Below are 72,089 nucleotides of genomic sequence, written 5' to 3' on the forward strand. Positions count from 1 at the left end.
GGCAGTTCTCCATCATGTCTCAGACAATGCACATCGCTTTGTGGGTACCTCTCATCATGGACTCACTAACCACCATTGCTGGCCTCATCTTCCTCAGGCCAAGTGGATGATCCTTCAACTGGTGGTAACAATGGGGGCTCATCATTACTCTCTATAGCATAAAGACTCACTTGTTCATTGGATAATCTAGTACCAGCCTCTAGAGGAAGAGCCGCATCGTCATTGCAGAGCTCTCCTGGCTCTGTGGCCTTTCCTCCCTTCCTTTTCTGTGGAACGTGCTTCTACTCTCCAAGTTTTTGACACTAGTAATTCTACATTTATTGTCCTTCTTAATCTTCCCTCTGAAGTACTTCTTCCCTTCTCTCTTGGAGTATGTCTTTCTTCTTCCTATTCTGGAGTGAAGAGAAGCTTTCTTGCAGTCATTTGACTTTCTCCTCTTTGTAAAATACAGGCTTGAATTTTGTGCATATAAAGGTTTTCCTTGGCACTAGAAGAAACACAACATAACACATTCTCCCTCAGGTGACTGTGAACATTCACAGATCATATTTCCTCAAATTCTCACATCTCTGAAACTCAGGTTGTTAGCTCCTATGGATGACTTGTGGATAACTGTCACACCAACCTGCCTGTTTGTTAAAACTGTTTCGTCCCCTGGCAGCTCAGTCACTGGAGACTCCCAAGTAAGGGGTAATCTGTAAGGAGCATTCTCACTCTTTTCTGGGGGGTTCCCCACATTTTCTCATGCTGTGGCCTTCTATCCCCCTAGCTTAGGTACATTTAAACTCTAACAGTAGATTCCATTTAAGTTACTAATATAATGAGAAACTACCCTAAGATCTGACCTATAAGATCACATGTAAAAATAACTTTCCACCAGCATCTTGTCTCTGCCTTTTTTTCCTCTTCCTACTGATCAGACCTCAGATATCCCTCCTTTCTTCCCTCTTAGAGTGACTTGAGGGGAAACATGGTATAATGAACAGTTACCCATAGTACTTCAAGGTTTGCAAGCACTGTGTGTGGGAACCTATGTCATCTCATTGGATCCTCACAAAAATCCTGGGAGGTAGGTGGTATTATTGTTCCCATTTTACAGATAAGGAAAATGAGGTGGAGAGTAGTTAAAGGATTTGCCCAGTGTTGCACAGCTAGTCAAGCAGGATTCAAACTCAGGGCTTCCTAACTCCAAGTCCAACATTATCCACTGTAGCACCTAAATACTTTTAGAGCACTAGAGTTGGGAGTTAGGAAGATACGAGTTCAAATCCTTCCCCAAAATTTATAAGCTATGTGATCCTGGGAAAGTCCCAACTATTCCGGGCCTCAGTTTTCTAATCTATAAAGTAAGAGTGTTCACCTAGATGACCTCCAAGTTCTAAATCTATGATCCTATGAGCTTGTTCCTGATGACAAAGCTAGTAAGAGCCACAACCAGGACTCAACCAAAGCCTTCTAACTCCAAATCTGGTGTGCAGTTCAGCAAAACTAATCAATATATCACGTGAGTCTGACAGTATATTCGATGTTCCACAGCCACAGACTCCAACCTCTGCAAAGAAGGAAGATAAGTACATTGCAGCCAAGGCTTTTTGGGGTCCAAATTCAAAGCATTTCCAAAACTCTTATTTTGATGCCATCAACCTAGTCTAGGTGGATGAAAGTGGTTATTGGACCCACTTCCCCATAGTAATGGGCAAAGAGAAAGAGGATATGTAGCCAGCCCAAGGCCAAGGAGTTCATCAGTGGTAACTCTAGGGCTATGTGCCAAGTTTTCCATTTTCCAATAATCTACTGCCCTTTCCACTAGACAATTTATTGTGATCTTCATTACATTTTAATCAAGGTTTAAATAAAGGTCAAGAAAGTTAAGAATGATAGTCATAAGGAGAGGATTGTGGGGAGATGGTGGAGTAGGTCTGAAAATTCCAAGCTCTCCAGATTTCCTCCACAAACAAGACAAAACAGTCCATCAGGGTGAATGTAGAGTGGCAAAAAATAAACACAAGTAGGGGCAAAACAGTGGTCCTCCTGGGACAACAGGATAAGATCCCAAGAAAGATCCCAAGATGGAGGTTCAGCCAGAGTGAAGTATAAACACCTCCAGGCTGTCTTCGCTGAAAAAAACAACCAACCAACCCTGGAAAGCAGCTGGGTTGGGAGGTAACTTCATTCTCAGCCACAGGAATTCTCACCTCACAGACCATGGAGGGTGGGGCTCAGACATCTGAGCAGGGGAAGATTAAAGGAACCTCTGCTGCTGAGGAACACCAGGCCCAGTTGGGCTGCAGAGACACCCATCCTGGGCAAGAAAGAAGCAGCACAGTACCAGTGAGTGCAGAAGCAGTGGGGCCAGGACTCTGCTTGCTGGCTATGGACACTTACAAGAGAGTTGAGTTCTAGGTTTAAGTTCCAGGTCAGAAGGGAGTACTGATGGCTTTAGCCACTGGGAGCAAGACCATTTCCAACGTAATGTGTGTGGAAGGGGTGGGGGCCTACCTGTGGCTTGGACAGGGAAAGAAGTACAGAAGTTGGGCCCGGGACAAAGCAGCCCCCTGGGTATCTGAGGAGCCTTTTAAGGACTGAACTGCTCACCTCCTAGTGTGAGGAGGGGGCTAGAAAAGGTGCCATAAAAATTGTTTGCTTACCCAACCCTGGCCTGATTACTGTGGCAGTTGGGAATCACCCCAGGTGGTAGAAATCCCCCCAAAATGTACAAAAACTTATGCAAAGATGATTCTATCACCATCGGTACGTGGAATGTGCACACACTTACAGATAACACAAAATCCAGTAGACCTGAAAGATGAACAGATCTTCTTGTAAGAGAACTCAGCAGGTATCACATCCAAATAGCAGCCCTGCATGAAGCGAGGCTGGCAAATGAAGGCCAGCTTACTGAAGTCAGAGCTGGACGCACAATTTTCTGGAGCTGTCGCAGTGAAGGAGGGTGCAGTGAAGCTGGTGTAGGTTTTGTGATCAAAACTAATCTAGTCAACAAGTTTGTATACCTACCAAAAGGATTGATTGACAGGCTCATGGCAATGCGATTACTGCTTGCATCACTGCCTATGCTCCCACCATGATGAATCCTGATGAAGTCAAAGAAAAAGTTTATGAAGACCTGGAGATCCTTATAATCAATGTACCAAAAGAGGACAAACTTATAATTCTGAGTGACTTTAATGCTAGAGTAGGCTCAGACTACCAAACTTGGCAGGGAGTCCTTGGGAGGAATGGAGTTAGAAACAGCAACAGCAATGGTCACTTACTACTAAAGACTTTTGCATCTCATGACCTTCTCATCACCAGCACTGTCTTCTGTTTACCTAAATGCAATAAAACTTCATGGATGCACCCTCAGACAGTACACCTAACAAAACAGTGGCATTTAATAGACTATATGACTGTAAGGAAAAGAGACAAACAGGATGTGAGAGTGATGAAGTCAACGTGTGGCACAGAGTGCTGGGCTGATCATAGATTTATCCTCTCTAAGTTAAATATTTACATTCAACAAAAGTGGTGGCACCAAGGCAAAATGACTACCAGAATACTTAATGTCAATAGCTTCGAGTGCTTCTCTGAGGGGAACAGTTTGTTGCTAACTTGGAGGGTAAGGAGTGGGCAGCTTTCAGAGATTTGGTGTACAGAACTGCATTTGCTCATCTGGCTTGCAAACATCGAGGCTGGTTTGATGAAAATGATGGGCAAATTCAGAAACAGCTAAATGAAAAACAAGAACTCCACAGGGTTTGCCAGCAAGATGGTTCATCCTTCTCTAAGAAGGGGAGTATGTAACTCCATCAAAAGTGAAGTATAAGTGAAGTGTAGGGGAGATTCTTGGCTGAATAAGAAGGCAGATGAAATTTAGTTTTATGCTGATAGTAACAATCCGAAGTGCTTTTATGATGCCCTGAAGCCTATTTATGAGCCAAAGACCTGTGGTGCATCTCAACTACTCGGTTCTGATGGAACCACATTGATTAGTGATAAGGACATGATCCTAGAAAGACAGGCTGAAAACTTCCATAGCATTCTCAATAGACCATCATCAATCAATGCTGAAGCCAATGACTGTTTATTTCCAGTTGGAGTCAATCCCTCCCTAGCTGAAGTTCCAATTGAAGAAGAGGCTTGGAATGCCATTAGGCTCCTTTCATGTGGCAAAGCACCTGGTGCTGATTCTATTCCTGCTGAGATTTACAAGGTAGGGGGTCCATTGCTCATACAAAAGCTGACTGAAATTTTCCAGGTTATTTGGCAAGAGGAGGTTATCCCCCAGGAGTTCAAGGATGCCTTCATTGTCCGTCTCTATAAAGATAAAAGAAATAGATTGTCCTGTAACAATCACAGCTGTTCTCATAGTCATTACTGGCAAGATTCTTGCCAGAGTCTTCCTTAATAGACTGATACTTCACTTGGAAGATGGTCATCTGCCTGAAAGCCAGTGTGGCTTCAGAAAGGGTTGAGGAATGGTCAATATGGTGTTTGCTGCCCAACAATTCCAGGAGAAATGACAGGAACAGAACAGAGGTCTGTATACAACATTTGTAGATCTGGCCAAGGCCTTTGAAGCTGTCAGTTGTGAGGGCTTATGGAAAATCATGTCAAAATTTGGTTGCCTGGAGAAGTTCATCAGTATCATGACAGCATGCTTGCCCAGGTTCTGGATAATGGGTGATGCTCTCACACTTTCCCAGTCACCAATGGAGTGAAACAAGGCTTCTTGCTTGCTCTCATGCTTTTCAGCATGATGTTTCCAGCCAGGCTGTCAAACATCTTCAAAGGTAAATTCTTCAACTTGAAAAGGCTACAAGCCAAGACTAAAGTGGTAGGAGTGTTGGTGCATGATTTTTTGTTTTGCAGATGATTGGGCACTCAATGCAGTCTCTGAAGCCGAGATGCAACAAAGTATGGATTGATTCTCTGCTGCTTATGCTAATTTTGGCCTAACAACTAACACCAAGAAAACACAGCTGCTCCATCAGTCACCACCACACCATCCATATGTAGAACCATTGGTTACAGCAAATGAAGAAGTTTTGAAAATTGTAGATACATTTACTTACCTTGGTAGGATACTTTCCAAGGATGTACACATTGATAATAGGGTTGATGCACACATTGCTACATCGTGATTCTCCTAGAAGCAAACTTCCAAGGTTCTTTTCAAGGAGAGAAGCCATGCGAGACATTCTGTTCATTACCCATAGGTGCAAGAGTGATGGATTTGAAATAGGGGCCTCAGTTTGAATTCAAGCCCCAATTCTTTTTAGCCATGTGACTGCTCTCGGACTCAGTGTTATCATCAGTAAAGTGAAAAGAACAATACTCACATGACCTACTTTAAAGACTTGTTAGGAAAATGCTTTGTAAACAGCAAAGTGCTATGGAAACATAATGAAGTGGATTGAAATCTCTCTTGTTCCCAACACAATCTATTTTTATAGGGAGATATTGGCTACTTAAGCAAAAAAAAATATTTCATTTTTTAAAACTTTCTATCCTCATTCAAATTTCTTATTTTGTTCAATCTTGTCCATCTCTTCATGACCCCATTTGTGGGTTTTCTTGTCAGAAAAACTGTAGTGGCTTGCCTCTTCCTTCTACAACTCATTTTACAGATGAGGAAACTGAGGCAAACAGGTTAAGTGACTCATCCAGGGTCATATAGCTAGTAAGTGTCTGAGACCAGATTTGAACTCAGGAAAATGACTTTTCTTGACTTCAGCCCCTGCACTCTATCCACTATGCCAGTTAACTACCAATTCCTTGTACTAGATACTTAATAAATGGTTGTAGTGAGTTAAACTGAATTGAATTGAATTTTATGAAGCTATGATGTGTTTATACCTAAAATGATAGCTACTATGTGCACATAATATTCTATTATATTAATAACCAATTATTAATTTGTGATTCATCCCTCTTCTTCCTATTTTTTCCAAAACCCCATTCCTGAAAAGGCCAGTCTCATAATAATGATGATAATAATAATAATAATAATAATAGCATCACTTCTAGCCTCCATGACATCTGCTTATTAAGTAGCTGGGGCTGGAGCCCACCCAAATGAGACTTTAGTTTTTGTTTCCTCTGTAAATAGAAGCCAAACTGAGCTGGTCAAGAGCTTCCCAGAGAGAGTGCTCGTGGTCCCTTCATTAGACTTTGGGGCAGCCTGGTTCATGAAAGAGAAATGAAACCAGAGAGATCCTGAGCCTGAAAGGTTTTGCTTGCCCAGATTGCTGGAGGCTACTAAAACTCATGACTAGGCCTCATTTCTAAGCAGCTAACCTCTCCTTGGTGATGAAATGATTAGGAGGGCCTAAGGACTCTTAGCCTACTTCCTCATTATGTGCCCATCAATTAGGGTTCCTTTTTTCTTATCAAGGGAGGACCCAATACTGTGCTGTCTGGAAGACAGATGGACATTTAAGATAACCCAAGACCCTGCCTCCTTGTCTTGGTTGTCGAGAGAAACCACTAACCATCAATTTGTTTATTATTGGCTAGCCTGGTTAACTTTATTTTTAATACCCTGGAATTTTGTCTCTTGGAATTTTATTTATGACACACATCTGCTAGTTAAATCTCAAGAAAGGTGTTGGCAAACTAGGTAAGGTGGGTGGCAGCATAAGGGAAATGATGAAGGCTGCAAAGAGTCTTCTGCTAGAGTTTAAATCAAAACAATTTGGATTCTAGTATTAAGATAAATGTTGGGAGATGGAGGAAATATAAGTGATGTAATAGCAAAACACATCAAAGTTTTTTTAAGAGGATAAATGCTAGGAGAGACAGTATAGGAAATCATGAAAGGTAAGGATAGAGCCCCTGAATGCTATAATTAGAAGCATCCCTTAAAATGGGAGCCTTAAGCTCCATGTAACTCCATGGCATAAAACCCTGCAGCAGAAGTAGGTTCCAGAGGAAAGGGATGGATGCTCCCCAGAAAAAATTCTGCCAACACAAATGCAAATGATTCTGATAAGGAAGAACAACAGAATGGTTTGATAGACTTCGGAAGACATCAACCAACTTTGAATCAGAACAGACACAGAGAAGAGGAAATCAAAATCAAATACTTGAGAACGGATAGAAAAAAGGGACTCAGTTCTCTAACAATAATGGTGGTATTTAAGGTGTTTGGCATATTTTAAATGCTATTTTGATGTCAGTTAAGTATTCTTATGTTGTAAAAATTGTGATCTAGAAAGGGATGCTCCAGGGGACTATTTTGTGAGCTGATTCCAAATTTCAGATTCGGATGAGACTTCAGAAGTCATTTCATACAGCTGTATAACTGCTTCATTAATAACTCTCTGGAAACATAGCTGATCATTGCACTGAAGAGAGTTCTAAAGTCTTTCAAAATTATTTTTGTGTGATATTATTGTATAAACTGTTCTCCTAGTTCTATTCACTTCACTCTGTGTCATTTCATAAAGTCTTCTCAGATTTCTCTGGAAAAAAAAAGAAGTTATTTTATCCAACCCATACCTGTGATATAATGTTGAGAGCACAAAACCTGAAGTCAGAGCACCTGGATTCAAATTCTACATGCGATGCTTAGCATCTATATAGGCTTGGAAAAAATCACATAATCTCTGTGTGCCTCTGTTTCCTCATTTATAAAATAAAAGTGTTGGACTATCTGGTCTCTAAGATTCCTTCCCAGTGCTAGAATTCTGATCCTATAATTCCTCTACAATATCTTGACCCTTGCCATTGGCCCAAAGCCCAAAGATTTCCAATGAAGGAGAACTCAACTACCTACCAATTTGAGGTTCAGCTGACCATGGATGCCCATCTCTAAGTTCAAGCTGTGGATGATGGGATACTCCATTCCCAATTTGAATGTGGTATTTAGATAAAATGAAGAGGTAGAGTGGTATAAAGGTTAGAGAGCTAACCTGGAAGTCTGGAAGAGCCAGGTTTAAATTCTGCTTCTGACATACACTGGCTATATGACTCTATTCAAGCCATTAACCTCTCACTGCACTAGGCAGCTCTTTCTGATTTTGCAGGGAAGGCTGTTACCTGGATTGTCAAAGAGATTTTTATCATTCAGGAATTCCCCTGTAGTACTTCTCTCCTGAGGAACTTGTGTGTGGGTCAAGAAGCAACAGTTAGAATCAAACATGGAACAACTGATTGGTTTAAGATTGGGAAAGATATATGACAAGGCTGTGTATTGTCACCTCATTTATTTGATTTAGATGAAAGAGTACGTCATGAGAAATGCCAGGCTGGACAAATCAAAAGTTGAAATTAAGGTTGCTGGGAGAAATATTAACAATCTCAGAGATGCAGGCTATACCATTCTAATGGCAGAAAGTGAAGAATTAAGAAGCCTCTAGATGAGAGTAAAAGAGCTGGCTTGAAGCTTAACATAAAAAAAAAAGATCTTGGCAACTGGCCCCATCACTTCCTGGCAAACAGGGGGGGAAGAAATGGAAGCGGTGTCCAATTTTATATTCTTGGACTCAAAGACCACTGCATAAGGCAACTGCAGCCATAAAATTAAAAGATGTTTACTCCTTGGAAAGAAAGCTATGGCAAAGTTGGACAGCATACTAAAAAGCAGACATCACCTTGCCAACAAAGGTCTACATAGTCAAAGCTATGTTTTTGGTTTTGTTTTTGTTTTTCCAGTAGAAACGTATGGTTGTGAGAGTTGGACTGTAAGGAAAGCTGAGCACCATAGAATTAATACTTTTGAATTGTGATAATGAAGAAGACTTTTGAGAGTCTCTTGAACAGCAAGGAGATCAAATCAGTCAATATGTAAAAAAAAATTAATTCAGGCTATGCACTGGAAGGGTAAATACTGAAGCTGAGGCTTAAACACTTTGGCCATATAACGAGAAGACAGGACTCATTGGAAAAAAAAAAACCATGATGGTGGGGAAAATTGAAGGCAAAGGGAGAAAAGGACAGCAGAAGGTGAGATGGATATATAGTTTCATAGAAACAATGAATATGAGCTTTGACAGACTTCAAGAGATAGTGGGAGATATATGGGCCTGGCCTGCTATGGTCCATGGGGTCCCAAAGAGTTGAACATGACTGAACAACAAAATTCTTATTAAAAACACCCACAAAGACACCTACAGCGATAATTAGTCTAGGGAAACAAAAATATAAGCATCGTTTGTTACTCTTGACGCCAGGCTAAACGCATAACCTTTGGATGTTTTGCTCGGTTGATTGTCCTTTGTTCTTGAAGAGGACCAAAATGACATCACCATGCTAGAGTCGGGTTACAGTGTGTCCGACTGTGGCTGATCAGACCAACGTGAGCTCAGAATGTTCTACCACAGGTAGGGCACAAATAGTCCACGTGAACCTTGGGGGCGGATTCTCTAAATCTGCGCATCTCACGTTTCTTTTGAGCTACTTCAATTCCGCTTTGCTCACAGAGCATAGCACCTTCTCTGATGAGGGCACGCCGTGCTGAGCGGTTCTGTGCCAATCTCTCCCATGCCACACAATCAATTTCAAAGTTCTTAAGAGAGACCTTGAGAGAATCCTAGTATCGCTTCTTCTGACCACCTTGGGAGCGCTTGCCCTGTCTGAGTTCTCCATAAAATAGTCTTTTTGGCAAGTGTACATTTTGCATTCAAACAACATGACCAGCCCATTGGAGTTGTACTTTCTGCAGTAGAGTTTGAATGCTTGGCAGTTTAGTTCAAGAAAGGACTTCGGGGTCTGGTGTCTTATCCTGCCAGGTGATCTTCAGAATCTTCCTAAGACAATTCAAATGGAGTTAATTCCATTTCCTGGCGTGGGGCTGGTAGACTGTCCAGGTTTCACAGGCATACAACAATGCAGTCAGCCCAAGGCTCTGCAGACCTTCAGTTTGGTAGAGAGTCTAATACCCCTTCTTTTCCATACTTTCCTTCAGAGCCTCCCAAACACTGAGCGACCTCTGGCAATGTGTGTATCAACCTCATTATCAATGTGTACATCCCTGAAAAGTACACTACCAAAGTAAGCGAACTTATCCACAGTATTCAAAACTTCTCCGTTTGCTGTAATCAGTGGTTCCACATAAGGATGGTGTAGTGCTGACTGAGGAGCACTGTGTTTTCTTAGTGTTAATTGTTAGGCCAAAATTAGCACAAGTAGCAGAGAATTGATCCATACTTTGTTGCATCTCAACTTCAGAAGCTACATTGAGTGCACAATCATCTGCAAACAGAAAATCATGCACCAATACTCCTTCCACTTTGGTCTTGGCCTTTCAAGTTGAAGAATTTACCATTGGTGCAGCAGTTGACCTTGATGCCATGTTTGTCTTCTTTGAAGGTATTTGACAACATGGCTGAAAACATCATGCTAAAAAGCATGGGAGGGGCAGCTAGGATGTGTAGTGGATAGAGCTCCAGCCCTGGAGTCATGAGGACCTGAGTTCAAATCTGGTCTCGGACACATAACACTTACTAGCTGTGTGATTCTGGGCAAGTCACTTAACCCCAATTGCCTTGCAAAAAAAAAAGCTTGTGAACAAGCACACAACCTTGTTTCACTCCATTGGTGACTAAGAAAGCAACAGAGCACTGTCCATTATCCAGAACCTGGGCAAGCATGCCATCACAAAATTGGCATCCAGTGCTAATGAACTTCTCCAGGCAACCAAATTTTGACACAATTTTCCATAAGCCTTCATGACTGACAGTATCAAAGGCCTTGGTCAGATCTACAAATGTTGGGCACAATATTTTAAAAGCACTTATTGAAAGCAGACAGATGGCATTACTATTGTGAAGCTAGTTGCTTGTGGGCTATGTATTTATACACTCTGGGAACCAGAAGACCTAGCTCCTAAGAATGGTTCTACCATGAATTATGTGACTTTGGACAAGTTTCTTAATCTCTTGAATCTCAGTTTCCTCTAAGGTCTATTTAATCTCTTAAACCAGGTGTAGGGAACTGGCAGCCTCCAGGTCACATGTGACTCTCTAGGACCTCATGTGCAGCCCTTTGACCGAATTCAAACTTCAGTTAGGGCCACATGTGGCCTTGAGACTGAAAGTTCTCCACCCCTGTCTTAAACACTATAATTCTATGATTCTAAGATCAGGAAAGGATTAAAGTGCTGATGATAGAAGAGATCAAATTTTAATTTTGACAATAAACCAAAACTGAAAAATTCCATACAAAGATGAAAAAAAGAACGTGTTACAACAATCGAAAACTGCTTCTGGGAAGTGGGAACCTTGCGAATGATGCATTATGCTTCAATTCCCTAGGTGTTAGCTCTCCTTACTCAGTTTATTTATGGGCCATAAACCTGCAAGCCACCAATGACGAATGAAACTCCTGGATGGAAGCTCCACAGAGCATTTACACTTTAAAATCAAGCTCCCTTTGTCATCAAAAAGGGACAAATCAGAAATCAATGAAGGAACAAAAAGCCGAAGACCCTTCGGGGAAAAACCACCAAAAATCAAGAGGCTGCCACTCGGGCTCTGCCAATCTTTCCTAAATTGCTAAAGATCTCCAAAGACTTTGCATATTGACAAAAAGGAAAGTGGTCTTTACTCCCTGTTGATCCCTTAAAATGCCAACAATAATGAAGAAAAAGGAGGGATTGAGTGGCTGATCTGAAATGGCAATAATTCCTCTCACTTTGGATGCTCACAGGTATAGATTTGTCTGAATTCTAGGCTGACAGCATGGTCCGTGGAAAGAAAGCTGGATGTAAGTCTGAGGGCCTGGGTTCAGATCTTGACTCTGTTACTAACAACCTGTGCAAAATCAGGATAATCACTTCCTCTCTCCAGATCTCAGCTTCCTCTTCAGTAAATTGAAGAGACTGAAGGAGGTAATCCCTGAGGTCATTCACTCCATTAGTCTCCCTGCTCCCATCTCATTGACACAACCTATGCTAATCATATGTGAAAGATAAAAGACAAACAAAAGATTAGACTAAAATAGGCTGGGGAAAAATAATAGATAAGCTTTAAATTCAATTCCACGAGATTTTATCTCTCTTCTTGTTATTTCAAAATAATGAACTGCTTCCCCAAAGAATAACGTGGGAAGACAGAAGGCTCAAGTTCTCCTCCCCATCATTACCTAGAGACTTCAATCTCATAAGGTCAAAGCCCTTCCCAGAATTGTACATGTAGAAGGGTACAGGGGCCAGCTAGGTGCACAAGGGATAGAGCACTGGCCCTGGAGTCAGGAAGACCTGAGTTCAAATTCGGGGTCAGACACTTACTAGCTGTGTGACCCTAGACAGGTCACTTAACCCCATTGCCTCAAAAAAAAAAAAAAAAAGATGGATGCAATCCAGAGATAAGAGGGAAATCTTCCCTTTTGAGATAGTGACTCTGATTTCAGGACCAGGAAAAAAAAAGAAGAGTTGGAGCTCTCTGTCTTTTTTTCTCCTCTCTTTTCTAACAAAATGAGGAAGGGAACAATGCGTGGAGAAAATCAAAATTTCGTCTTTTCCTTTCTTTAACCATGGACACGCTCATCTTTAGTGTTTAGATTAGCTTGGGAAGAGCAAGAAGCAGCAACCTTGAGAACCTAGAGCTTTGCTGAGGTTTGCAAATCACTTTACGTACATTATCTCACCTGAACCTCACAGTGACCCATAGAAGCAGGTCCTATTATTCCCATTTCTCAGGTGCAAAACTGAGGCCCAGAGATGTTAGGTGACTTGTCCGTGGGCAGCATTAGGAAGTCTAGCCCAGGTGTCTCCTGACTCCAGGGGCAGTGCTCTCTCCGTGCTGATTCTCACAGCAATGAAGGCTCATGAAGGCCATTTAATGTTTAAAAGGCAGACAGAATGGAAGCCCCTCAGTGAGGAGTTCTTAATTTGGAGGTCTGTAGATGTTTTAAAATATGTTGATAATTATTTCAACATAATATACCTTTGGGATCTTATGTACTTTATGTATTTAAAAAATATTATTTTTAGAAGGGCTGGCTTTATCAGGCTGCCAAAGTTGTCCAAGTAGTAGTATGTTGATAAATGTTTAACAACTGGCTTTCTAGGGGGGAAAAGTACTCATCACACACTTTTCAATTTAATCTGCATTACTGACATTTTCTATCACTTTAAGTCTAGCCGATCAACAAAATAATAAAGTCCTAATTTATAGCATTTGGCAATTTCCAAGATATAAATGTCACACTGAAAATTTAACAATCAGCTTTGATGAGCCAATACGATCCAATTCTAGCATATGCCTAGATCCAAGACACAAAAAAGGTTAAAACCTCTGCCCCAAAACATATCCATCTATGACACATATGCTAACTTATTTTTTCCAAAGCATTATTTTTCTTGAATTGAGCAGATTTCTTAAGACAAAAGTAAGAACTCTAGGATCCTAGCTAGAAAACCTAGGGAAGATTTATTATTTGCCCAAGGTCATATATGTCATAAGCAGGATTTGAACCCAGATCCTTATCCTCCAGAGCCAGTTCTCTTTCCACTGCACCATTCTGAAAATAAATACTCTTTGGGCATAATTATTCATCAAAGAATAGCTCCTTAAGAAAACATGCACCAGGAGAGGCCAGCCTTTGATCAAGAATTTTAAGTCAATAGAAGGACTATTCATTGTAAGAGAAGAAATAATAATTAGACAGAAGAAAGAGACATCCAAGCAGAATGTCTTGAATTTAGAAATGAGAACTATAAGAAAGCAAGAAACCGTAGTAACATGGGCTTGATGTTAGGTAAGAAATGGATAGAGCATACTGCAAGGGAAAGCAGGGGAAAGAGACACGAGCGAGATCATAAAAGGAGCACCTTCAGGGAGACGAACAGTAATCCACCATTGCAAAGTGGTTAGCTCACTTCAGGACACTTTCCCAAAAGTGATCAAGGAGAGACTCCTTGGAAGGCAGCATCGGACAGTGGAAAGTCCTCTGGGGTTCAAGGGAGAGGATTTACATTCAAATCTCTGCTTTGCCACATGCTACCCATGTGAGCCTGGACAAATCAAGCTGAGTCAAGTCAATAAGTCAGACGCTATGCTAAGTACTGAAGATACAGAAAAAAAAGGCAAAAAACAGTTCTTGCTCTAAAGGAGCTCACAGTCTTAATGAGGCAAAGCACATAACCCTTCTGGGCATCATTTATAAAATGATGGTATTGGCCTAGAAGGCTTCTAAGATCCAGCTGTAAATCTATGTTCCTAAGCAAAGGAATGCTATGATTTGAGTTCTGTTTTAGGAATATTCATCTACTGTCACTATACAAAATGGATCCAATGGGATTAAGCGACTGGAGACAAGAAGATGAATTGAGAGGCGAATGCAATCATCTGAGTAATCAATAATGCGGTCTGACCTAGGACGGTGTCAGTATCACCACTCTACTGTGATACCTTTGTAACATTTCTTTTTTTATTATTATTTTTAATATTAGATCTCCAACTTCATTGGGCTCTTACATTAGCAGACTGGCACCTTCTCCACAATTTACAGTTTTAGAGGGTTTCCTGGGGGCAAGTGTCTTGTCCAACATCACAGCATTTGTTAGAGGTGAGACTTGAACCTAGGTCTTCTGGGTGTGATTTAAAAGAAGAAAAGATAATTTCTGCTTGCAAGGGAATTAGGAAAACCTTCATGGAGGTGGTGACATCTGAAGTGTACTTTAAAGACTGGTCAGCATTTCAGTGGATTGAGTTGTTGCAGGAAGAGGGAGTAGAGGTGCTTTCTGGGTGTTCATAACGATGTGAACAAATGTCTTCAAGATGAGAACACATGGCACTTAGGAAATTTGTCTTGGAACAAAGAAGTATGAAAATATGCTGAGGCAAACTAAGAAAAAATGATAAAATAAACCCATTGTGATAATTTCATCACAAGAGACCTGACAAAAACCCATAACCTCCTTTATAAAAGTACCATTATTATTATTATGGGTGTATACTATGTAGCAAGAATGAGTGGTAACGGATGGACAGCCCATATGTTTCACTTGTATCTACCTACGTCAAGAGACCTAGAGGGGCAGCTAGGTGGCATAGTGGATAAAGCACCGGCCCTGAAGTCAGGAGGACCTGAGTTCAAATCTGGCCTCAGACCAAACACTTGACACTTACTACCTGTGTGACCCTGGGCAAGTCACTTAACCCCAATTGCCTAAAAAAAAAAAAGACTTAGAGAAAAATTTCTTACCATTCAGTGGATAGAGTGATGGTTTTTGAGTCAGAGGCTGTGAGTGAAAATCCTGCCTCTGCTACTTATTACCCTTGTATTTGTGTCTTACCTTCTCTGGGACTCCATTTTGTCATCAAAATTATATTCTATGACCTTTCATGTCTCTTTCAGAAGCAAATTTATGATCCTATGATGGATGAACCCCATACACAGTAGATTAGTAAATGGGTCCAAATCTATGCCCCTGAAAGAGGAGGCTTTATTAGTAAGATTGCCATGAAGAAATCTACATCAAGCTTTTCCCAATCCCCACCCCCAGTTGCTAGTGTTTTCCCTACCCAAAAACAAAAGACCTTTGTGTTTTTTAAAATTTATTTTGTATTTATTTAAGTATGCATATATTTGTGGTTGCTGTTGTGCAGTTGTTTTCTTCATTTCATCTGTCATTCAGTCATTTCAGTCATGTCCAACTCTACATGACCAGATTTTGGGATTTTCTTGGCAAATACACTGGAGTGGTTCGCCATTTCCTTTTTCAACTCATTTAGCAGATGAAGAAACTGAGGCAAACAAGGTTAAGTGACTTACCCAGGGTCACACAGCTAGTGAGTGTCTGAGGCCATGTTTGAGTTCTGGAGCATTTTATCCACTGCGCTACCTAGCTGCATCATGCATATATTGCTTCTCCCAATAAAATGTAAGCTCTTCAAAGCCAGGACTGTCTTATTTTTGTCTTCTATCCCCAAGCGCTTAGCACCATGGCTGTCACATAATAAACACTTAACAAATGCTTACTGTTTGATTGCCAATTCATTGCAGCATTGAAATATGCAACAGGTGATTGAGATTAAAACTTGACCTCAGTGTATGATAAAATTGAAAACACTCTGCCCTGTTTGTCAAAACCTTTTATTCAGTAGTGACTTTGGATCTTTGGACTCAGTCTGTAATAGAGTGAGAGCCAGCTACTAGCTACTAGCTACTAGCCCATCCCAGGGCTCAGAGCCTTCTTACCCATCCAAGAGCTAATAGTAAACCCTAGTTAAGCTGAGAACCATAGATTTCAAGAGATTCTTGGGGTCAGGATAACCCCGGAGTCAGGTCTCCAGAGACATACCAGTGGGAGCCAATCAATAAATCCTTGTTAAATGAATGATTCAGTAGAAGAATTAATGAAAAGGAAGAGCTGAAACCCCACCCCACCCGCTTTATGGCCTTTTTCCTTTGGGCAGGCTGGATTGATTTTCATGATCTATTTAGGGAAATGGGACACAGAAATAGCCTATTGTCTCAAATGGTATTTAAGTCTGATATGGAGCATACATGCTGCCTACCTGTAGCCCCAAGCTTATTTCCTTATTAAGAAACTAGGGTTTTAATGAGGTCCCTGATCCTCCCTCCTCCCCATCTTGTTCTACCACCTTTCATCCAAAGAATAACAAATACAATAAATATGCACTAAATTCTCCTTGCAAAGGATTGCATGAGATCTTGGGAGAGCACTACAGCTTAAATGAGACACTGCGTCTGATCTCCTGGAGATTATTTTTCAGGTTCTCATCTTTGCATTTGCAAATGTCCAATATTACATTATTCATATATTTGCTTGTTTAAACAAGGGTTCTTCTTCCAGGGTCTTTGGACATTTAAAAAATTATTTGATCACCATATTCCAATATGATTTGTAACTATATGTATTTATATGTAATCATATACATTTAAAACCATTTACCTTGATACAGCTAGATGGCACAGTAGAAAGGTGGGATACAAGCACAGACACTAAAGAGAGAACCCTAACCTCAAGGAATTTCCATTCTAATAAGATGAGGAGGCAACCAGGTGGTACAGCAATAGACCACAGGGCCTAGAGTCAGGAATATTTCAGTTCAAATTGGGCATCAGATACTTACTAGTTATGTGATCCTGGGAGAGTCACTTAACTTTCATTAACCTTAAATTTCTCATCTATAAAATGAGAATGATAATCACACTTACCTCCCAGGGTTGTTGTGAGGATAGAATGAGGCAATATTTGTAAAACTCTTTGCAAACCTTAAAGTTCTATTTCATTTGTAGCTATGATGATGATGATGATGATGATGTTGATATTAAGGAGTCTATAGACTTCATTAATCCTCCAAAGGTGTCCATGACACAAAAGAGGTTAAGAATCCCTGGTTTACCCTGTGTCCATTAAAGTCATCCAATGATGTCTCATTTTGATGTACAGGTGTCCCTGCTTTTGTGAAGATTTTCCCAGCAGAGTACAGCCCTTGGCAGTTCCTAGGAACCTGGATAAGCTTCAAGTTCAAACTTGTCACATCCAAGTGATGAGCTCCAACTCCATTCTCTAAGGACCTGTCTAGAGAAGTTCTAAGGCTCCTGGAGAGTGAGGAATTTTTCAACCATAACAATTCATGATAAGGGGCTATGATCTATGATCCTGGAAAGAGGCACACTGATGGAGACACAGATTTTCCAAATACTGAAGCAATAAAATGCAAATTGGGGCCCCCTTTAATGTTCACCTAACACTAATAGCCTTCAGTCTCACAATATTTACTTGAATTTAATTGTGCTTGGATTAGAGGAGGAGGAGAAGAGCTATTTGAAAAGAGAGGGTCATTCATATGTGTCTGACTAAGTTTCTTCTTGATGTAGTCCTCAGCCCAGATAATCATCCAAATGAAATAACTCTTCCTCTATATAGCTTTTTTTCCACAGCCCTTCCAAATCTCTGGTCATCAAGCTAAAATCAATAATGATTGAATAATACAATCAGAGCTTAAAAAGATTTCTGAAGCCATCAAGCTCAACCCCTTTATTTTACCTATGAGGAAACTGTAGTTCAGAGAGGATTATAAGATCATAACCCTAGAGCTGTAAGGAACATTAGACATCATCTAAACCAACCTCCCCATTTTTACTAATAAAGATATTCTCTCAGTACTAAATTATTCCATCACTCCACTAGTGCAGAGTATAACCCTTACACAGATAATGGTATTTGAGAGTTCCTAGGATTAAAAACTCATGACACTTGAACAACTTAATGCACTGAAATTCTACCCATCCTTCAAGGTGCTATTCAAATACCACCTTTTTCATGAGGCTTTTCAGGATTCCATCTATTCCACATCTGCACTGCCAACAGAAATCACCTTTTTGTCAGATTATACCAGATCATCACTCTTGATGCTCTCTGAATTTAACTAGGCTGTTCAGTCTCCTAGAGATGGACAGTCCTTCTATGTACAGGACGATAATCAAACCCTAACTCAGTCATTCTTCCCAAGACTTTTGCTCTGAGAGCATAGTCCTCTGGAATTCAGGAATACAACAAATTAGCAAATATGACAGAAAACGGAAATGTTAAAGACTGGAGGAACTGAGGCAAGAATGAGAATACTAACACACTCTTGGTGAAGCTATTAATTGGTATGACTGCTCTGGAAACCAACATGGAGTCATGTGAGAGGAGGGAAATAAATGTTCATGTTCTTAGACCCAGGAATCTCACTCCTAGGCACATAATCTAATGAGGAAAGGTCTCTTAGACATTAAAATATTCATGATGTCATTTTTGAGTGGTAGCAAAGCAGTAGAAACAAAGTGAGAGGCATAAAAGTAAAAGGAATGCTATCATGCATTATGAAAGGATGAGCATCGGAATTTCAGAGACACATAGGAAGACTTGTGTCAACTGATGGAAACTGAAGTAAACAGAATCAGGAAAACAGTACACTAATGACTGCAATAATATTAATGTAAAAAACACCCAAAAAGGCCAAAATCTAAGTAACTGCACTGACAAATCTTGATCCAAAAGAAGAGATTAGATGAAGGGAAGGATTTATGACCAAAGAAGCAATAGAGAACATTATGAAGTGCAAAATGGGTAATTTTGATTACATTAAATAAAAAAGTTTTGTGCAGACAAAACCAATGCAACCAAGATTAGAAGGACAGCTGGGAAGCAATTTTTATTGCCAGTGTTTCTGATAAAGATCTCATTTCTAAAATATATAGAGAATCGAGTCAAATCTATAAGAATACAAGTCATTCCCCAATTGACAAATGGTCAAAGGAACAGGCAGTTATCAGATGAATAAATTAAAGCTATCTATAGTCATACAAAAAATGCTCTACATCACTATTGATGAGAGAAATGCACATTAAAACAATTCTGAGATACCACCTCACACCCACCCTATTGGTTAATATGACAGAAAAAGGAAAATGATAAATGTTGGAGAAGATGTGGGAAAATTGGAACACTAATGCATTGTTGGTGGAGTGTGAACTGATCCAACCATTCTTATAGAACAATTTGGAACTATGACCAAAGGGCTGTCAAACTGTGCATACTCTTTGATCCAGCAATACCACTACTAGGTCTGTATTCTAAAGAGATCATAAAAAAGGGGAAAGGACCCTTCTGTACAAAAATATTTATGGCAGCTCTTTTTGTGGTGGCAAAGAATTGGAAATTGAGGGGATGCCCATCAATTGGGGAATGGCTAAACAAGTTGTGATATATAAATGTAATGGAATGTTATTGTGCTATAAGAAATAATGAGCAGGCAGATTTCAGAAAAACCTGAAAAGATATACATGAATTGATGCTAAGTGAGCAGAACCAAGAGAACATTGTACACAGTAACACCAACTTTGTGTGATGATCAACTTTGATAGACTTGGCTTTTCTCAGCAATACAATTATCTAATATAATTCCAAAAGACTCATGATGGAAAATACTATCCACACCAGAGAAAGAACTATGGAGTCTGAATGTAGGTCAAAGCATACCATTTTCACTTTTTTTTTCTTTCTTGTGATTTTTCCCTTTTGTTCTCATTCTTCTTTCAGAACATGACTGATGTGGAAATATGTTTAGTACGATTGTACATGTATAACTTATATCAGATTTCATGCCATCTTGGGGAGGAAGTATGGGGGGGAGGGAGAAAAAAGTTTGGAACTCAAAATCTTATAAAAGTGAATGTTGAAAACTTTCTTTACATGTAAACTGGAAAAAAATAAAATACTATTAAGTGGAGGGGGGAGAAATAAAAAGAAAGAAGGGGGGACTATGCAGTGTCCTCTATGGGGCTGCTTAGGAACATAAAAATCATTAAGAATAAATTGATTTTGAAACAAGAAATACATATATTAAAGTTCTTAAATAACAATAAAAAAGAAGAGATAAGGAACATACCTTTCTGCTCTCAACAAAGAAGTAGAAGAAAGACAAGTACAGAATATATACTGTCAGACAAAAAAAACCCGATGGTTTTCAATTAATCATTTTTCTTTGTTACCAGAGAGGTTTTATTCGGGGGGGTGGGGAGGGAAATATTCAGAAATGACTGTGATGTAAAAACAAAAGGCACCAATAATATGTTTTTAAAGAACCCAGGATCACCTTGGCAACACAATGAAGCATCAGAGCAAGATTGTGATGGTCTTTGTCTCTATAATGGGCACATTGTTCAATGGAGACTAATTCGATCAGAGTTTGGTAAATAACTGTAAGACACATCTCTGGACAATTGAATCTACACATTGATAACCAAGGGAAATGATGCAAATTTAGGTTTCATTAAGAAAAGGATGGCGTCCCAGACTAGGGAAATTCGAGTCTCACTAAATTCTGTCCTGGTCAAACCACATTCTGAGTATTGTGTTCAGTTCTGGATGCCACCTTCTAGGAAAGACACTGATAAACCAGAGAATGTCCAGAAAGGGAAAACTGAGGTAGTGAAAGATCTCAAGTTTATGGCAGAAGAGGATTATTTGTAAGGACTAATCAATAAATATTTATTAAGTGCCCAGGTACTGTGCTAAGCACGGGAGTACAAAAGGAGGCAAAAGACAGGCCCTACCCTCAAGGAGCTTATAATCTAATGTTGAAGACAACATGCAAACAAAACCTACAAAACAAACTATACACAGGATGCACAGGAAATAATTAACAGAATGAAGGTATTGGAATTATGAGAGGTTCAGAAGGCATCCTGTAGAAGGCAGGATTTGAGTCGGGATTTACAGGAAGACTAGACCTGTACTTTAGGAAAATTGATTTTATGGCTGAATGGAGGATGGACAAGAGATGTTTAACTTGGAGAAAAGGAGAGTTGGGGAGATTTGATAGTTATCTTTAAGCTCTTGAACACCTGATATATAGAAAAGAAGATTAGCATTTTTATTTTTTAGTTTGATTCCCAGAAGTTAGGACCAGGGGGAATGGATAAGAGTTACAAGGAAGCAAACTAAAGTTTAGTGTAAGAAAAAGACTTCCTAAATATTAGAGCTCATCTAAAGTGGAACAGGTTGCCCTGGAAGATAGTGGATTCCTTCTACTGGAAGGTATTTGGCGAAGTCTGGATGACCACTTTTCAGATAGGTTGTAGAGGGCACACTTGGGCACCAGGGATCACTTCCTCCTTCTAGATACTTGCTTGCTTCAAAAATAATATGCTCTTATTATTCTTTTCCCTTTTTATCCAGTTCTCAATTGGCCTAAATGGCCTCTCACAATCCCTCCTACTCCAAGATTCCATGATTCATTTCCAGCTCACAGTTTGACCCTTGGCTCTTCAATGCCAACGTGTGGGAAGAGTTGGTGTAGGTTGTCGAGCTTTTGTGCAAGCCAATGATCCAGCTGCTTAGCTACCCAGCTTACCCCCCCCCCATCTTCATGACTGCCTATTAAGATAAAGTGGACAATAAAGGAAATAGCAGCCTAGGCTCCAAGTGAGAGAGAAGCTGACTTAAAAGACTTCAGTAACCACCCACAGGTTTATGAATGAGTGTCACTGTGAACCTGTCTCAATGGAACCAATACTTGATGAGAGGAAAAACCCCATATCTCCAATCCTGCTGCAGCCTCATCCATAATCCCAATTTAGAGCATGCCATGAGGAGATCTATTTTAATATATCTGTTGACCTACTTCACTATTCCAGCATTAAAAAAAGTTAAACTGCTAACTTCCAAAGCATTGGTTTGCCATTTTCCAATAAAACACTTTTTTTGTTTTTAACAAGATCCTTTCTGTTCCAGCTTCCTTATTTTTATGAGCTAGTTTCCATCGTACACAGGTGCTGATGGATTTGCAGAAAGGGTGAAATGGAAAAAAAAAGTCTTTAATGTATCCCAGCCCAGAGGTAATCTGTAACTTCTGACAGCTTGGAAATCACTTACACCCACAAATTCTGCTTTGTTCTCTCATCTTTGCTCCTTCTCCTTTGCGAGAATAATATTATGTGGCTCATAAAAACAAACACAAATGCTACGTGCAATGACTAACATTGCTGGTCAGGAAAAAGTGAGCACATTAATTTTAGTTCTTTGCCATAGGAATTCTTTCCTTCCTGCCCATCCAAACCATTATTCATTCTCCTTTAGAGCCTGTCACTAGGATGTCCTTTAGGTACTGAGTTGTCTTACTTCCAGAAAACGTAAGGCAGATTTTTTTTTTATTTTCTCCCAAACATTTAGTTGGGGTTGCCTAGAAGGTTTACAATTCTTAATGAAGTAATAGAGAAAAACTGGACCAATGAGACAGACTCAAAGTGCTTTACCAAAGTGGAGCAACATGTCCTCTTATTCTCTGCTGTGGGTTTCTCTGACCTTCACACTGTAAAGGTTATAATGAGTTAAAAAGACCAGGTTGACCTTTATGTTTTTCATATTCCTTTTCTAACCCAAATTACCAGAGAGAGAGAAAAGAATCTAACCCACATTCAATTTTGTAATCATACCTTTCACGAGAACACATTTAATGGGACTCAAAGAGCTCTCTTTGGTCTAGTCTGTGGCACCCAATAAAGACTGTCCATTGTCAGATAGAGAAACAGTGAATAGCTCCAAAAGCAAGAGTCAGAGCAGTCAAGTTTTCAGCGTCTTCCACAGGTCAAAGAAAAAGCACAACCAGGGAGAATGGATACAAAAGTCAGAGTCCCCAAAAAGTAGATGAGTCCAGGATCAAATCCTGACTCTGCAATTTGCCACCTGGCTGAGTGTCGGCAATTTGCTTTGCCTTTCTGCGCTTCAGTTTCCTCACCTTCTAAATAAATGAGTTGAACTAGATGGTTCTGTAAGACCTCTTCCCTCTGATCCTATGAAACATTGTTTTTTAAATTGAAAGTGTCACCATTGACTTGATGAGTGATGGTGAGGTGTCAGAAAGGTATATATCCAAATCATCATCTTGACTTACTCCAAAAAACAATCTAATTAATGTTATCATCACTACCATCCATGTCTTCTGCCAGAACAACAAAAGTTGCCACCAATAGTGAAATAAAACAATCTGTATTTATTTTATATATCATGTTATTATATTATATTATTTATTTTATTATATAATAGCACATGATATGTTTTATCGCATATTTTATTATCATATTATTTATGTATACATATTTCACATACATTATATATGTATATGTATGCACACACTCACATGTGTACAAGTGCACGCACACACACAGACATACAAACACACCCTTTCATTTCTCCTCGCAAAATGGAGATACAAAGATAGAAAGTAATATTGCAAATCAATTACAATTGCAAAACAATGCTTATTGAGGGCAAAACTTGTTACTTTCCATCTTTGTATATATCTTCAGTATCTAGCACAAGGTTTGACATGGTACAAAACTAATGTTTTTTGATTGACGGATGGAAACCCTGCCTATTCAATGATTCCTTTCCTAATACCAAGGAACACAAATGGTCATTAGAAAGTCCATAACAATTAAAAAGAGTTTGAGAGTATTGGGGGAAAGAGAGGGGTACATAAAAGGGAAGTATGAGGATTTAGGAGGAGGTTTATTTAAGGTTTATTTAGTTTTCTAAGGGTCATAACTGACAAACACACGTAGATTCTTACTCAATAGTTTTTTGAGCGAAACATGTCCAACATGAATTAAAAATGAAATTGGGAATTTAATCCACAGGGCCAGTTTACAAGAGCGTCAACAGAGTGACATGACAACTGATTGATCAATCAAAAAGCACTAATTAAGCTTCCGGTCTGTGCCAGGTACTAGTCTTGGTTCTGGAAAACAAAGATAATAAATAAAATAATCTTTACCCACAAAGAACTTCCATTCTAGGAGGAAAAGGGGAGACAACAATAGTTATGTAAGTATATGCAGAACACACACACACAAACACACACATTACAAGAGGGAGAGAGAGGGTACCAGCAGTTGGGGAAATAAGAAAAGGCTGAAGTAATCCTAGGTTGCATTAGTAAAGATACTGTGTCCAGAATGAAGGAAGTGAAAGAACTACTTGTCAGACCCTATCTGAAATACTGTGCTCAGTCCTGGGGACCACATTTTAGGAAGAATATTGACAAAGTGAGGAGAGTAGTACAAAGGAAAGTCATTAGGATGGTGGAGGGCCCTGGAAACTATCCCATACAAGGACTATTTGAAGGAAATGGGAATGCTGAGCCTGGAGAAGAAAGACTTAGGGATAACATAACAGCCGTTTCAAGTATGTGAAGGGTTGTGATGTGAGAGGTTTATTTTATTCGGCCACAAAGAGCAGACCTCCTAGGAACAATGGGTAGAAGCTACAGAAATGAAGACAAAGTCTTGATGTAAGTGGGGAAGGGAGTGCAAACAATTAAAAAAGCCCAAAAGAAAATGGGTTATCTCACAAAGAGGGGAGATCCCTATCGCTGAAGGCCTTCCAACAAAAATCAGATGCCCATTTCTTAGTCAAACTGTTGAGGGGTTTCTAAAGTTAGCATGACTCCAGCTAGATGGTCTCTGAGGTCCCCCTTCCAACTCTAATACTCTGCCATTCTGTACAAATCATTCCTTTTTACTGGCAACCAATCTAGTATTATGGGAGAAACAGTCAACTCAACATTTTTCAGTGTTTCCTTTCCCTGGGGGGAAGGGTTCTGAATTGCTTAAAGATTTTAAGATCTGGTTATCTATCTCCCAAAATGAAAATGAAAGGTAGGGAAAGGTAAGAGAGCAGAAAGAAGGAAGAAAAAAAACTAAGGTATCTGTTTCCGCTTATTTGGAGTTGAAAGTTATTATCATAAAAAATCCCTCTGCTCCCCTTGATCATTTCTTCTACACATTAGATTTTCCGATTTTATTTCCTCCTTAAATTATTTATAGGTCAGTGGAGCCCTTACTTATGATGTGCTTCTGTCTGATGGCGCTCATATTTGACACCAGATCTGATATTCTTTGCCTCCTCTGTATTCCCAGGAGAACTTTGTATACCTTAATAACAGCTGTGCTTTTATCATCAGTGTTCTACTTATATCCCTTAGGGGCTCTGTTGACCATATTAACCAGTCAGCACTCGGCTGTACAAAAACTCATGCCCAACTACAAACTTTTACAATCCTAGAGAATGGGGCCAACATTCTGCTCCACTCTAGCAAGAAACGAGATACTTCTAAAAGTAGTTTGTTACTTTTTGACCTGCTAAGATTAAGGTTGGGTGGGTTACGAGCAGAGTTGCCAGGCACCTCTAAGGTTCATTCTTTGTGCTAGTTATGTTCAATTTACCATATTTAATATAATTATAATAGCTACCATTTATGTGACACTTTGGTGTGCAAAACACTTTCCAAATATGCCCATTTTACAGATGAGGAAACTGAGGTAAGAAGGGATTAAGTGACTTGTCCAAGGTCATACAACCAGTAAGAGTCTAAGACTGGATTTGAATTAAGTTTTTTGTGACTCCATACACTCTTTCCATTGTACCGCCTAGCTGTTTCAATGTATTCTGGCAACACTTATTGCCTAGATCATGAGTCTGAAATTTAGGTGAGAGGTGGCAAAGAATTAGAAACTGAGGGGGTGCCCACCAATTGTGGAGTGGTTGGACAAACTGAGACATATGACTGTGATGGAATACTATTGTGCTAAGGAAATTATAAGCAGGATGGTTTCAGAAAAACCTAGGAAGGTATGAACTAATGCACAGTGAAGTGAGCAAAACCAGAAGAACATTGTAGATAGTAACAGCAATATTGTAAGAGCAATCAACTGTGAAAGACTTAGCTACTATGATCAAGATGATGATCCAAGACAATTCCAAAGCACCCATGATGAAAAATGCTATCCATCTCCAGAAAGAGAACTGATGAACTCTGAGTACAGATTGAAGTAGACTTTGTTTTTACTTTATTTTTCTTGGGTTTTGAGCATGTGTGTTTTCTTTTGCAACATGGCTAATATGGAAACATATTTGGTATGACTTCACATGTCATATTGCTTGCCTTCTAAAGGGGAAAGGGGGTAAGAGAGAAACTCATAATTTTTAAAAATGAATATTAAAAAATTTTAAAGTATCATTGGGAAATATTTAATGAAATAAATTTTAAAATTTAAGAAATTTAAGTGGCACTATCTTCATCAGTCTTAATTATTTTTAAATAGATATATGTCTTGTCTCCCTAACTAGACTGTAAGCTCTTTGAGCTCAGGACCTGTGTTTCCTTTGTTTGTGTTTCCCTAGTGCTTACCAGGGATTAGCTCATAATAATTGCATAATAAGTGCTGGTTGATTAATTGATTATTCTTCTTGATACCTAGCCTAATGTCATATATATAGTAGGAGCTCAGTGAACAAGTGTGTATAGGTGAATATTTAATAGTCAACATAACATAATGGATTGAACCAAGTGAGTTTAGGAAGGAACACTGGATTTCAGACTCAAAAGACCAATGTGGCTCTGCTGCAACCTACTTTTGTGACTTTGTCATTTCACCCCTCAGTCAGTGCCTTCACTATTACACTTGGAAAACTGGGGTTTGGGTCTGAATGACCAATAAGATCTCTTCTAATTCTAAATCACATACATCCAGGATCTTTTTTTATTCTAGACTCCTCTTCCACAATCTGTGAAATTACAGAATTGGAATTACAGAATCCCAGAGAGTATTCCTTCAAGGTTGTGACCTTCAGATGTTGCTACCTTGGAGTACCACCCATCTGTTCCATTTATAACTCAAATGTCTCAAATGAGATAATATGTCAAGAATTTTGCAAACCTGAAAGAACTATTTAAATGTTAGCTATCATTATTGTTATTATTATTACTCTTTTTAATGCTACCTCCAAACCAAACCTTTTAACGACTGGACAACTTCTGGCCCTACAAATATCGAATGTTCAAGAGAAAATTATTTGTCCCGGGCTTAGGAGATCTCACTGTCTTTTTACATGCTGTCCCTGGATTCCTAGAATTAATTCCCCTCTTCCTTCTGACAGTATTCAATGACTTCAAGAACCAATTCAAGTAACCTTTCTTGGATGATGTCTTTCCAACTACTTCCAGATGGAAAGAATTCTTCTAGCAAAAGACTAGAACCAAAGTAACTCTCTATTGATTGGGAAATGATTGATCAAACTATGGTACATTAATTTAATATTATTCATCATAAGAAATGATAAATGTAAAAATTTCAGGGCAACTTGAGAAGACTTCTATGAACTTATGTTAAGTGAATTAAACATATAGAAAAACTATTTAGATCAAAGTTGTCAAAGTACCAGCCTGCAGGCCAAGCACCTGCAAATCTAAGTGCTGCTTCAACCATATTAAAATTTAATTGAGGGGCAGTTAGGAAGCACAGTGGATAGAGCACCAGCCCCGGAGTCAGGAGGACCTGAGTTCAAATCTGGCCTCAGACACATAACACTCACTAGCTGTGTGACCCTGGACAAGTCACTTAACCCCATTGCCTAGTCAAAAAAAAAATTGAGAAATGTTTAACAAGACAATTAAAAATAATATAACATAGATGATGTTAATTTGTAGTTTTCTAAGTCAGTATGCAGCCCTGCAGTGATCTGAGTTTGATGCCACTGATTTAGACAATGATCACAATAATATAAATGACATTGCAGAATTTTTCATCTCCTCTGCAGCTGTCTTTTCACCATGCAGATGCCTCTGTCCCCTTGGCTGATCAGTGTGTTCCTGCCCCTACTTCCTTGCTATTTTTGAGAAGTTGGCCCAGACCAGCCATGCTCACTTTTCTCCTGGTTCTACTTCTTAGCCCTAAGACTTTTCCACCTTCCCCTTGCCCACAAACCCCACTTTTCAGCTCCTTTTCATGTGCCGTCTTCCTGATTAAAATGTAAGAACCTTAAGAATAAGCCCTGTTTTCTTTTTGCTTGTATTTGTATACTCAGTGCTTAGCACAGTGCCAAGCACACAGTAAACATTTAAGTGAGTTATCTGTCTGTCTGTCTTGTCTATCTAAAACATTAGTTCTGCTTAATTCAGTAACTAATCGTTATTACAGGGGACTTCCAATGAAATATGTTCCCTTCCTTTCAGCAGAGAATTGGTGGACTATAAGTGTGGAGGAAGACATATATTGTCATGCACGGTCACCATGTTGATTTGTTTTGCTTAACTGTACTTTTTTTTTTTTTTACAACAAGGGATGATTCTATGAGGGAGGAGAGAAAGATATGAAATCATTGGAAAAGGACAACAGTGTGTGTGTGTGTACGTGTGTCTGTCTGTCTGTGTCTGTGTCTGTGTGTGTGTCTGTGTGTGTGAGTGTGTGTTTTGGGAGGAAATGAGGGGGAAGCAGTGCATATTTTTTTCAAAAAATGATCCATCCATCCTTGAAAGGAAAATCAATTTGACATCTACCATGTACTTAACCATTTTTTAAATTTGCACAATAGGCATTGACTACATGTCTCATTTCCATACTAGACTACAAATTCCTTGTGGGCAAGTACATCAGCTTTCCAAATCACTGTATCTCTAGTGCCCAGTTCAGTGCCTTTAAATGCTCAATACATGATTGATTCAACATTTTAGACACTTGGTTCTTTAATTGCTTCAAATATATTCAATGCAATTGATTCCTCTAAAAAAAATCAATATATTGTTTGCATTTCTCCAGTCCAGAGACATCTCTCCCATTCTCTACATCTTGAAGATCACTGAAAATGGTTCAACCATCACATCTCCCAAATCTTTCATTACTCAAGAATATACTTCATCTAGACCCAGTAACCTGAAATGGCAACCATGTGGCCTGCTATTAATGCCCTACTAATCTTGTAAGGGTGTCCCAAAAGTCTTAGTCCAGTCTTCAATACTTAAAGCTTAATATTGCACTAAAACTTTCAGAACGGCATCTCTATCAACTCACCATTAGTCAAATTTTATTTTACATAGAGAACTAGATAGTGGTTAGTACTTTCACCCTTCTCCTCAAATTATCATATACATACTTAAGTACTTACAGGTTGTATCCCATCCCCTACCCACCTTCCATCCCAATCCGGGGTAGCTTATAAACTCCTTGTCCAATTGGTTGGGTAGGTGAGGGAAACAAACAAGGATAAGATCACAAAATGAGGGATAAGTTATTAAATGCAAGGAACATGAACCATACAGATCAGAATACAATCAATCCTCCAGCATTATCCAGATGTATTGTGGTATAGAGAAGAGAGAAATAGGATGAGAGCCAGATGGCACCTACCTTATTAACTTCACGACTGTAGGCAAATCATTCTACCTCCCTTTGCTTCAATTTCCTCATCTGTAAATGAGATAAAAATGCCTCTACACTGACTATATCACAGGGTTCTTGCAAGGAAGGTACTTTGTAAACCTCAAAAAATGATAGAAATGTTAGGTATTATTTTATAAATGTCAGCTATTGGTAACAATTATTGCTGTTGATGCCATTATTATTACTAACTTCTAGTAGCTTTATTTATTATCAATAAACAGGCAACCTCAAGCATAATGGAGGAAACTAGGACATAAACTTAGAAATTGTCATGGCTGATGAAAGTATTTAGAAATGAAGTAAAGAGATGCTGAAATGCCCAGTATCAACAGAGGAGTGATGAGCTAGATGAAATCTAGAAAAGGAGAACAGAGTGTAAACAAGCTGAATGACTAACTCATAAATATCTTCAAGGGGGTTTATATTTAGAACTATCTGTTTGGTAATTTTGCCCTAATGGGAAAAGCCTTGAAAATTCCCACTGCTAGCAAAACAGCAACCCTTTTATGAAAAAGCTACCCTGTGCGGCTGACCCAAACATTATAGAAACTCTTGGCAAGGTATCACTTTGATGGAGAAAGGTAGTGCCCCATACTACTGTAACTTGGTGGAAATATATCTTACGACTGGGTAACCTTTTGTTCTGGTGTTATATTTATGAAGAAACTTTTTTATCTTAATTTGATTTTCCAAATTGGTTTACTTACTGAAAAGAGAATGGATTGACTAGCTGACAAACACTGCAGTCCACTGGGCAGTTGTAATTCCACCATAAACTAGTACATGAAGTTTCTAGTTAATGAGTATAATGATGATGAGGATGATGGTAGCATTTCTATAGTGTTTAAGGTTTGTAAGACACTTTTTTGTCTCATTTTATCCTCACATTAACTAGAGAGGTAAGTGTTATTAGTATACACATTTATAGATGAGAAAACTGAGGCCGACAGAGAGGTGTAGCAGCTTGTCCTGGGTCACATAGCTTGTGTGACCAGGTTGGATTTGAACCCAGGTCTTCCTGGCTAACCTAGGTATCTCTTATGAGATTGGTTGATTAGATTTAATTCACCATTGCATGAACTGATAAAATCAAAAACGCAAAGAAAGCCAGGGTTTCCAGATCCTTGGGCAGAGATGGAAGGCACAGCTACTGTGAAATCCTGTTTGCCTTTCCAGGCCTTCTCATTCATTCTAACTACAAGTCATAAACTTGCCTTGGTCAGGAACCTTGGAGGCTGTGTGGCCCAAAGACATCCATCCTGGCAAAACATTTTTCCCTGGAAAGATAAGCCCCAGTATAACACAATATATCCCCAGACAAAGCCATTGTTGTTTATGGTGAAATTCCCACCCACTCACCCGGAATCTTCACTACTATAATTAGTTTCATGCTATAAAGAACATTCCAGACCACTCCACTAGTCCATTTCATAAGCGCTTCTGACATTTTTTTTGGACCTCAGTTCATAAGATGACAATTTTATGATCTCTCCAGATTTGTGTTTGAAGTTAACTATAAATTCTAGTCAATCACTCATCACTTAATTCAAAATGAATGTTGTAAATGTGAATGAAGATGATGGAGAGTTGCAGCCTAACCAGAAAGACATTAATATTCTAATGGTCTGGACATCTCCTTTATCACCAGAACTGGTACATAGGACAATCTTCAGTTACAGCAGGAAACTTATTTCAGGTCCATCTCTCACTTTCAATTATCATTGAAAGACACTAGAATTTCTAATCTTCAGCATATCCAAATCAGTGGTTAATTACTCAGTTTCCTAATCTGTGAAATGACCTCTGCAGTCCCCTCCAGGCCTATGTCTGTGTCCTTTGATCCTGTTATTTTAAATGATTATCTGTGACTTTCTTGATCCTCTCTGATTTGAGTCTATAAAATTCTGTTTATGGCTAATCAAATTCCTGAACCTCTAAGACTTCTTTTTAGAAAATGAAATACTTTCTATAGGGGTGTCTACATTTTTTAAACTGAACTTTTGATTATGTTGATGCAGGGGACTCCTAGGAAGGAAGTCACCACTTTACCAATGCACAGTGATGCTTGATGCACAACTTACAATACTCTTGGAGAGTTGTCTGGGATGCTAACAGATAAAATGACTTGCCCAAGATCACTTACTCAGGATGCCTTAGAGCGGAGAGAACCCGATTCCTCCTAACTCTGGGGCCCACTCTCTATCCTCTATTCCAGGGACCGTTGTTGTTGTTGAGTCTTTTTGGGTGTGCTTGATTCTGTGACCCCATCTGGAGTTTTTTTGGCAAAGATACTGGAACAGTTTGCTATTTCCTTCTCCAGCTCATTTTTTTTCTTAATAGTATTTTATTTTTTTCCAATGACATGGAAAGATAGTTTTCAACATTCATTTTTATAAGATTTTGAGTTCCAAATTATTTTCTCCCTCCCTCCCCTCCCCCTTCCCCAAGAGAGCATGCAATCTGATATAGGCTACACATGTACAATCGTATTAAACGTATTTCCACATTAGAGATGGGGTGAAAGAAGAATCAGAACAAAAGGGAAAAAACTACATCTATCTCATTTTACAGATGAGGAAACTGAGGGTTAAGTGACTTGCCCAGGGTCACATCGCTAATAATTCTCTAAGATCAGTTTGAATGCATGAAGATGAGTATTCTTGACTCCAGACCCAACACTTCATCCTAACATCTAGCTGCCCCACAGTGACTATATCATATGCATATACTTAAAGGTGAGATTCTATGTATGTGTCTACATAAATATATATATATGTACATATGAATACATTGTGTATATACACACACGTGTATGTATATGTATACATACACACATACATATGTGTATGTATATATATATATATATATATATATATATATGGCATTGTTCAAAACCAGTTATGGTTAATGTCCGCAACAGTGAAGAACAATTAGCAAATGAATTAATTTTCCTCTGAGTACATTTCAAATTAGCAAATTGCTAAATCTGTCTGCCTCAGTTTTCTCATTTGTAAAATAAGGATAATAATAGCACTTATCTCTATAGGTTGTTTATTATTAATAGTATTAATTATTATACTCATTAATTAAACAGAAACTCCACGTCGTAATTTATAAGCTAACACACAATGTATGAAATAGGGAAGGCACTCAATAAATAGTATTAATTAATTGACTAATTGTCAGGCCTTGATTATAGAACATCATTACTTCAATGATTCAAAGCCCTTTAAGAATATAAACACTCTGAGGTCATGGATTGTCTCATTTGGGGGGGGGTTTGTTTTGTCCTAGAATGATGCCCATTATAGACACATAATAAATGCTAATTGATTGACTGATGATATCACTTCCTTATTCGGACACTCTCTCCACTGATGTGAATACTTGCTTTTTCCACCAAATTCCCATCTGAATCAGCCTCCCATACTATTTTCCAGTTCACTTTTTTGACTCCTCTCCTTTGTTGGAGCACAGGAAAGCTCCTTCTATCCTTACGAACGATTCTCCCAAACCAAACTAGCCTGGCACAATGGCCCATCCCTATAATGCCTGCTATTAGGCTGGGGCAGGTCGGGTTGTTGGATCACAAGAGACTGGAAGTTCTGAGCTACGGTAGGGCTCAGGAGCCCACACTAAGTCTGACACCGAGATGCTGAGCCCCCGGAAGCAGGGAGCTACCAGGCTTCCTAAGGAGGGACAAATGGGCCCGTAAATGACCGCTGCACATCCAGAGTGGGTGAAACGGAGACTCCTGAAATTCAAAAGAAACCCCAAAGCCCTGAACAACTAAATCACAGAGATCTACAAGAGGGCATGTATCTAGACCTGGTCCATGTGATAATTTTGTCCTAACAGAAAAGGCCTTGAAAATCCCTGGCACTAGTGGAAACTTCAAGAGTATTGGGTTATCCTCACTTCTGCTGCACAGCTCGACTAATATTACTTTGTTAGCTTTCATTCCTCCTTCCTGAATGCCTAAATCCACATTTGGCCATTTTTTCTCTTTCTAGCCAGCCAGGCAGCACAGTGGATTGAGTACCAGACTAAGTCAAGAAGACCTGAGTTTGAATCTGGCTTCAAATACTAACTGTGTGACCCTGGGCAAGTCACTTAACCTTTATCTGTCTTAGTTTCCTCAACTGCAAAATGGAATAATAATAGATACTAATCGTTTGTTGTGAGGAGCAGTTGACGTATATGAAAAGTGCTTTGCAAACCTTAAAGACCTTGTCAATGGTTGTGAATTCATTGGAAGAAGAAGCCATTTCCGCCTCTCTCTGTACCCATGCTGTTTAGCATGGTGTCTGATATACATTAAGCAAATAATAAATGCTTGTTAACTGACATTTACCTATATCCACCCTGATTTCTTTCTACTGAAGGAAATTTTACACAGGAGAAACCACTTTATGAAGACATTTTTAATAATTGAAACCTAAGAAAACATACCAAAGAAACAGGCATTTCCTCAAAATATCCATTAGTTAGAAATTAGTCAGAAACAAGCAATTTGTTGTCCTGTCATCTTGTTTTTTTTAAGTACAAACAGATGATAATTCATGACTCTCTTACCCAATACCCCACACCCACAACAGATGTTGTTCTGTTCAGTCTTTTTGTCAGAGTGAGACCCAATTGAAATACCCATTAAATTCTTCTATGTCCATTGATTTTTTTCAACGAAAATGTTTTCCATTGAACTAATTAGTTTTAATTTTCAGTTGATTCAATTTTCAACTAATTTTTTTTTCAGCTAAATTGCCTCTCTTTTTTAGGCCACAGTCTCACATTTACCTTGTAAATCAACCTGATCTTCGCATTTCTTTAGCCTCTACTTTGAGCAGTTCTAGTGATAAGGAGCTGACTACTTTACAAAGCAGCCCATTCCCATTTTTTAAAGGAAGGCCTAGTTGTTAGAAACTATCAGGGTGCAGTGACATGCTTCCTAGATTTGGAAAGAATGGAACTAAGTTTGAATTCCATCTGTGTGATCTTAAGCATATTACCTACTTCTTTAGCCCTCAATGTCCTCATTTGTGAAATTAGGTGATAGGACTAGACAATCTATTAAGATCTCTCTTTGTCCAAACTCTACAACCAAATGAATTCAGCAACTATCATTTCTGGCTGTTGGCCTCAGCTACCTCTTCATTTTTAGCCTTTGGTCCAAGTTGTAAAGAGGGAAAGCAGATGTCTAGGATATAACATAAGGAGATCTTTAATGATATTTTTATATCAATAATATAAATTTAATTCATATTAATACCAGAAAATTCCACTTCCTGGGCATACTGGCATTTATCTGGTGTTAAGTCAAGTCACATGGGATACAATGAAGCCTCCTAATCCTTTTGTGAAGAGTAACTCAGAAGAGGCACTTCTTTCCTTTCTGGGACATGCCAAAGACTCTGCCTTTATTCATAGCATGCCCCCAGAAATATGGGCCCAATTTTCTTTCTTCCCCATCCAGATTTTGTTTTAGAAACCTCCCTGGAAAAATCTACAGTGACCTTTGAAACCACTAGCTTCCTTCATTTGCTTGATGGACTTCAGTCCCCTAGAGCCATTTAATCACACTCACTTCATGAATAATGAAGCCGGTTAAAATGTTTTTAATGTTATAATTAGTTCCCAAGTTCTTATGTCCAAAACACTGAGTAACTAACAGAAGTTTCAACAAAACCTATTATTTACAGACAAGAAAGAAAAACTCAGAAGAAATAGAGCAAGGAAAATGGAAATGTAGCGTGGGGAGCATAAGCTATTAAGCGATTGCAAGTTGATTAGGACTTTAAGATGAGAAAATTTATCAAAGTTCTAAGGTAATAAGACTTCCTTGAAATATCGACTTTAGACATTTCAGCCTACAAAAATATTGTGTGTCAACAATTCAAAACTTCACTTTTTCTCCCTTCAGTGTTCCATCTTTGATTATTTACAAGAGTGAGAGGTGAGTGGCATACATACTAACGTCTTCTTCCTCTGTGCATAATTATGTTTCTCTTTTACTAAATTGCTTCTCTCATCAAGTCAAGTCATACATTTTATCCTACAAATCAACCTGACTTTGTTATTTCTTCAATGAAAATATCTGGGTTGAGATGAAAAACTTGGAACTTTATTGAGTGTTGTAGATGATAGCGCAGTTCTTATGGAAGATGAAGGAGGAACAGTGGATAGTTGTGTATTTTGTAAGTGATTTCATCAGCTATGAAAATTATGGATTATAGGAGCATAGATTTTAGAGCTGGAAGACATCTTAATGGTCTCTCATTTTAAAGATCAAAAAGCTAAGGCCCAGAGAGGTTGTAGCTTGGTCCCAGTTACAGAGCTATCAGATGTTGGAGGCAGACTCAAATCTGGATGTTCCTAAGTCCAAGCCCAGTGGCTACAGTCACCGTTCCATGTCAATGAGCCACCCATCTAATGCTGGTTACCTGTATAAACCTTTGTGAGGAAAGTAGAGTTCATACAGACATCCAACACAAATGGAACATGAGATAATAAGAAAGCAATTGCTTTTTCTGAGTATATTTGGGAATTTGAGGTTATGTGTCATATTTACTAACCTTCCTATAGGAAGCTTGTTAACTCAACATCTCTGAAAATCCTCAAGGCAATTAACTAGAAATCTCTTTAACACTGATGACTTACTTAGGTTCAAAGCATGTGGAGAAGAGCAAGTCCCATGAGTGAAGAATCGTGAAGAAGTTAGTGAAATAATACGGAAGAATATAGAAGAATGGGGAAAAAACACTTCGCTGTCAAGAGAATCTGGGTTCAAATCCTATGTCTGATGCTTCCTACCAAGGTGACACTGAAAAAGTCTCAACCTCTCTGGGCCTCAGTTTCCTCAAATGTAAAGGGGAGGGGGTTGGTCTAATTGGCCCCTGTCCCTGCTCTAGATCTCTGACTGAAGGAATGAGGTAAGAAAAGGGAGGAAGCGCAATAAGTCAGTCTACTAGCTAGGTGAGGGAGGGACCAGCAGAAAACTACTTGACTTACGAATGCCTATAGCCTGACGGCATAGTGGAAAGGACACCAGCTCTGGTGACAGGAGCTAGGCTCAAATTCCTCTTCTGCCATTCACTACACATGCAATCTGGGGCATCAAGTAACCTCCTTGGGCATCGGTTTCTTTGTCTATAAAATGAGGGAAGTCTGGATTCCAGGGCTTTCGAGGTCCTTTCCAGCTCTGGAACTCTGGTCCCACAACAACAACAACAACAAAAGGATTTGTACAACGAAGTAAAGAAATGCAAACTCTCCAGTATGGAAAACAACCCAAATAACGCAAAATACAAATAGAAGTAAAATCTTGCAATAGAGCGAGTGTGGTCAACATTCTCTGATTTTCAAGGCTTAGATCCATGCCCGTAGACACTGAATATGATCTCTTAAAGGATCTTCATTAGTTTGGGTTGATAAAATAGAATAACTGAATCGTACGATCTCAAATTTCAAAGAGATCTTAGGGATCATCCAGTCATTTCCAACCTAACAAGAATCTCTCTTATACCACTGAGGTGGTGCAATGGATAGAACACTGGACTTGGAGTCAGGAGTTCCGGTTGTAACTCAGAAACTTAATTAGTTGTATGACTAAGCAAGTGACTTAACCTCTCTCAGCCTCAGTTTAAATCTGTGAAATGGGGGTAAGAATAGCACCTACCTCCCAGGGTTATTGTGAGAGTCAAATGAGATAATACGTATAAAGTGTCTGCAAACCTTAAAATGCTACATAAATTCTGGCTATCATGGTTAGTATTATCCCCAACAAACGCAGTCTGAGATTGAAGGCCCTCCAGTGATGGGGAACCTACAATTCATTCTGCTTTGGGACAGTTAATGCTGTTTTCCTTTATATCAAGCCATAATCTGCCTCTCTGCAAATTCCATCTCCTAGTCCCATCCTCTGGGGCCAAGTGAAAAAGTCAGATTCCTCTTCCATGTGGCATCCATTCAAACATGTAAAGACAGCTGTGGCATCCCCGCTTCTTCTCCAAGTTAGACACGCTAAGTTCCTTTAACTGCTCTGCATATGTCCTAGTTTCAAGTTCCCTCAACATCTCACAAGCTCCTCCTTGGATACACTCCAGTTTGTCAATGCTCTCTCTAAATCATGACACCCGGGTGTGAACATACTACTCCATTTAATTTAATTCTGAATTTAAACTCTGGCCCTTTGCTGCATCCTTCCTCCATCTGGATGCTGGGGAGCCTAGGATCTCAAAGCCCTTCTCTGATGCCTTATAATGAAGGCAGAGGTGATCCTGAGAGCTCAAAGCCTGTGCTAGTGGAACACAAACCCCAACAGCATCTACCAAGCGGGAGAGGTTCCAAGTATGATGCTGCTCATAGGCTATAAGGCTGTGTCTCTTCTTTCCATTATGGACATCGGCCTCTCGCCTACTGAGCTAAACCTCAAGATCTGAAAGTTTTATAAAATCTAAACTTTTGGTAAACTTTATTTTTTGTGTTGTGTTTTAGTTCTGAATTTCAACACCAAATAAAATAAGCATACTCTTTAGAGATGCATACTGGCCTTGAAGCCAGGAAGACCTGGTTTCAAATATTGCTTCTGACCCATACTGGCTGTTACCCTGGATGAGTCACAATCTGACAGGCCCTAAGTCAACTTTCTAAGACCATACAGTGCAGCAAAGGAGCCAACCAGCACTGGCAGAGGCGATTTCCTCTTCTGGAAGTCCCCTACACCAATGAAATCCTAGGTTGAGGCCCTATACCTTTAATAACCTTTATCTTCACTCACCCAATTTGCCTCCCATCCTAGGCCAGAGGGGTACAATAGCCAAACCTCAGAAAATGCCATAGAACATTTTTTATTGAATTAGATCTCTGCACTCACTTTTCTTAGGCATTATTCCCTGAATACGATGCCTAGTCCTAGAGGATAGCATGAGTTTACCTTCTCACAAGGTTGTTAGGAAGTTAAAATGAGCTAATATGGCAAAAATGATCTGGAACCTTAAAGAATTCTGTTAATGTTATTATTATTAATGGGTAAAGTCAAGAATCCATTCAAGACCCTTACGCACGTAAAAAATGCAACAAATAGAAACACTGCATCATAGAAAGTGGGCAGATCTGCTTTACCAAGTCAGGGAAATTTTAAATGTTGCCTAACAGTGGTTTCTGTCCTTTGCTTGGCCCAGATACTGGCCTTTCACAGCTCACTGAGACTCAGCCCAATCAAAGGATTATAGACAGGTTCATTGAGCTAGGAGGAACGGGGTCATTTAGTCCAACCTACTCATTTTACAAATAAGGAAACTGAGGTAAAGTGATCTACCTGGAATCACAAGGCAGTGAACATCAAGGGCAGGTCTTGTGATTCTGGAGCCAGTGCTCCTGATGCCCTACTGTGCTAATCAATCAATTAATAAAAGCCACTAGGTGGGAATATAGATAGATACATTGCTGAATCTGAAGGAGGCAACAAGCATTTATTAAGCACCTACTATGTGCCAAGCACTGTGCTAAGTACTTTACAAATCCTTCTTCAGATATATACCAGCCATGTGACCCTATATAAATCAATTGATGTCTCTAAGCCTCCCTCATCTGTCAAATGGGGTAATATTAGTTACTAGCTAAAAGGGTTATTAAAAGGATCAGGTGAATTTATACATATATACACACATATACATATATGTATGTATGTGCATACATGCATGTATCTGTATATATGTAAAATTCTTTGCAAACTTTAAAGCACTATATAAATAGCTAGTTATTATTATTAGGCATTTATTAAGTGCTTACTATGTACAAAGCCCTATGGGCAGCCAGATGGCACAGTGGATAGAGCACTGGGCTTGGAATGAGAAAACTTATGTTCCCGAGTTCAAATCTGGCCTCAGACACTTACTAGCTATGTGACTGTGGGCAAGTCACTTAACCCTGTTTGCCTCAGTTTCCTCATTTGTAAAATGAGCTGGAGAAGGACCTTTGCCACTCCAGTATCTTTGCCAAGAAAACCCCTAATGGGGTCACAAAGAGTCAGATACAACTGAACAACAACATGTACAGTACATTATACCAGGCACTGGGGGCAGAAAGGCAAAAATGAAGGAGTAAATTTGTCTTCAAGGACTTTACTTTCTATGAAAACTCACAGCATAAAAGAAGCCTAGTTTTTATTTTACCATCTATGTGACCTTGGGTAAGTTACTGAGCCTCTCTGGGCCTCAGTTTCCTTATATGTCTATGAAGGAGACAGACAAGCTTCTCCCTAGGATGCTCTTAACTCTAAGTTTATATTCTGCTCTTGTTCAGAAGCCATCCCATAGAGAACACATTGATGGAGTCTGACATCTTTCAGAGTCAGGCAATTTTTGAGTCAATGCTGATCCTATATAGTGAAGGCCCATGTATCAACCTGTCTAAACCTTCATTAATTCATTCATACATTCCTCCTAGTGTGAGTTAAGGGGTAAAAGAAAGACTCATTTGTCCCAAACTATCTATCTACCTCAATGCCTTTCCAGGGTACCCATGGCCTCCTCCTACCCCCAGACTTAAAATTCTTCTCACAGAGCTTCCATTGAAAAGAACAACAGAATAGTGGAGGGTTGTGGAAATTGGGGGACTAATCTTTAAAACTAGATCCAAACTGAATTTAAAAGCATGTATGATCTGGAAGCAGGCCCATTGCCCCTTCTCAGCACGTATGACTCATTCCATTAACACAAAAGCACATTTGGCCCCTGAGGGATTGAATTAAAAGACAAGTAAATGTATTGGGGGAAGGAAAAGAGGGACAGGAGGGAATAAAGCAGCAATGATGTGACCAGCATATCCTGGGGGTACCCAGAAAATGGGCTCAAGGAGTAGGGAACCCAAGACAAGGCAAGAAAAAAGAAGTAACAAAAACATTTTTTTTCTTCTTGTCTTACGTCCAGTTCTGTCAACCATCTCAACTTTATTTTGGTCACTCTGTTTACAAGAGCTCAGAGAAATCAGATAAGAGTCTCTACTGAGCCCCTAAAATAGAATGTTAAATTTTGTCCTTGGTAATTAAGCAGCAACTTAACATAGTAACAGAAAGTAAGTGATAGAGAAGGCGATGTGGTATAATAGATGTACTACTGGGTCTGAAGTCAAAGGACATGGGTTCAAATCCTGGCTTTGCTATGGAACTTTGGGTAAATGACCTCAATTCTCTATGCCGTAACTTCTTCATCTGTAAAGTCACTGGGCTGAACCAGATGCTTGTAGAGTCTCTGCCAGAGCTAAATCCTATGATACCAGTCCAATTCCACCACTCTGAACTTCTGCAACTTTGGGAACAGTAACTCACCTTTCTGGGCCTCAGTTTCCTCACCTGGGAAATGAGGGAATTGGACTGGATAATCTCAAGGTCCCTTCCAGGACTGATATTCTATTATTTCTAATCAAAAGATTAACTTTAACGATATAATGGGCTTAAGTTATTCCCACTGATACCTGATCGCGGAGTTCATGGCCAGTACTCTTTGATGTGGTCTTCCATACTTGCAGATTTCCTTGGAGTGGTAAAATCACTTCCAGCGGAGTTTTCCCTTTCTGAGGTTCCTGCCAGCAAAACCCGGTGATGAGGTTTCCAGCCCAACCAGAAGTTTTGCCCAAACACAGCTCTCATTTCTAACCAGATTGTCTTTTCTCAGAGAGCCTTCCTTAGGTCCCCTGGGTAGGGTCCTTCTTGTACACCGCACAAGCAATTTGCCACAAGACCCCATATGTAGTACAGTCTGGAAATCCCATTCTCAAATGGGCATATAGTCTGATTTCCTCATTTTACAGATGAGGAAAGTGAGGCCCAATGAGACTTGACTGAAGTCACATAGCCAGTAGGAAGCAGAGCTGGCATTCAAAGCCATTGCTTCTGAATCCCAGTTTAATGCTCCTTCTGAATCTTAGGGACCAAGAGAAGAGAAATTCAAAAGATAAAACCAGGGGATGGAGCATACCATTCTATACCAGAGAGCTATTTGGGGCTCCTTACTTAGTGGTCTCTGTGAAGGCCTTGGAAGTCCCCTGGGTATCCTGGTTCTTAGTGTAAGGAAGGCTGACCAGAGTCAAAAACTAGAATATTTTCATCTATGAGAAAAACAGATGGGGGAGGGGTTATAAGATAGTTCAGAGGCTGTGCCAAACCCAAGCACGGTCCTGTTGGGAGAGGAACTGGTTCAGACTTTATCCTCATCCAGGGATAGGGGTGGGGAGGCAATCCTGTGATATAGTTGTCAAGGTAAACTGTGAAGGCAAGAGGTGAGAGAGATACTCAAAGTGGGGGAGAGAGAGCAGTCCACGGGAAGAGAAAGGATGCCCCCTTCTCTTTTGGTACCCTGGTACCAAGCTTCATTCAACCTGTACTAGTTTTGGCTCTGAGGGTGTCACCCTCATGCTATTAAAAGAAAATGTTTTCAGGGGACCCAAAATAAAGGGCTAAGTAACTCGCTGTGCACACAGATTCAGGAAAGACCATTCCAACCATGATGGAGAATCACTGTGTCATTTCTGAGTGAGATGTTATAAATCCCTCTATGGGTTTGAATCAAATTGAATGCTTCCTGATTCCCTTCCCTGTCTCCCTTTTAGCTCCAAGGAGAGTTTTCAGTCTATAGCTGCACTCTTTTCTTTATATAATTAGATAAAACCGGATTTTTTTCTCTTAAAGTATGAGGTAATTACCCTATAATCCAAACATATAGCAGTTAGCAATGGATAGTAATTAGTGTATAATACCCTTCTCTGTAACTTGAAGCTCCCTGAATTTCTTTACCTTCACCGAGATTTCCTCAGTATGGTATGTGATATGATTATGTATTGACAGTCAGGAATGATGTTTTTTTCCTTGTTAACAATGTCCCAGAAGCAAATCTAGATCTTCTTCTCTAGCAAATGCCATGAAGGGCAAAAGCTGAATGCCTGGAGCTGGAAATTATCTGCCTTTGTTACTCCCACAAAAGGTGCCTTTAAGATTTTCCTTCCAATACCAAGATTGCCGGTAGCTCAGACAAAAGATCCGTGAGCTTCTCAGGCAAACTTCAGAGACCACCTGATCTCCTATTACAGAACCATTAGTTTTCCAGAGAAATTCATACTTTAAGACCATCAGGGGAAAAAAAAGATGAAAGTCTGCAACCTGATGGATTTCTTCTATGAGTTCTACTTTGAGGCAGGGTGATGCAGAGTTCTGGGCCTGCAGTAGGGAAAGATGTGTCACTACGTGTCCACAAACAAGTCCCTTGAAATCTTTGAGACTCAATGATCTCATCTGCAGAATGGGGATAATAAGAACAGCTAGTTATTGTTATCATCATCATCATCATCATCACCATCATCATCCCTGTAGCTACTACCTCACATTATTGTTGAGGCCCCAACGAGGTAATGTTTATAAAATGTTTTATGTCTGCTGTAAGGCAAAGCACCCTAATGAGCTGGCCTCAGTCAGGAAAATATGGGTTCAAAATATGGGTTCAAATCATGCCAGCTTCTGTGTGACATCCAAGTTTTCTAGTCCACTCTCTTAAGGCTATAAGACACATAATAATTACCCACCTGCATTTGGTAGAGGGCATTTGTTCAGTGAGAGATGCCCATACCAACCACAAGTTCATTTTTTTCGGCTATTATTATCTTCTTAACTCCATGAATTTGTCCATTATTCCAGAGTAAAATATTTTATACTAAAGTTTCTTAAAAATTTACCCAATACCCTTATGCTATTGAAGGAAAATGTTTTCAGGAGACCCAAGATAAAGCAAATTACTTTTGAGCTTGATATACTATATGAGGGAACAGCTTACCTTTGCTAGTGTGGGTTCAGATTTAGACCAACCACATGTGGTTGGGGGTGAATCAATGGATTTAAGCTGACCTGATTCACTGATTGTACAAGAGGATATGAACACGTTTTCTGGGTAGCTGTTTGACCTCACAGTCTTTAAAAAATCAGGATGGCTGGTCTAATTTACCAACGGAATTTATCTAATGCTTATTATTGCTACAACCATCAGATGCTATGGATACAGCATTCTCACACTGAAGATTCTTTCACCATAAACAATATAAAGTCAGTCTTTACTTTTTATGTTGTAGATGATGATACAGAAGAATTACAAAGGTGGTGTGTATGTATGTGTGTGTATTGGGAAGGATATTTTTAAGATAAGTAATGATGACACAAAACCAAATAATCTTGAGTACAACGTGCCAACATTTCTCCTAAATTAAAATCTGCTACTCTTGAAATTTACATCTTCAAACAACCCTAACCCCTCCCCAACCCCCAGCTTTGCTTAAATATGAGTCTCTGAAATTCATACCTAGGTTCAAGGCTTGTTTCAGTCAGTATCTATTCAAAACTATAACTCAAAACAAAGGCATTTAATTAAAAATAATAACCACATAAAAATATCTGCCCTTCCCTATATGCACAGGAGCACAATCAGCCACTGATTGCCATGAGACTGGTAGCAAAGGGAAGGGGAAAGAGTGTAGCCTGGGTGACTCACACTGACAAGATTATGTCCCCTCTAGAACACCTGTTTGCCTTAGAAGTTTTTATTCTTGCCTGAGACAAGATAACAGTGAATAGAATGTTACATTTAGAAGCAGGGAGTCCTGGGTTAGAATCCTGCCTCAGACATTTACTATTTGTGTGGCCCTGGACAAGTCACCTAACCTCTCTTGAACTCAGTTTCCACATCTGTAAAATGGTGATAACACCTGCCACTCAAGAATGTTGTAAGGATAAAACAAAACAATATAAGTAAAATGCTATAGGTTTTCTGATACTATGGCATCTCCAAAGAGTGGCTACTGCTGTCAGTTATTCAAGATTCAATGTTCATGGCAGGGGAGTTGAAATAATGTTTGTCCTTCATTGCGACTTGCAGAATCTCGCTCTACCATCATCACTTAGCAACCTCAACTATTTTTGAGGTTAACAATATTCAAATTCATCACCCAATCCAGATGCCGATAGTTGTTATCAATGAACCCCCAGGATATTTTTTTCATGGTCTGGCTCACAGTCTTTCTTAATGCCCAGACTTCTGTTCTCATATTATGAGAAGTCCCCACACCAATCCCCCAGAGGCAATTCCAAACTTTCTCATCTTTCCTCAAGTCTCCCATGACATCCCCTGTCTGCAATCTCTCAGGCATGGCTCCCACTTCATACTTCTCTGAAAAAAAGAATCGAGGCTATTTGTCAAGAATCGATCTTCTTTCCCACTCCTCCTCCTCCATCACTCAAGTGCTTTCCCTTCACTATCTCCCCCTTTTACTCAGTCTCTGATAATGATATGACCCTTTTCTTTGCCAAGGCAAACTCCTCTTTATTCATTTTTAATTCCATACCATATGATTTTCTCCTTCAGACCATCTCCTCTATCAGCCTAACTCTCTTTCCTACTTCCAATCTTTCCCTGTCTTCCAGCTCCCTCCCTGCTGCCTACAAATAGGTATGGGCTTACTTCTCCCATCCTTGAAAAACCCTCACTTGTTCCTACCATTCTGGTTAGTTATCATCTTATGTGTCTCCTTCCATCTTTGGCTAAACTCCTTAAGGCCATCTACAATTGTGACCTCCATCACTTCTCCTCTCATTCTCTAAACCCTCTCAATCTTACTTCTGACCTCATTATTTAATTGAAATTGCTCCCTCCAAAGCAACCAATGATGTCCTAATGGCCAAATCTAATGACTTTTTCTCAACCATTCTTCTTGACCTCATTGCAGCCTTTGGACTCTGTTGATCACCCTCTTCTCCTGGATACTGTCTTTTCTCTAGATTTTTATGACATTGTTCTCTTCTGGCTGACCACAGTTTGGGGTCATCCAAGGGTCTATCTTTAGCCCTTATTTCTTCTCTCTCTGTAATATCTTGCTTGGTGATATTTCATGTTTAAAAATAAGTTATCTTATCAAAATAAAAGCAATCAAATTTATTTGTTTGTAATGCTATGTATAAAGGGTTCTAATCTGATTGTCACTGAATGTAGGGAAGAGGTTTCTGACTCTGCTTTTCCCAATCTAGACATGATAAATCAAACTCCAGGGTAATATGCCTGGTTCTATCATTAACTTCCAGGGTCATTGTAGGAGTTGAAGGGAAGTTAATTATCAAAACTCAAATACCATTTGAGCCTAGGGGAAACTGGTATTGAAGAGAAAGTTCTCTTTCTCCAATGAGTTCAATTATGATCTTTATGCACATGATTCCAAAAATCACAACATCCAACAGCCTTAACTTCTCTCGTGACTTCTAGTCTCAAATCATCAACTGCCTTTCAGATATATCAAACTAGATATATAGGAGTGAGCATCTTGAAACAAACATACTTAAAACAGAACTCATATTTCTCCTCAAACCTTTCCCTCCCTCATGCTTCCCTCTTATTGTCAAGGGTACCACCATCTTACCAATCACCCAGACTTGAAATTTCAGTGTTAATCCTTGACTCCTCTCTTGACCTCATTGCACATACCCAAAATCTTGCCAAGTCATGGTATTTTTGCCCTCACAACATCTCTCAAGTACATCTCTTTTTCTCCATTCACATAGACACTACCCTGGTACAGGTATTCATGTCCTCACACCTAGACTATTGCAATAGCCTTGTGGCTGGTCTCCCTATCCCAAGTATCTCTCTAATTAGCAAAAGAGATAGTATTTATAAACAATTGACACAGTGCCTGGCACAGAATAGGTACTTAGTGTTTATTCTCCTTCCTCTGCCCACTCCTATCCACCCTCCACTCATCAGTTGTCAAAGTAATTTCCTTAAACTTCAGGGGCCTTGCACAAGGCACTTTATTTCCTGACTCTATGCCTTTTTGCTTGCTATCCCCCATGCCTGGAATGCTTTCTCTCCTTACCTCAGCCTCCAGATTTCCCTTATTTCTTTCAGGACTCATCTCAAACCCCACCTTCTGTAAGAGGCCATTCCCAGTCTCAACCTCCACCCCCATACACACCTAGTGCTTTTCCCCTAGATATCTTTCCATCTGTTCTGCATATATTGTGTATGTACATAGCTGATTGCATAGTCTCCCCCTTAGAAAGTGAGCTTCTTGAGGATATGGACCATCTTTTGCCTTTCACTGTAACCTCAGTGCTTAGTATCGTGCCTGGAACCTAGTAAGCACTTGGTAAATGCTTGTTGACTAAGTAATCCACTAAATTATCTATACTATGTAGCCTCATATTCAGGGAAGTATTGACTATTCTTTTTCTAACTCTAGCCTATATCCTCAGGGTAAATCAGCTTTTTTTGTGAGTCAGACCCACAGCTACAATCAGTCAGCAAAATCCTGTAGGTAAAATCTATCTTTTGAACTCCCTTACTTTCTCTTCAATACCAGTTTCCCCTAGGCTCAAATGGTATTTGAGTTTTGATAATTAACTTCCCTTCAACTCCTACAATGACCCTGGAAGTTAATGATAGAACCAGGCATATTACCCTGGAGTTTGATTTATCATGTCTAGATTGGGAAAAGCAGAGTCAGAAACCTCTTCCCTACATTCAGTGACAATCAGATTAGAACCCTTTATACATAGCATTACAAACAAATAAATTTGATTGCTTTTATTTTGATAAGATAACTTATTTTTAAACAAAAGGCAGAAAACACTGCATTACCCTATTCCACTGTATTATATAAATGTTTTTTTCTTCTTCTTCTTGGTTTTGGTAAATAAAAGGAAGAGTTTAGTGGCTTGAAGAAAACAATACAAATATATATTTTTCTCTAAAATATAATCTAGCATAGATTGTAAAGTTGTTTTAGGGTTTGGAAGAGGGGTCATCCTATTTAATGGTTCCTAGCACCATGTTTAGCACATCCTACCCATTTAATCAATCATCATTGAATTAATGAATAGGAAAGGATTTTTGCAGTGTCTTTGGCCAGCTAAATAACCAAATCAAGTTGTATTACAGAGTCAAGCCAATATATTCTGCTGAAATCTTCATTAATACATTTGAAAAAAAACCGGTTGTAGAAGGTTTTGCCTAGAAGAATCTTAATTCAACAACTGCACATTAATAGATCCCCAAACACAAAATTATCTGGAAATCTCTCCAGCAAGACTATGCAAAGACAGAAAATTCATTGTTTTTGTACAGATGGAACAACAATTACGGTTGTTAAATGGCTTCTCAATAGAACATTTATCAACCCAAGTATTTAATAAATGTAGTAGGGATTTTTAGGTATGGATCAGTGAGCTCACCTATAAAAAGAACCCCCAAGGTGGAAATTTATCTCACCAAAACAAATCAATCTATAGTGTAATCTTGGAGAATTGCCTAGGGCACTGAACCAAATACTTTTTGACACAAATACAGTTTGATTGACTTACTCATGCACATGTTAGAGCCATTACTTCAACGCAGGTCTTCCTACTTCAAGACTGGCCTTCTAACTAACCACCACCTTTGGATACCCTAGGATATCTTTTTTTTTAAATATTTTGATGGATTTACAGGTATTTATAATCTAACTCTTCCCACTACCTCCCACTCCAAATGAACCAAAAAAAAAATGCTGTTTATAAAGATTCACAGGCTAGCAAAACAAGTCCTGTACTGGCAAAGCCTCAAAATGTTGGGATCTCTCTACATTTCAAGTTAATTTCTTCCCTTGTAGGACAGGAGTAGCATGCTTCTTCTTCAGGTTTCTGAACTCATAGGCGATCACTTCAATGAACAGAGTTCTGAAGTCTTTTAAAGTTGCCTTTCTCCATAATGTTGTCACCGTTGGATAAATTATTCTAGTTTTCTCTCACTTCATTCTGCATCAGCTTATACAAGTCTTCATGGTTTCCTCCGAAATTGTGCATTTTGTCATCTCATTTGGCACAATAAATAAATCACAATTTGTTTGGCCATTTTGCAATAGGACAAGATGGGGCTACTACAAAAAGAACTACTATATTTTTGTACATACACATCCTTTTCTTCCTATTTTGATTTCTTTGAGGCCTAGTAGTGGTACGGTTGAGTCAGAGGATTTGCAAAGTTTGGTAACTTTGGAGACCTTATTTGTTTGTTTGTTTCCAGAATGGCTAGACCAATTTACAAATGTAAATGTATTTTCCAGTGATACATTAGGATACATATTTTCCCAAACCCCCTCCAAAATTTGTCATTTTCCCTTTTTGTCATCATTGCCAAGCTGATGGCTATGAAATAGAACCTTAAAGTTGCTTCAATTTGCATTTTTCTAATTATTAGTGCCCTGGGGTATTCCAGAAGAGTCTGGCATTCATGTAGACACTCTATCTAACAGTACAATTTACAATCTGTTCACATGTAGTTTCTAATTCTATGGGCAGTTTTTATGTTTTCTTCTAGAGATCCTCCAAAAAGGATTTAGCTATCATTCTGATGTCTTTCCTTATTTTATTTATTGTTTTTGTGGACATCAGGGACATCAACCTATAATCGTTCCCTCTTGCCACATGCCTGGCCCACCTTCTTTTCTAATCCCTTATTTCCTTAGCGATATACCCTCCTCTATTCATGAATGTAGGCTCTCCCTGGAAATATCCTGTATCCTTTTCATCCCCACCAAGAATCTCTTTCCATTGTTTCTTATGTTGTGGAGATTAACTAAGGATTAGGTAAAATGGGAGGCTTGCAATGAAATTTAGGAAGTTGGCTAGTAATTGTATTTGGCTAACAAATTAGGAAGTTTTAAGACTTAAAGTTAAAAATAATTGCTGATCCTTGGGGGCTATGAAGAGTGTGACACATTCCAGATTGTTTTGTACTCTCTGGAAAAATTAAAGGGGAGGATCATCTTTCTCAAAAAGAGAAACTAACTCAACTGGTAATCTCAACAAGAAGGAACCCACAAATGATGGTTACTCCAAAGACCAGAGGAGCAAGAAACCTGATCCCACATTTAAACATCCATCTGCCATGCCAGGAATTACCCAGAATACCAATGAAACTGAGGATGGGCCCAGACAGCCATGCCCAAGCAAATTGTAGCCAATTGAAGTCCTGAAAAATTGTGTTTTAAGATTTTTTTGTCTTCATTTTGTGGGGTAGGGTCTAAAATCATTTTAACTTTGCTCCCCTAATATTTATCATTCATCTTGTAAGAAAGAATTTACTAAGTGTACAGGAAAGCAGGAAAAAAAAAGTAGAGCACATTGTGGCCTTTTTTGAATTGAAAGGTTCTTTCAATTGAGCAAGTATCCTGTTGGACACTAGTTGGTACATCCTGACATCTATGATCTGATATTCAAGTGAATTATAAAAGACAGTGCTTCCTGACTATGAATTTTTTTAAAAAATTCAGATTTTAAAAATTTGAACATCAACAACCAGAACAATATAGTGTTTATATAGATTGGGATTTTATGTATTTCTCAGGGCTAATGTAGCACGCTTTCTGGAATTACTTTCCCAACAACCATTTGCATTGCCAGGCTGGATCCAGAGAGAGTAGCTTCCCTCAGGATTCTAGGAGTAACTTTAAGGGATGGTGATTCTGATACTATCACTCAGGAGGCCTTCATCTACTGTTTGTCCCCCCAGTATCAACCAGTTGAAAAATCAACACATTTCAACAAAAGGATATTTTCTTAGAAGACATAGCAAGGACAGAAGCTCCAAAAATATTCCCCCAATTAGAGGACTTCTTTGTTCTAAAGTCATGTCTCTAGCCTCCATGCCACACTGCTTCTCTCCCCCTTAAATGCAGAGGGTCTTTAGTAACTGTGAAATTAAAGTGAATTAGAAAGACACCAATCAGAAATTGAGCATTCTCAGAGCCACGCAAATTGTGATTAGCAACAATTAAAGGTGGGCCTCCAGAAGGGTAGTATGAGTAACATTTGGAGAGGGATAAAAAAAGGAATAATGTCTGGGAGAGTCACAAAAAAGGATTCAAAAGAAAAAAAGTACTAAAACACATATTACTAATGTGAGTATGGGGTGGGGTAGAAATCAAGTTATTCTGCGTAGTTTTTTCTCCCATAGCTCTGTATGCTTAATGAAGTTCTCAAAGATCTAAGTTCTTCTGCTTTAATGTGTGGTTATGGGTCTACATGGAAGAGCTGAAAGGGTCGGAGAGCTAACACTCTGATTACATAGAGCCTTTCTCTACATGAGCAACTTTTTTTTAATAAATTAGATCCTTTTGTTAGGCATCCCCCCCTCCTCGGGAGCTAATACACAATTCTGTTGTTTTTGTTTATTCATTTTTCAGTCATGTTTGACTTTTCATCACCCCATTTGGGGCTTTCTTGGCAAAGATGCTAGAATGGTTTGCCATTTCCTTCTCTAACTCATTTTACAGATGAAGAAATTGAGGCAAACAGGGTTAAGTGACTTGCCCAGGTTAAGTGACAGCTAGTTAAGTGTCTGAAGGCCAGATCTGAACTCAGGAAGAAGAGTCTTCCTGACTCCAGGCCTGGCACTCTATCCACTGTAATGTCACCCGTCTACCTCAATACACAATACACATGTTGTTTTTGTGGCTGCTTGAGTGCATTTCAGAGACATTAGGGTATCGACAATTATCTGCTTAAGATATTATCTCACTGCTACATAAAGCTTTAATCAAGGAAAATATAGGTAATAGAGTGTGATGAAAATGAGAGTAATGACTAGAAACCTTAAATAAGGGGCCAGGACATCAGCGAAAACCACACCAGGAACAGCCATTCATGCTGATGAAATTGTTTGCCACGAGTCTCTAAACAAATATAATACTGACCATGGTTTACATAGCAAATAATCTAAAGACGCCTAGATTCCTGTGTAGTTTAATATCAGAATAAATCCCCCATGTGTGCTTTTCTTCTATGATGCTACCATTAGTTTACCAATTCACTGTGACAAGTGGAAGAGAAACAGTTGCCACAGGACAATTACTCCTTTGTCTCCAATTAGGAGAAGTTGATTATGGATCAAGTAACATAAAAGCCTTATTAGGCCAGTCTATGACAAGCTCCCTTTTCTTTGAAGGCATAGGTAGTAAATGAAATGTTAAAAAATAAAATAAAAAACCTACAAACAGCGCAGTTCATCCCTCTGCTTTCCACTCTTCATGTTGCAACGCATAGAATCCTTAAGATAGATCAACACATCTCCACATTTCTACCCCTCCACACAGGGTCATTTCCATGTAGAAATGTCTCTCTGTTGTGTCATAACAATCTTGCATATGTACTAGCAGGCACATGGTTCCATCCCAGCAGGACAACGAACATAGGACCAGCATGTTTGAGCAAGTGACTAGTAGGGAGAGACAGAAGTAAGGAGCTTCTTACATTCAGACATGATTCTCAATCATTCCATCATAAGGATGTTGTGTTCCACTTGCAAAATGCCAAGAGATGTGTTTTTAATTCAGAGTAATTTAATTTAATTTCTAGCATTTTAACACAAATGTCTTTAAAAATAAAAATGGAACAAAGTAATTACATTTAATTTCATGGTTGAGTTTCCTTAAAAGCCATCATATTCTCTTGCATAATTGAAGGCTTTCGTGGGGAGGGGGAGCAGGACAGAAACTTTTACCTTTTTTTTTTTTGAGTAAAGAGAAAGATCTAGTATTGCAGTCTGATATTTGTTTAACAATATGCCTAGAGTGATTTTTCTACATAGAAATTAAAAATTAGAGTTCCAATTCAATCTAAGAAGTAACTTTTGAGTATTTATTATGGACAGACCCTAGACTAGGATGTGAGTGAGACCCAAAGACAGGAATACCTCACAGTGGGTTTTAATGCTTTTAGAGGAGAAATGGAAGAATGCATTGGCACTAAAAAAAAAAATAAGCCTGACAAGTTGAAGGTATATGGGTAGAAGAGAATATTTTCAAATAACAGTTTATTAATTGAAATAGCACATCTAAATTTTCTATTTGCTTTTCATAGAACATACATAAAAAGCCAAAGACTTGTAATGAACTGATTTAAGGAGACCTTGGGGGATCATCTGCTCCTCATCACTGTCTTCAGGCTGTATTCCCTCTGAACTAGTGAAATCAAAAAAGTAGAAATGGGGGCCACTAAGCTTCAAAAACCACATCTTAACATTATCTATGTTCTATTACATCGTCATTTGTTAAATTCTTCCCAATAACATTGCAATCTGGTTTGAAGTACTTGGGAGTGTTGTTGTACAAGACAAACAGGCATTATATTGGAGACCTCCTCTCAAACCACTCCAAGCCAGATCTATATTCTACTTTGGGAAGTATATTTTAGAAGGAAAATAGGAACACAGATGCACTGTTAGAATGAGTCCACTCATACTTGAAAACAATTTACAATTATACACAAAAGGTTACTAAAGTATAACCCAGCTTAACCACTGCTAGGCCTATGCCTAAAGGTGATCAAATTAAAGAAGAAATGGTCCTATATGTACAAAATGGCCCTTGAAGAGTCTCAAACAGTACTGGTGAAGGCTGGAGCTGGAGCCGTCTCATGTCTTACCAACTCACCAACTGCATCCTTTCTCTCATGCAGGGCAGGGCATTCATCTCCACCAAAGGCGAGTCCCATACCAATGGGTCTTGCCAGAGGGGTTACATATAATTTTTTATTTATATTTATATTTATTTAGAAGCTATTTTGTGGGGGTAAAAGACCTGATATCCATAAACTAGGAAAGGCTGAATATGTGGTAGTATCTGAATATGATGGAGTATTACTGTGCTGTAAGAAATGAGAAAGTAGATGATTTCAAAGCAGTAAAGAAGGATATATATGAACTAATGCAGAGGTAAGTGAGAACCAAAAAAAACTATTTGTACTAGGATATCAGTGTTCTAAAAACAATTCTGAAGTCTTACAAATTGATGAAGAATGAAATGAGCACAATCAGAACAATTTATATAATAATAACAATGTAAAGACAAACAGCTTTGGAAGCTGTAAGAACTATGATCAGTACAATAGCCATCCATGACTGAGAATGATTAATGATGAAACATATTATCCATCTCCTAGCAGATTAGGGTGTAGCTGTGGGGACATACATAAAGTTTTGTATACAGCCAATGAGGTGATTTGCTTTTACTTGACTATGCATACTTATTATAATAAATTTGTTTTTATTTAACTTTTATTTTACTCAGTGGTGTGGAAAGTGGGAAGATAAGAAAATAGATTTCCATTAATTTTAAAAAATTGTTTTAAAATAAAGAGGTTAGGAGGGTTGCTATAGATGGGGAATATTGCATACACTTCTAGATGAGATCACAGCACTGTTTCTTTTGCTTAATTATTGTATTTTGATGCAAGAGGCTTCTCTTAGATTAGAGGAGAATCTGTATGTTTTTAAATTTATTTTATTTTTAATTTATGGAATAAAACAAGCATTTCCATAACATAGTATAATAAAAAGATGATTGCACATGAAATTGCAAATTTATGTACAATTTACTATTCCTTTTAAATATAACATTTAATTCCTTTTAAACATACAACAAAGTTATCATGTAAATATGTGCTTAAGGTTAAAAAAATCACATCAATAAACATATTTTAACACAAAAAATAAAATAAAAATTAGTGTTTGAGACAGGATTTGAACCCAGACCTTCCTTTACTCAAAGTCCAGAGCTTTATATACTATGGAATGCTCTCATTTTTGTTCCTTCTCTGGTTATTATTTAGCCTCATCAAAGCCCAAATACAAGTTATACTGTCCACCTGGAAAGAGAAACACCCAGACATTCTTTCTGCCATTACTGTCCATCATCTGCTTACAGACCTTCAACATGGTCACCACCTCCCAAAGCCAACCCTTCCACCGTTGGACAGCTCCAACCTTTCACCATGAATCCAAAACTTGTCCCTTTACAATCTCTAGTCATTACTCATAGTTCTTTCTATTGAGGCCAAGTAGGACCAGACTAATCCACCTGCCAACTAAAGGCCATTCAAATATCAAACTTTAGTCCTGGATTCAAAGCCCTAGGTCCACTATTTGTTGTTATTACCTTGGCTAAGTCAGACAACTTCACTGAGTCACAGTTTTGTTGCTCATAAAATGAGGCTGATGGTGATAATAATGACAACAAAAATAACAGCTCTTTACAATTTTCCAGACTATTTTATATATTATTTCATTCGTTCCTCAAAAATGTCCAGTGCTATTTAGTAGTAAAAGTGTTACAGATGAAGAAACTAAAGTCAAAAATTTAAGTGTTATATTCAATGTCTAATGGTTATTCATGGTCAAACCAGTACTACAAGTCAAACCTCTTATTTCTAAGTCCAGTGTTCTCTACCCTTATGTATTTGTACTAGGTGCCCTATAAGCTATTGTAAAAGTCTACACCTCAAGCAATTCACAGGTATTTACTTATTAAGCACCTCCTATGTGCCAGGTATTCTACTAGGTGCTGGAGATACAATATAAGGGATAAAACAATCCCTCCTTGCAAGGGACTTAACTTTCTAACCAGAGCAACAGCAAGGACATATATAGGTAAAAGTACAGGAAGAGACTCCAGAGGTTCCCAAACTTATTTGGCCTACTGTCCCCTTTACCAAAAAAAAAAAAATTACTCAGTGCCCCCCTGGAAATCTACTTTCTTTAACCTTTTAATGTTTTTTTTTTAATTTGTGTCATTTCAAAAACATATTTTTAAATGATATGTCTTAAATTCAATAATGTACTGTAAATTTGTGGGTTTTTCCTGCATTGAAATTTTGATGATGACAACTGATAGGTTATAACTTACATTTTGTGAGTTTATTTGGAAAATAATGTTATCACTATGACTTTAATTCTGTTACATAACAGATGAAACATGTACAAACAGTTTTTGAAAGTTTTCTCATCTTCTTTTCTTTCCTCATGCTTCCACATCCCCCTTCTTTTTATTCAACACAACACAGCCCATTTTCACCCAAGACTACTAACACCACCACCCTGGATCATTCCAGTGGCCCCCAGGGGGTGGTATCACCCACTTTGAGAACTTATGGACTAGAGCAGACTTTTGATTTCACTGGCAAAGAGAAAGGAAACGCCCCTACTGGTGAAAATTGGCACTATCACTGCAATTTACAATCTTTGCGATCCATAGATTGACATTTCAGAGGCAGATTTGAACTCAAATCTTAGGATATGAGTCCAACTCATGTAACTGTGCCACATTTCATCTCATATATAAATAGAATAAACACCAAGAGCTTAAATTCAAGATCTAAAAAAATGTAAGCTAGTTTGAAAGGGATTGAGAAGGTCAAAAAAAAAAAAAAGACTTCATGTCTGCCAAAAGCTTTATAAGCATTAAGCAATATATAACTGTAAACTACTACTATTATTATTATTGGCCTAAAGGATTTAATGCAGTTTACAGAAGTACCTGATTTACTAGCAGTGAGTGGGCTAGATGCACCATCTGTAAAACACTTTGAGCTACTTAAAGAAGGGAAGCATATAATTACAGTTATTATGATGGTGTATTGATTGACCTGCCTTCCCAAAGGGGTACAACGAATTTAGAACAGATGAAGTCTGGATATGGAAGCAACAATTGCATCATGTATTGGGAAACAATATGGTGCTATGGGAAAGCAGCTTGAAGTCATGAGGGAAGAGGTCCCTGGCTTTGAACGTAGCCTCCTAAACTGAATGACTGAGTGACTGTGGAAAAGACACTTCACCTTGGCAAATCTCAGCTTCCTTATCTAGAAAATAGGTATGATAATGACAACAGTATCTTTCTCAACACAGTTATTTAGTGGATCAAATGAGGTAATGTGTGTAAAGTGCTCTGTAAAAGTTAATGTTCTGTTATTATTTTTCTCTGGTTCATGGAAAAAGCTTACAATGGGAGTTGTTAAGTTTTGAAGCTGTGATCTAGGTTAACAAAAACAGATTCTCTGACTATTTCCAGACACCTCCTCATCCTCAGGTACAAAAATATTTAAATTTGCAATCATTCCCAGATATATCCTCTTCAAGAATATGGAATAAGCATGTGGTAGAGAGAGTTCAAGAAGATGAATTCAAATCCTGCCTCAGACACTTACTGGCTTTTATGACCCTAGGCAAGTCACTTAACCTCTCAGCCTCAGTTTCCTTATCTCTAAAGTGAGGATAATACTAGCATCTGCCTCATGGGGCTGCTGTAAGGAATAAATAAGATAAGGTATGCACAGCACAGTGCAGAGTAAGGGAAGCTAAGCTAAACTTTAACAGCCTAAAAGTGCACTAAGACTTTTGGGACATGCTGTATTAACGTTAGCTATTATAAATACTGGGGCAGCTAGGAGACGCTGCAGTACAGTGTGCAGGGCTTAGAGTCAGGAAGATTCATCTTCCTGAGTTCAAATCTGACCTCAGACACTTAATAGCTGTTTGAGTCTAGGTAAGTCACTTCACCCTGTTTGCCTCAGTTCCCTCATCTGTAAAATGAGTTGGAGAAGGAAACAGCAAACCACTCAAGTATCTTTGCAAAAACAAATGGGGTCATGAAGAGTCAGATACAACTGAAATGACTGAACAACACCACCAAATTACAACTGTTATTATTGTATGCTAAGTAGTTATTCATTATCTCCCCCGAAATAGAAAAGAAGGAGAAGAAATAAGCTTAAGGGGCATTAAAAGATATTTAAGTTAGATATAAGAAATGTACTTGCCTTAAAAATACAGTTTATCAATGCCATCTGTTTTTTACAGAAGAGTCGTTAATTACTGAATATCCCACCTCCATATAGAATGAATGGTGCTTTGTTTCAAAATACACACTTTGAGTCAAAACAACTGATAGGATGATTCCAACTGACAAGACTCAAAGTCCCCTATTTCTCTGCTTAGAATGAGAAGGAAGTTTCAATATATATCTTCTGGGACCATTATTGGTTTACAATTATTCAGAGTTTCTCTAGAGATAAAGAACATTCTGCCAGTGAAAGTTGTTAAAGAAAAAACTGAATATCTGGGGATTACATCCCTTGTCTGGGGATCTTTTCAATTAAGCTAAGTTCATGTCTGAACTTGGTAGCCTAATACCATTGATAATTCAAGATCATAGTGGATCACTGGAAAGGACCTTAATAGCCGCCTCGTCTCACCCACTCATTTTGCTGATGAGAAAACTAAGACTGGGGTAGTTACATGACTTGTCCAAGGTCACACAGATAAAAATTAGAAGCCAGGATTTTTGTTTTAGTTTGGTTTTTACTTTAAATTCACTATTCTTCTGTTGCAGCATGATGTCTCAATTTACTAAGGGACATGCTAACAATAAGGTAGCTTCCGAGTGCATGGTATAAGACCTCTGAGTAATTTAGGCCCTGAGGAAAACTAGCTTATCAGTTTTTGAAATATCTGTTAAAAAGTGAGCCATTTGAGCAAGGGTTGAATCATTCAATTCAATTCAACAAACTTAATTTAAGCATCACCTACTTCTTCTTTTTTTTTTTTTGCTTTTTTTGATGAGGCAATTGGGGTTAAGTGACTTGCCCAGGATCACACAGATAATAAGTGTCAAGTGTCTGAGGCTGGATTTGAACTCAGGTCCTCCTGACTCCAAGGCCAGAGCTCTATCCGCTGCACCCCTAGCTGCCCCCATCACCTACTTCTTTCATGATACTATGGGCTATAAAGACAAAAAAAAATGAAGTAATCCCCACCCAGTCCAACACAATGGATCAGGAAAAGCCTTCTATAGGAGATGATGCCCAACATGTTCTGTGAAAGAAAGAGGATAGTCTAGGAGACAGACACAGTAAATTCTTAGCAAATGGGCTTCTTTGATCAAGGACCAGTGAACCAACCATAAGGCCATACTCATAACCATCTAGATCCCTGCCTTCATGATGCTCTATACATTTAAAATAATGCTGTTGGTACCTGAAAACATTGACCGGAATTTTGACTAATGCAGTTGATATATTCCCTAAAAGAGGTAAAGAGATAGGAAAATGAAAAGAAAAGGCATAAAATCCTTATTCTGACTGAAAACCATGCTCGTGACAGGAATGCAAATGAATAGCTTATCCTTCAGCCCAACAGACCTAGGGAAGCAGATGTGTTCTCCAGTTAGTAAAATAAAATTAGTCAGTGGGATGGTCCATTGCGCAGGTCCACTTTTAAAACACTATGACATGGAGGTGAAATGTCCTGGATCCTATTAACAATCCCAGAAGCCATTCAGGCCTCTGGAGAGAAGACTCATTTAGTAAAATAAAAAAAACAAAAGACATTTGTTATGCCTATCCTAAAACACACCATAGTAACAATTGTTCTCATCTCGAGAAGATGATAAATGATCCAACTCGGAATCACCTGTCCAATGAGAACTCTGCTCATTTGTTCACTGGAGCATTAATCCCATGAGAATATTCAGCATTGTTTGGAATAAAAGAAAGAAATGAGACTCAGTTAACTCTCTCCGAGCCAGACGTAAAAGTCTGGAGGTTGACGTTTTATTGTAGATGTAACTATATTTAAAGAATGAACTTTGTAAATAAGTGTTTGTCATAGACACAGAAAGTACCAGCACTACAAGAGACCCAAGAAATCATCGTGTCTGAAGCTAGCTCTAATAGGTGATAGGACATAGCCAGCTAATATCAGAGCCTGGAATTACACCCAGAGCTGTGCTCAGTGCTTTACAAATTTTATTTTATTTGATTGTCACAACTGCCCTATGAGGTAAATGCTGTTATGATCCTCATTTTATAGTTGAGGCAACTGAGGTTGAATGACTTTCCCAGGCTTACACAGTTAGTAAGTGTCTGAGGCTAGATTTGAATTCAGGTCTTCCTGTCTTTAGACCCAGTGCTCTAACTACTGCACCACCAAGCTGCCTCTCAACGAGCCTGTATTAAGCCCCTATTCTGTTCTAGTGAACAGTCTGAGAATACAAAGAAAGGCAAAACTCAGGACCTGCACTCAAGGAGCTTATGTTCTGATGGAGGAGACAATTAGAGACAAGGACAGGGGTAAAGAGGATGGTTTTAAGGTAGAGGTGTTAAGCTTTTTGGCTGTCATATTTGCCTTTAGCAGTCTGTGAAACCAATGGATCAGAAGGATGTTGTTAAATGCATAAAATAAAGCAAATAGAATTACAAAGTATAATTAGGGGCAGCTAGGTGGCACCATAGTTCATACAGGGCTGAGCCTGGAATCAGGAAGACTCATCTTTATGAGTTCAAACCCGGCCTCAGACACTTACTAGCTGTGTGACCCTGGGCAAGTCACTTAACCCGCTTTGCCTCATTTTCCTCATCTGTAAAATGACCTGGAGAAGGAAAAGGCAAAATACTCCAGAATCTTCACTAAGAAAACGCTAAATGGGGTCATGAGGACTCAGATGTGACTGAAAACGACTATACAAAGTTTATGTGGAGACCAGAATTTGGGGAGTTGGAGTGAGAACAGGAAGAACCACATACCAGGAGAGGAATTGTGCCCCCTGGGAACGGTGGCTTCTGCGTTAGTCCCAGTACTTCTGCGTCACTTTGGACCCCTCCTCCCTTCCCATTGAGGGATCCTTGCTTTCAAGTCTAGGCTTTGTCCTGTACCCGGTCCTGCAGGGCTTTCAGTAACTCTCCTCAGAACACCAAGTGTCAGCTACTCGGCTTTCTCAGCCGCCCTCGTGTCCACTCCTACCCTTTGCTCTTAAGTAATCTAAATCCTATTCTTTCTTTGTGGTCTGGATGAAGCCTCAAGTTTTCCAAGGAACTTCTCTGGTGAAAGCCAACCTTCTTCCCTTGGCTTTGTTCCTAATGATGATAAACTCAGCTCCTAAGTTACTGTCTCATCATCCCTGGCTTCTTTCTACATATACAAAAGTGCATACATACAGATACATACAGATACACAAATATATACACATAAACACACATATATACGTATATACAAGCATATACTCACATATATACATACAAGTCTGTGCCTTACATATACAAATACATATATAGATACACAAATATATGCATAAACACATATGTGTACACATATGTACATACATATATGTGTGTATACATATATATGTAAGACATGTCGATTACTGTTTCTCTAAGTCCCATAATCCCTCATATAGTATTCTGCGTTCAACAGGCATGCAACAAAGGTTGCTGCATTACTGTTTTTTAAAAAATATATTTCTTGTTGCACAAATTACTCCATCACAAATGAGTGGAAGCAAGATGGAAAAGTTGAAAAGCAGGAATCCTGAGATGATAAAATTAAAATAAAAAGAGAGCCTTTATTTGTAGGCTCTGCATTTAAAACCTCAAGGGTGGCCAGGAATGGATTTTCTTCTACGTATAAATGAAATTTTGGTATTCATACAATGGGAAGTGGCCAGATAGGTGGAAATTACCCAGAATTTTGTCTTTTTTTATCCTCAGATTCTAGCACAGTGTCAGCATGTGATAAATATGTGTTGATCAATTGAATGAATGAATAAATGATTAATTGATTGGGAGAGTCTAAACAATTAATTTTATGACTTTCAATGTCTCGAGGCATCTGCGGCCAACGTGGACACTCCTTCAAATGATTCAAATCAAAATTCATCCATACCCAGGAACCCACATGACTTCTAGGATCTCAGACCTAGAGCTGGGAGAAATTCCAAAGGCCATTGAGTTCAATCCCTTTAGTTTACAGATGAGAAAACTGAGGCCTATGGAAGTTGAATGACTTTCCCAAGGTCACACAGCTAGTGGGAGAGACAGGATTTGAACTTGGGTCCTATGACTCCAACTTCAGCAATCTTCCCATTGTACCATATAATATTTGTCTTTCACAAACCCAGGGCTCCTGTCCATGAGGCTCTATAAATACCCCACCAAGCAATTCTCAGTTACCTGCCCACAAATTGTTCATCAAGGTGGCATAGTGTATAAAGCCCAAGACTTGGATTGAGGAAGACCCTAGTTCCGATTCCACCTTGGGCAATTGCCAACTGTGTGACCCTGGGCAAGCAACAAACCTCTCTGAGGTCATTTTCCTCACAAGGAAAATTAGGGTAATGAGAACACCTCCCTCACAAGGTTGTTGTGAAGATCAGATGAAATAGTGTATATGAAATTCTTTGTGCAGTTTAAGTGGTTACCTAAATGTCAACAATTATCACTTTTTTAAAATCACATTTTTAGCCCTGAAGGAGTTTTAATGTTTCATTCTGTCAGCAAAAGTTCTACAAGAAGAATTTGCTCTGTTAAACAACAGCCAAAAGAGGGGGGGATGAAAACCCCTGGATCCCAAAATGGAGACGGGCATAGCACCAGAAAGTAAATCAAAACAAATTATTTTTAGCTTAATAATATAAATTTTTGGCCTAAAATAGAAATGTGATGCTTGTCTGCAGTTAGCAGCAGTTAAAGTGGGAAAATGATTTTCTAAATATAAAGCTATATTCTCCGTAGATTTATGAACTGAGGTCTCAAATGGAGCTTTCAAATGCTTTTGGCAGCTAGGAGCCTCCCCGAAGAAAAAAGTTTGAGCCTTCTTTTTTTTAAAATGATTTCTCACTTGTTAAAATGAGGAATTTATTGTATTTAAGTTACGGAAGTTCTTTGCTGATTTCGGATGCATAGAAACATTGTTCATTGTTCAGTTGTCTTCAGTCAGGTCTAACTGTTCATGACTCCATCTGGGGTTTTCTTGGCTGGAGTGGTTTGCCATTTCCTTCTCCATCTCATTTTAGAGATGAGGAAGCTGAGTCAAATAGGGTTAAGTGACTTGCCCAGGGTCACACAGCTAGTAAGTGTCTGAGACTGGATTTGAACTCCTGATTCCAGGTCCAGCACTCTATCCACTAAGCTACCTAGCTGCCTGATGTATATGAGTGAAGATAAAGCCTAGTATAATGGATTAATGAAAACTTTTATATTGCATCAATTCTTCTTCCTTCAGAATACATATGCAGTAAGTACTGCTGAAAATAGTTCTTTCTCTTTTCGGTTGGAGGCTTTCTCAATGCCAAACTGCAGTAACATCTTAAACAAGAAGAAAGGGAATGGTAGGCTCAGGGTGGGAGCTCACATGGTTTTGAGTGAAGGTTAGGTGACCAACTTGTAAAGTATTTTTTAAAGGGGGTTTTCATTCTGGTATGGATCAGCCTAGGTAACCTCTGAAGTCCCCTGAAGAATTTCCATGGATGAAATCCTATGATTTTATGAGAGTGATGTCAATTTTTCAATATTTTTAAATAAACAGTAGTCCAACGATTCTGGGAAACAATTTGGACTTATGTGAAGAAAGTGAATCTTCACTGAAAAACAAAGTTCACAGTGCTAATCATGTATCTCGAGGAGGTCAGCGACCAAAATAAAAGTCTCGGATACCTCAAATTACTTATAACATCTCTTTTTTGTAGAAACACAGAATTGGAAGCAAAGTAGGTGCCCACCAGTTGGGGAATGACTAAACAAGCTCCGGTATATGAAGTTAATGAAATATTGCTGTACAATAAGAAACAATGAACACAATGACTACAGAGAAGCCTAGCAAGAGTTATATGAACTAATGCAAAATGAAGTAGGCAAAGACAGAAACCGATACACACAATATCAACAATGTAAATGGAAAGAACAGCAGCGACAAAACAATGGAAGCTAAATGTGATGAAATTTTAATAAATGAACTGAGCTCTGAATAAGAGATGTGAGAAGAAAACTCCTTCCTTTCTTCATAGAGGTCCCAAGAGACTATCTCTGTGAGACATTGCAGAAAAAGTCAGACTTTATGATATGCAGGCTCATTTTGCTCAACTGCTCTTTTTTTCACTCTAGTTTATTCTTTGCCAAAAGGGAACGGGAAAGGTAAACATTTGGGAAATCCAGGTAATATGAAAACAAAAAATAGCAAAAAAATCTACTTTTTAAAAAGCAATATGCTGGAAAAAATAGGGAGATGGTAACATGAGGACATATATAATTCAAATGACAGCCATTATTTATATAGAATCATCTCACTTGAGCCTTAAAATGATCCTCATGTGTAAGGACATCTAGGCTTCATTATCTCCATTTCACAGGTGAGGAAACTGAGGTCAAGGGACAATTTATGGACATGCAGCTATTAAATGTCAGAAGCTGACTCCAAGGCCAATACTCCACCTTCCAAACTACTCTACCTGCTCTAAATGATAAAGGTGATTTAAATTTTATTCTCCAGTATGTACTTCTCAACCTGGGGCCATGGATAGATTTTTTGGGTGAGGGGGTTCATTTGATTGGAGGAAAATGCAGCTTTATTTTAACTCACCTCTACCAGAAATTTTGTATTTTCTTCAATTATTTAAACACATTTTTCTGAGAAGAGATCTATGGGTTTCACCAGATTACCACAGGGGTCCATGGTACAAAAGTGGTTAAGGGCCTCGGCTTCAGTGCCTGGTATGCATAACTTTCTTATTGGTCTCTGTACTTTGAGATGCAAGGGAAATCAAAGCATTATAAATTGTTCGTAGACTAACAACCTGCCACAGAATCAGAATAATTAATTCACATCTGTCACTATCTTAGCTTCAAAATAAGTATAGTTCTCACTGTACTAGTTCCATTCTAACCCCTTACCTGAGTACTATGGAATGGAAGCAACAAAATCAGTGAGGTTAGGAAAAACATGAAGATGGGCATAAAAAGAGGCTGTGGACCTTTTTTGGGAGCCTGCAATATTGTGAAGCTTTATTCGATCAACACAACATCCTCTGTAAATAGAAGCATCTGTAGGACCCAAGAAACCCATCAACCACTTAGACTCTGTTAATTTTGCCTCCTAGATGAGGTGACCTCTAAGGTCCTGACCATTGATCCTCCCAGATCATAGGATTTGGAGTTACAAGTAACCTTGGAAATCAGCTAGCCTAACTAACTTATTTTATAAGAAAGATTGGTTACTGTAAAAAAAAATCTGAGTTGCTATTTTGAAAGCTTCTCTGTAGGGTTAATCCAGGTCAATCGGCTTTCTGCTTCCTTAAACTTGCATGTAGGCCATGGGCTGTCTCCTCTTCCTCTGAACACATGGCACTCAATGTCCGTGCCACTGAGTGGGCAATTAATCATGCCTGCTTTGTAACATCGCTTGCATTGCTGTCTGTGACTTAACACAGGTCTTGATTGCATAGGTATAGCAAAGATCACATTGTCCTTACCATAGGAAGAGACAAGGTTCAAAGCCTGCCTCTGACACACACAAGTCATGAGACCTTAGCCACAGGCTCTCCAAAACTGTTTCCTCATTGAGAAAATGAGAATAATGAAATGTGAAGTATCTACTTTACAAGGTTTTTGTGAGTATCCAATAAGATCATTTTTGTAAAGTATTGTATAAATGTCACCTTTGACTGTTGGATAGTCCAGTGGTTTAGCCAGATTATATAGAAATTTGGGAGGCCAGCAACTTTTAGTGAGTTACCATTTCTAAAACTTTTTACAAGACAGGTTCCTCTCTGAGCCTTATCTGTGAAACGCAAAGTCGGGACTATGTGATATCTAATATCACTTCTAGTTCTAAATTCTATGATCCCATGAATATAGGTAGATGGGAGGTCTTGGAGAAGGGGGGACATGATAGCTGATCCAAGAATTTCAAGGATGGTTCCATGGAAAAGAGAAGAACCCCATTCTCAGGGTCCTGAAGGACATCCTTCACCCTTTATTCTGGAAGAAGACCAATAACATCACAATAGTGATGTCTTGACTCGTGTGTGAATTAGATGTAAGTGAGGTAGATCCATGCAAAGTCATTAGTAAGTGACAAGACAAAAGTCAAGATGACTGGCAATGGCCCAGCCTTGAAAATCAGGGCTATTCCTGAGTGGAATGGGCTACTTTGGGAAGGAGTGGGTTGGCCCCTCTCTGGAGGTCTCCAAGCAAAAGCTAGACAAGTAATAGACATTTTATCCTTAACTCCTGGCTCTTCCTCATCCCTATGCTAACAAACCTTTCATCTCTCTCATGTTCATTCCCTTCTTTCTAGTCATATGGCCGCCATCATCAATGAGGCCCTGATAGCCTCACACCTGGACCATGGAACACCTTGATGTTTAGTCTTCCTGCCTCAAGTTTCTCCTTATTCAAATCTATCTTCTACTCAGTTACCAAAGTGATTTTCTTAAATTGCTGGTCCCTCCCCTACTTAATACACTACAATCACTCCCTATTGCCTACCTGGCCCCAACCTGTCTGGACACCGTCATTTTCCTTCCTCTACCATCTAACCAAACTGGCCCTCTTGTCATTATTCATACAATCTTCCATCTCCTCTCTCCCCACCTTTTCACTGGCTGTCCCCATGCCTCAAATATACTCCCTCTTCAACTCTGTCTCTTAGATTCCCTTCTTTCCTTCAAAACTTTTCTCAAGTGACATCTTCTGCATAAAGTATCTACTGACTTTGTTACTTTTAGGGTCTGCCCTCAGAAACTTTGTTGCTGCTCAATCACATCTGAGTCTTTGTGACACTATGGACCATACCATGCATGTCCACGGGGTTTTCTTAGCAAAGATGCAGGGTGGTTTGCCATTTCTTTCTCCAACTCATTTCACAGATAAGGAAACTGAGGCAAGCAGTGTTAAGTGACTTGCACAGGGTCACTCAGTAAGTGTTTAAGGCCAGACTTGAATTCAGGTCTTCCTGACTCCAGGAAGTCCAGTGGACAGGACTCTGTCCACTGAGTCACCTAGCTGCCTCCAACCATCTAGCTATACTTTATATTTATTTTTATATATTTTATATACATGAATGTGGTGGGGGGAGGGAGGGAGGGACAGAGAGAGAGAGAGAGAGAGAGAGAAGAGAGAAGAGAGAAGAGAGAGAGAAATGTATTTAAAACTTATTGGTGTATGGGACAGAGAGCCTGAGAGCCAGAAAGCTTGGGTTTATTCCCATCTCTGACATCTCTTGGCTGTCATCTTGGTCCAGTACTTTAAGTCTCAATGTTCTAAGTAACTCTCTAAGGTTCCAAATTGCAGAGACCTGCAATGAGGTGGTTTCCTTTTCTAGGACTTCTCTATGCCAAAAAAAAAAAATCATAAGCCCAGGACCTTTCCCAGATAGTATGTATACTTCATGATAGCAAGGGCATGTGCATGTCTGTGTGTGTGTACATGTGTGTGCATGCATGTGCACACATGTGCGTGTGTGTGTGTGTGTGTGTGTGTGTGTGTGTGCCTGGCATATAGTAGTAATCACTTAATCAATCCTTGCTAATTCTCTGATAGAGGAGAGTCTCATCCAAGGACCAATTAGGCTAGCTAGTTACCAAGGTCCATTCCCACTTGGCAATTCTATGATTCTATCAGCGTAGTTCACTGCCAGCTCAAAAGTATAGAGCTATTTTTTAACGTCTTCTGAATATACTGGGGACAACTTCTGGACAATTTCACGAGGGCATTGCCCTCTTTTAGGTCACTTTTCACACACAAGCCATTGTTGACGAGATGACAGAGTCTACATATGCCTTCCAAACATTGTGAGGATTGAATGCATTTTAGCCATGGGGTCACAACCAGGGCAAAGGTGGGGAGACAGAAGATAAACTGGCAAGAAGGCCATTTTTGTATAAAGGAGGCCCAAGTCACCTTGTCATATAATGACCACTAGAAGGCATATCATTCCTACAGAAGTCAACTGAGTCCTAGATTTTCATACTCCTTCAGCTAAGAGTTAAGCTTTTATTGCATATGGTCTAAGGGTTAGTATGGTTTCCTCTTGCCTCCTACTCTTTTTTACCCCTTGACGTCAAATGCCTGTTTGTGTTACATTTGATGGATTGATAAAATGAATATTTTCAGCATTTTATCCGCTACCCCCATTCCCAACTCCGTTTCAGCTTGGTGTGCATATTATCAGAAAAGGCTTTTTAAAAATTTATAAAAAATGCAAAACTTAGTCGTCAGTTAATATGTCCATGCATATTAAGCTTTAGCTGCCTGTAGCAGAGAACAGATGCGTCTCGTGGTTAGTGCCATGGAGTAGCATCAAATTTGGCCTCTTAGATATGCTGGCAAGAGCTCTGAGCATTTTTAAAAAAGACTTGGAGAAGCAGGGCATGTGTTATGGCTGTTATTGTATTGAATTATTTGATTAAGGAAGATACCATCAACTGTAGATGGTAGCCCTTATACACCCAGGCACCTACGTCCCCTGACGTCAATGAGGGCTAAATCTTTATCCACTGGTATAATAATTAAGCATTCCAACCATATTTCTTTTTTGGCATGTCTGGGCTGAAAGATTAAATAGTTTTCCTTGGGCTTCCTGGATGGGCACATTGTTGGCCTTCATTTAGTACATCTATAAATAGGTGCCGTTTTCTATCGAGCACATTAGTGGTATTCAATAAATATACTTTTGCTTTTCTCCACATGGCTCAGATCCTAGCCTCTAAGTAAGCACAAGCTAGCCTCATATTCTGTGAAATGTTTAAGATTGTTCTCCCCAATAATAAGTTCAAGGACAGAGCCTGGGCTTCCTGATAAAAGAGAAATGATCTCTTGATGGAGACATGTTACCCCCTTAGAACACAGCACAAGAGCCATGTCCCAAAGTAGTCCTAAGTGCCTCCTGAAGCTGCCTGGAAACTGGGAAAGAATCATGAACACATGTCTAAAGCCTACGCTTTAAACTCCTGAGCCTATGGGAAAAGTCAACAAGAATCAAGGACTTATATGAGAGAGCCTTGAAATCACTCTCTAGAGTCACAATAGGTCAGCAGGGGAAAAAACTAAAATGTTGGAATCTATGTATCTCTTCCATTTAACAGCACAACAACGAAAAAATGTTCTTATTAGTATATTTTTGTAGTTCAAAACATTCTAATTTATTGAGTTACCATCTATATCCCTCTCCCTAGTCATGAGATTGTAAGCTCCTAGATTTAGGAAACTTACAAACCATTGCGTCTAACACCTTCATTGCACAGATGAAGAAACTGAGGCTGAAAAAGTTTAAGTGACTTGGCCAGGGTCACACAGTTAGAAAATGCCTGAGGTAAGTTTTGAACTCCTATCTTCCTAATTCCAAATCAAACATTCGATATACCAAGCCACTCAGGGATCCAGAGCTTCATTCTGAACTCCTCTCCATACATTCTTCCAGTAATTTCATGATGTCTCATGGTCAAAGGCCCTAATCACCTCTCCCTTGGGCTATTGCTGTAGGCTGCTAATGAGTAAGCAGTGCATTGGAAGCATGGAGCACAGCCTGTGGAAAGGCACATAGGAAGGAAATGGGATGTTGTGTCTGGCAAACAGCAGGAAAGCCAGTTTGGCTAGGGCATAAAGGAAAGGAGAGTCATGTGTCTATCGAAAAAAGGCTGAAGAAAAATGGTGAAGGGCTTTTAAAGCCAGACTCTGTTTAATTAACTCTTCATTGGGCTCTTGCGCTATGAAGTCAAAGCTGCACCCCAGAAATCCCACAGAGCTTTATGGATCTGACTACTTGAAGGTTTTAGGGGACTCCAAATGCTCTGAGCCTCCCACACAAATGCCCCTAAACTATACCAGAATCCTAAAGGACAAGATCACTGTCATCCCTCTGCCTAGATGCATTCCATACTTCTCCTAGTGGGTGGCAGCTTTTCAAGACTCTAAGCCCACCCTGCAGAATTCTTTCTTTTACTTGTTAAGGGGGCACATTAGGCTCAACAGTTTGATTTTTAATGCAGACATGTCTCAGTTGTGATTTTTTTTACCTTTTTTCATCCCCAAGGGTAATCAGTAGTGGGAACAAAAGAAACTAGCTCAAGTTGAAGATATAACAATACTTCAAGGTTATTCTCCTGCTGTTTCAAATAAGAATAAGACTTCAAAGATCTCAAAACCAGAGTCACGTCATCTTTCCAAAGCAGCCAGCACTGTTAATTATTCAGGGCTCTATCCAGCAGCTGGCTTATCTCCCTCCTGGTCATGTTCTTTCTCAGATTGTCATGGGCTAAGGAGGCAGAAGCAATATGGAAGATCCATCAAAGACTAGGGCACTGAAAAGGTCATCGAATTCTAGTTCTTCACCACTATCTTTTGCCAAACATAGGATTACTCAAAAACTTCACTCTTGTGGCCAATAAAAATAATTAAAAGAAGGGGCAACTAGATGACGCAGTGGATAGAGCTCTGGCCTTGGAGTCAGGAGGACCTGAGTTCAAATCCGACCTCAGACACTTGATACTTACCAGCTGTGTGACCCTGGGCAAGTCACTTAATCCCATTGCCTAGTTAAAAATAATAATAATAATAATAATGATAATTTAAAGAGAAGAAATGGTATGAGCAGAATTTACCCTTCTAACAGGAACTAGAATGTGAATTGTAATGCTGTCGATATAGTATCCCATCAGAGTAGTACTTGTCCATTACAAAAGACAGATTTGCCTATGGTCGTTCATAACTAATATTCCCATATGTCTATTTTACATGATAAATGATGTTATAATGATATTTAAAACTCTTAAAGGCTCTTGGAAATGCTGAGATTTCCCAGGTCACAATCATGAAAACTTTTTCCTCCCATCCAAATATTTCCCTGGAGTTGACATGGTCAAAGAATTTGTCATCAAATGAACAACCTACTGGTGATGAGTGTCTCCATGCTTAGCTAGGATGGTCCTCAGCAATCAGACTCAGACTGTTGCCATAACTGTACTTTAAGCCTTTCCAGCATGGTAGAACATGCCAGAGTTTGTGTCCCATTGACACAACCTTTGAAAACCCAGGGATCATTCCCGTACTATAATGAAGCATTGAAATAGGACTTGTGAGGAGAGATACATGCATGGTAGAGGTAAGCAAATCACAATATATTACAAGGGAGGACAATAATAAAAGACGTCATCAAACAAATGTTTGAAAAAACAAAAAACAAAAGATGACTGGTCATGTGATGAGACTGTTTGTTCCACTGGTATCTTCAGAGGTGAAGACAAAGTAAAGAAGGCCCACAACTTACTGAGTGGGCACACAGTGCTGAACTTGCATGAGAGCATGGACAACCACTGCACATGATGGATAAACATGGATGGGGTGGGGGCAGCATCATTGGAAGATGGGACAGAGAGGAAATCCCAAATCAATGATGATAGAAAATTAGCTGAGTATAATATTTTCTAGATCTAGAACTTCTTCTAGGAAGACAACCATCAGGGCCCTTCTCCAGTGTTCTCTTCTCCAAGCTAAATATCCCACTCCCTTGAACCAGTCCTTAAATGACATAAATTCAAGCCACCTTATCATCCTAGCTGTCATCTCTTGGATACTCTCTAGATGATCAACATCCTTCTTAAAATATGGTGCCCAGAGCTAAACACAATACTTATGATGTACTCTTATTAGGCAGAGTACAGGATGGTCATGACCACCTTATTCTAGGAAGTCATGCCTTTTAATCGAGACCAACATTTTTTTTGGCTGCAACATTACACAGCTGAATCATAAAGAGTTTGCAGCCCACTATGACTCTTAGATCTTTTTCAGAAAAAAATTGCTCTCCATAATCTGGAATTTGTGAAGTGGGTTTTTGCATCCAGATATGACTTAACATTTCTCCCTCCTGAATTTCATTTTGTTAGATTCAGCTGAATGCTCTAGTATAAAATGGACCCTCAAATAGACTTTTGTGACTCATGATGTGGAAAATAATACATGAGGTAATTAAGACAAATTCAGCTGATTTGAGAAGCAAAATTAGTTACTACAGAAGCTACTAAAAGATTGTTTTCCCCTCTTTGGCCCTATATATTTTGTCATTCTGGGGAAAAGTGACAGTCATCATACCCTTGTTACGATTCAGGTACACAGGTTTACCAGACACATAAGAGTGAGGAATTATTTAATTTTTTAGGCAATTGGGGTTAAGTGACTTGCCCAGAGTCACATAGCTAGTAAGTGTCAAGTGTTTGGTCTGAGGCTGGATTTGAACTCAGGTCCTCCTGACTTCAGGGCCAGTATTCTATCCACTGCACCATCTAGCTGCCCCAACAAGAATGAGGAATTATTGATATTAGCTATTGTTTCAGTATTTCCAGAGCATCAGATCATAACTTGAATTTTCAGATTTCTTGTGTTTCTTGTAGAGTATCCAATAAAAAAGATTTCACTGTTACCTAATTCTGACTAACAGTTTAGGTAGCCAATATATAGGCAGAAAGAGGGTAAGGGAGTGGTCTCTTTTCCTTACATTTCACTTGCCAAGTTTTAATTTCTGATGCCCCGTTGGAACAAAATTCCTGCTCAAAGTCCTGCATAGCAGGCCATTGGGGAAGTACTGGAGTGGCTTGGGGTGGGGGGAGATGCGGGGAGGAAGAAAACTTTTCAGCAATCTCAAATTCTACTCCATGAGCCACTTACCTGCTCTGCTTGCATACCGGACAAACCTTGGCCCCAGGAACTGCCCCTGAGATGACCTCTAAAGTACCTTGGTTTGACT

Source organism: Vombatus ursinus, unplaced genomic scaffold (assembly GCF_900497805.2).
Source record: "Vombatus ursinus unplaced genomic scaffold, bare-nosed wombat genome assembly UNPS02014799.1, whole genome shotgun sequence".
In the NCBI taxonomy this organism is placed as follows: domain Eukaryota; kingdom Metazoa; phylum Chordata; class Mammalia; order Diprotodontia; family Vombatidae; genus Vombatus; species Vombatus ursinus.